General features: G+C 29.1%; 1 protein-coding gene across 16 annotated transcripts; it reads right to left on the bottom strand.

Moving 5' to 3' along the window:
* Window positions 1–3,136: 3,136 nt before the first annotated feature.
* Window positions 3,137–55,602, bottom strand: LOC132948947 (calcium/calmodulin-dependent protein kinase type II alpha chain). Of its 16 annotated transcripts, none has more exons than XM_061019650.1 (18): window positions 55,403–55,602; window positions 41,644–41,738; window positions 32,234–32,293; window positions 32,087–32,141; window positions 29,664–29,802; window positions 24,077–24,179; window positions 23,933–24,016; window positions 23,774–23,868; window positions 22,957–23,079; window positions 22,064–22,147; window positions 21,925–21,985; window positions 16,587–16,679; window positions 15,322–15,378; window positions 13,279–13,440; window positions 8,197–8,272; window positions 7,268–7,362; window positions 7,057–7,183; window positions 3,137–5,572 (listed from the first exon to the last, which is right to left on the bottom strand). In XM_061019650.1, exons 1-18 carry the CDS (start codon window positions 55,465–55,467, stop codon window positions 5,428–5,430), a joined length of 1,719 nt encoding a protein of 572 aa, XP_060875633.1. In that variant the 5' UTR covers window positions 55,468–55,602; the 3' UTR covers window positions 3,137–5,427. The 16 variants fall into 16 exon arrangements, with proteins under 16 accessions (XP_060875633.1, XP_060875634.1, XP_060875638.1 ...); XM_061019651.1 differs by having other exon boundaries at window positions 7,057–7,168; XM_061019655.1 differs by lacking the exon at window positions 13,279–13,440 and adding an exon at window positions 8,741–8,803.
* Between the last annotated feature and the right edge of the window lie 4,633 nt (window positions 55,603–60,235).

The raw sequence follows: 60,235 nt of genomic DNA, 5'->3' as shown, positions 1-60,235 counted from the left end.
CGGGTCTTTTTTTATTTTAACGAAACTCCATATTATCATCGATCCATAATTGTTAAAAAAAAACCCGCGTACAATGACATAAGATACACTGTATATTTTTTGTACCTATAGTAAAAAATTATACAATAATATAAATTCGTTAATATGTAATGATATAATTATTTTGAATTTAATGTTGAAAGGGAGCCCACTAAGTGTATGGTGTCCCGGGCCCCGGGGCCCAATTGATCCTTAATCCGGGCTTGACGACAATGACACAAATACACAGTGACAATGTTGTCTCTGCAATGTCCACGAAACGTTGAATGTCACCTGCGTTATCTGCGTCACTAAGTATTTCTAACGACAATTGTTTCCTATTGTTAAAATATAAACCATAGTTAAATGTTCGTTTGATGTATCGTATAATTCGTTTTATTAAGTTTCAATGCGCTTTTGTCGGTTTTACTAAAAAACGACTAGCAAAGTTCACTGCATATGCAATATCTGGTCTTGTTATCTGTGACAAGAACAGTAAGCCTCTCCTACTGCTTGCCTATAAGCCACAAGGAATTTCTTCACTCAAAATTTCCGATTCTTCCTGTTGTTCAAGTGTGACCTATGTGACTTGTCTATCGGAATTGAAAGTTCCTCTGGTGAAAATGTTTCATAGTAATCTATACCATATTTCGGTGAACAACCTGGCCTTAAATTTATCTGTATTACCTTCAGTTTTATATTTGGTTTTAAATACCCATGCATTCCGTAATGCAATTTTATCCTGTGGTAAATCAACTAGTGTCCACGTCTCATTTTCGTGTATAAAAAAAACACTAGGGTTGCGTTAGAAGCTTTTCTTCAATCCTTCTACCAATGTTCATGATTTTTTAAATTGTATTTCAAAACATTTTTGATTGCTTATGTCCCTGTTATACTCACACCTTTTTTTGTTATATTATAAATTATTGGTAGGTATACCTACTCAAGTTCAATTTTTCATATACATTTTTACGCTTTTGCATTGAAACCTGAGGCTCTGATCACATAAATAATAAAAAAAACAAAGTCAGATATAAAATATGATCAGGGGCCAAGACAATTACTCAAGAACAAATAAAATGATTTTGTCGAGTTTTATTTTTTTGAAAAGAAAAAATCGCTTTTAAAATGTTAACATATTATTTTTTAAGCGTTTGCAGTGATGTGAATTTGCATCACAATAGTATAAGGCAAGCGTGACTATCGATACACCGAGTTCTATTATAGTGCGATGTATAATCGCCGGAAGTCTGTACTTATTTTAATTTCACATTTGTCAATACGAAAATTACCATTTTGACAAAACGACAAAGTACTACCTATATATTATATATTATATAGTTTATACTTTGTACATATAATATACCTATTATCTCGGCAACAGGTTTTCATTTAATTTAGGTACTGCCAATGGGGTCAATGAGCAATGGGTGATATTGTTTGATCAACAACATGTCCTATAACATGTTATATATAATTGATAAATGTATTGATTATTGTTTTAAAAGTATATCATTCCCTGTGGCGTATTTAGGATTTTGCTTCCCTGGGTACAATTTTTTAAAGCCCTCCCCCCCGGTTTTTTTAGTAGACATTTTTCTCACCCATAAAAAAAACTTACAACACGTGATACGGTAATAGTATCATGCAGTATAAAAATTTATTTTGTGTCCCAGAATGTTAAATATCGTAGGTAGTAGCAACGAATAACTAAATAATCAATGCAAATTGTAAAATGTATTAATTTTTTCTTATTAATTTATAAAATTGCGAACATAATAAAAATTAATATTTCTTATAATGTATGTAATAATACATTATTTTAAATAATATTTCTTTCTAATTGCTGCATGATTGAATATGGCTTACTGCATTAAAACCATGGTTAAAATCAATATTAATAAATATTTATAGAAAACGACCAAATCGTCCAATAATAAATAATAATAGTTTATGTAACAATATCTTGTATCTACAGTTATTTTTTTTTAGTTACACCAAACAATCAAAATCAATTTTGTCAAAAACTTGTGTCTTTCTTGCAACTCTTAAAAATTTCCGTTTTCTTTTATTTTTGTTTGTTTTCCTCATCGTTTTTGAAAAATACTGGGATATTCTTTAAACTATCAACTATATTCACTTTCCCACTAGAAAAGATACTGAAGTTAAAAATCGTAGCATTATTTCAACTATTTATTGTGTATGTAGACACAAAAAAAAATCATCACACATTATTGTAAAATCGTTGTCTTCATCGCTCCGCTCAGAATTTAATAATATTATATAGGAAATACAATAATAATAATATTGTTGTCATCAGTACCTACCTAATTATTTATCATTTTAAAGTATATTAATATAAATAGTTAGGTAGTTAATACAATTATCAATGCAATAAGTCCATATCTTAAAATATTTATCGTTTTTATAAAAACAATACTATTACTGGAAAGTTTAAGTTTTTTTAACTGTACCTTCATAATTAAACTAACAAGAAATGTTCGGGTACAATTTGTTATACTTATATGTGGTTTACGATGTTACTATCATCATAGCCCACAATAAAATATGTTTAGATTAGGGCACAGAACAATAGGTTAGGTTAGGTTAGGTTAGGTATTCGACGACAAACCAATACGCGCACGTATTATCAGATGTGGAAATAGATTACATAAAATGGCTTTGTTAATATTTAAATATTAATTGAACGTTTTGTTTACATTGATTTGCCTAACTGCCTAAATCATTCTAAATCTGTTTAAAAAAAAATTTGCTGCCCGGGTCATTCCCACGTGACGAGGAGATAAAAATACATCAAGCTTGAACAATATGTGAATATGTGGTACATCGTACATGCCGCAGAATTTATTTGATTAGCATTGTCATAGGGCTATTAATTATTATTATATTTGTCCTATAGACAATAAAGATAATAATAATTTGTATTATCTATGACTTGGTCCTGGAAACACGGCGACAAGTCGTGTATCAGTGCAAAAATCGAATGTTTTCATAGAAAGATAGACGCGACATGCTATTGCTTGTTGGAATCACAACCGTGGAACTAGAATACTTCGATGTAATCGAAAGCTACTAGAAAAGAAAACAAATTTTCAACTTAAACTATTCAACGCACATATTATTATTATTATACCTGATTTAAGACGATCATTTTCTATTTTATTAACATATTTGTTGTACAGGTACAAACGTACAACGTCTTGTACCTACATATCTGATATATCCATTTATCGTTGAAATAATTTTTTCTTTATTAATGCTATGATAATAATAATAATAATAATAATAATAATTATAATTACAATAAAAATTCAAAATCAATAATAATTATAATTATAACAAAATTTCAGAGCTAAAATGAATATAATAAATGTTTAATAATAATGATACAGTAATAAACGGCGAACGTGATCGTTGTGTTTTAAAAAACGTTATAAACATTTTTGTAAATATATTTTGCTGAATATATAATATGATTTACCTGCTAAAAAATTGATAGTATTTTACTAGGAAAATTGTATTATTAAAAAAAGCATCATATAATATTTATTATTATATAGTAGTAAACACAATAAGCACCAGTCTTTTTATAATAATATGTTAATAATATCATATTATGTAGACTTTTTTTCAAAAATGCTATTAAAATACCAAGAAATGATTTATTTAAATTGAAAAATGATTAAATTTTTGTAAAATGCACACATATTATAGTATATTAGTATATACGTATGCCATTTTTATTAATTTTTTTTAATGTAACCGACCGATCATAGTCGTTGTCCAAGAGAGAACAGGTATCGTTTGAACTCAATTTATTATATTTTATATATTATATATATAATATACATATATAAACCCCTAATGATAAAAATAAAACAAAATTTCGTTTGACTAGAATAATAATAATAATAATAATAATAATAATAATATTAATAATATAATAATAATAATAATAATAATAATTTAATAATTATATAGGTTAAGTATTATACAAGTGTGAGGTGAAAGAACAATATATAATATAAGATACTTAAAAATTAAAAAGAAAAGAAATTATTTTACAATTTAATTTACATAGGGTACACGCCTATAAAATATTGTACGAATAATAAGTAGGTATTAAATTTTTTTTTCTAAATTGATTTTTTTTATTTAACAATGAAAAGCATTTATCACTTCGAAAAAAAACATGATATTATCGCGATTTTATTTTAAATAGATAGAACGAATATAAAGGAAAAATAAGTATAAGCAGATTCTATATATTATGTATGAACCAATTGGTTATATTTCAAACAATGAATTTGATAATATGATAGATATGTGTTGTAGTTTGAATATTATATTTTGTGTATGAAAAGTTAATACGAAAAAACATTTTATGAATAATACGAATTATACAATATAATTTAAATAAAATAATTGTAATAATGTATTAGGAACGTATATATATATATATATATTATATATACACACAACTGTAATAATATATATGTTTGTTGATTGTGAATTAAAAAAAAAAAATATTATGAACCTAAAATACTTTCATATTATGCGCAAGTCTTTTTAAATATCAGTTAGTATATAATAACAAATAAAATATGTTATGACAAGATTTAAGAAACAACTGATTTATGTTTATTTAATTATTTCCATAGGCCTAGGAGAAACGTTATAATATTGTTGGTTTGGCGTTTTGTACGAAGTATTAATATTACATTATTTTTACGAATGATTGAAAAAAGTCAATTAAATTTAATAAATAATTGGTATTTTTTAATTGACTACGAGTAATATTTATTATTGTATATATAATAAATATATTAAATATATAGATGGGTATAACTACTAAAAATGGATATAAGTTAAAAATATGGCATGCCCACGCCAAAATTACTGAAAAAATTGTCATGAATCTTGACATCTTACATAATGTGCAAATCTTTTGAATTTCCATAATAATTATAAGTGCGTTTTAATTTTGTTTTTTTTTTCACATGTAACTTGATTACATTTTAATATTGTATTATATTTTTGGCTAGCAATTTTGAACTATTTTTCTTTATGTCTTTAAATATAGCTCTGTTGCTCACTTATTTGTTAACAGAATTTCAACCGTACTGCAGTATTTTATATGTTATTCGTGTTTCGTAATATATATATATATATATATATATATATATACATACATACACACGCGCATATATAACCGTAGATAATATATATAATATAACGATATTATCAACTTTAAAATCAGTCAAAATGAAAAAAAAAACAAGATAGAAAGAAAGAAAGAAAGGAAATAAAGGAACAAAAACATTGTTATTATAGTGGGCCTCTTCGTTTGTTCTGTATGACCATCGATGTATTATCGATGGTAATCGGCTATTTACTGATGGCGGACGGTGAAAACGCGCTGCTGGTGGATGCTACCGATGCTGACCGATGCGAGTGTACGTTTTGCCATTTATTGTCACGCCTGTGCCACACTCTGGTCTCTTCGTACTGGTGCGATCTAGGAACTCCTTGTCTATAATAGTAAAACACGAAAACAGTTTTGCGTCACGACTATGATCTGTGTGTAGAGGCGTAGCCGGGGGGTGGGGGGGCTAAGCTGGCTAAGCTGACTTGGACTAACTAGATTATTTTTTATTGCAATAATTTCGGTGACTTAGTTTATAACATTTTCGTATATCAATGTTTCGGTAATGTAGAGTAATAGAGTAATATAAGACGAAGGTACAAAGATTAAGATTTGGCCTTGGTACTTTAAAATAAAAAAGTTTTAAATAATAATTAATATTTAGCTTATATATAACTCTGATTGATGACGTGTATGTTAGTTTTTGTAAAAATAATGATAAATCATTAAATCTATTCAGATAACTAGAATCAAGAGTCCTGAACCTAAAACTTAATTTTTTCTGCCACTCGAGATATCATTAGATTAGGCAAATATATTATTAAGTGATCTAATTTATGGAATCATCTTAAATCTAATCAATTATTTTTTTAGTGTAGATAACACTTAAAATCATACACAACCGAGTAAAGAATAAAAACATCGAAATGTGGATCTATACAAGATTTTACAGTCAACCAGTTGAGAGATTATCCAAGTAAAACTTCCCGGGTAGGCGGCAAGTTCTAAATATATTTTTGACTTACTTAATTTTTTACCATTTAATCAGTGCCTAGCTCAAACCTTATTATGCACGATGAATGCGAAGACTAGATCAATGTTGTTCTTAAACACATATATGTACCTATATTGCCTATACATTACGCCGTGTAACACAACTGTCCGGGTAAATATTGAGCTTACTATGAATGTTACAGGGTCAGTGGCGTACCCAGGATTTTTCAATGGAGCGGGGAGGGGGTTAAACTTAGTAAATCAGAATTTGATATCCGTTACCTTATACTAGGTCGTTATTACTATATCCCGTACTATAACCTCTACAAATAATTGATAATAATACGCAATTCTTCAAAATCGTTTTCAGAGATATCATGGTTTGTACTCTGGTTGTAAGATTTGTACCATAACACGGATAGTGGGGGAGGGGGGGGCTGAAGTTCTCTTCACCCACCTGGGTACTCGCCAGTGGTTAAGGGAGTAGTGTATGTAATATGTATGTATTTTTATTTTTATTACTAACGATAAAAAGTTACAGAAATCGGTCAACATTTTTTCACGATTACATCATATACGGGATTTGTTTTAGCCCTTTAGGACTTAACTATCTTATAAATTATAAAGAAATGGCTAATATAGATGTTGTTAAAAAAGGGCTAGTGCCGCTTGTCATAATATGTATAATTTAAAATGTTTTAAACTTTATACAAAATATTAAAATATTAATAGTAATTGAGTGTTATTATAACACGAAGTATAAAAAATTTAACTCGTAAATATTATTGTACTTGTATATTTTATCTACTTTAAAATGCCATTTTAGAATTTCCCGTATCGGAATGGAGAATTATGTCGATATTAAATAGATAACTTACTTGTCGATGTATTGTACGAGTATAATGTATGCAATGCAAGCTGCATCGTCACCAAGTAAATGCACAGTAGGGTTCAACACTGTCGTATTAATGCCTCGATTCTTACCTAAAACTGTCAAAACGGATTCTATACACAACCTAGTGAACTGTGAGTTTGTGAAAAATGTTAATTTCAATAAAAATACTAAAATACAAAAAGGCATAATTATACCATGGTCGAAGTAAAATTTATGAAATTCCATGCCTTCCAATAGGTTTCCAAGCGCTTCTGGTTCAAATGCAGTCATGTGCGGATCGCAAATTTTCCTAAAAAAATAAAACAAACAATAAACGTGTCGCACAAAACAGTAATTTAATAATAAAAAATAATCATAGCATGATCAATAATATTATCACGTTGTTATTGGATAATATTATACTGCCACAATATTATTTCTAAATTAAGTTTGATACTCAGGTGCGCATAATATACACGGTATATAAATTATACTACATAAAATCAACTATACGTTATTAAAGTTATAACTTAATGTGTATGATAAGTATTAAGTATACCTAGCGTTATTTTCTTCCGTCTTTCCGTCTTTTTGTTGTTTAGATTATCTTAATTATTTATTATTATAACTACTCTAATTTCACCAATAAGATGTTATCTTGAGTGGTGAGTGGGCCATTATACTCGTTATTCGTTTATTGTAATTTCTACTTTCAGATGGCCATCAAATTTTTATTATTATTATTATTATTATTTTATAGGTACTATGTTAATATGTATATCTATGCCTGGAATGCTTTATCATATTAATTGATGATCAAGTTTCCAATGGAAAATAAAAATTTAATTTAGTTTTATTAATACATTGAAATTGATAGGATCAAAATTGTTTATATTAGGTTTTTAAAAATCTGATAAAATCAACAGATAATCTTTATTTTTCTAAAGCTTAAAGTGCCAACCGATAAATAGGTCTATTTTTGGAATATTACTATATAACGTGTACGTTTGACACAATTTTCCTGGTAATTGAAAAACAAAATAATAATCTTACATAAAATAATTCATACATTTACGCATATACAAAGAACATGAAATATTTATTATTTTAATATTAGTATAAATTGTATAGTTGTTATACGTACGTATATCCTTCGAAATCAGCATTGTTGATCGATTCAATAAGTTGTTCTGTGATTTTAACGATTTCTTGTTTGCGTGCTGAAATAAGACCGTTGGGGATTATAACCTGTTATGATTACATATAACATACACTGTATAATTTATAGGTAGGTTAATGTCTACTCTCGGTAAATCCGACAGCGGTATTATTTTATTATATTTTATTTTTTTTTACATTTTTAAAAGATATTTTAACAAAATTGTGTTAAAAATATTATATTTAATATCATTTTAATGAATATAGATTATAGGTATATTATACAAAAGCTTTAAACGCAATACGAGTGGAATAATAAAAAAAAGTATGTAAAATAATCATAATATATACAGGTATTGTAAAAAAAAAATATAAATAGGAACTCTAATAATCAAAACGGGTTTTCAACAAAACGTATAATGAGTATATAATAATATGTACATTGTAATATTACCGTGTGGGAAAATGTGATATTGAAAATTGAATATAAAATACTATCTAGATTTGTATTTGTAGTTGTTTGAACTCACCTGAACCGCAAGAGTTAGTCGAGTGCTGCGAGAATGTCTTGTTGGGACAGACAATCCTCACGTCTTAGCGAAAATATGTGAAAATAAAACATAAAAAGAAAAAAGAAATGCAAACAACGAAAACCGATATGGATGAGAAACAAAGAACCAAAAAAAAAAACAGGAAAACACGCACTATATTATATCATTATACCAATGCGTGTTTCATCCTATATATAATATATATACAATATACATAATATACTTATATATATATATAAATTATAAGTTGTAAAATGTAAAATATTAATACATTAAACATACTTCGGTCTATGTTTCTATAACCAGGATTTCGGTCGTTTTCAGTGTATATGCATTGTTTTATCGGGTTGTCTATTGCAGCATGGGTCGAGTGGTATATTAGGATGATACATAGTATAATGTACTGAGGAAGATTATTGATCATTATATAAACTATGGTTAGGGCTGGAATTTAAATGCACTTTGGAATTTTTCGGTACGGTGCCTGGTTTTGGTATACAAATCTAATTCATGTCTTGTGCAATGGATTTACCAAATTTAATTTTGCATATTTCTTTTGGTTTTTTTCATTTATCAAAATATTTTTTTATGATTTTTGGGGCATTTAATACGTAAGTTTAAATTGAAAAAAATGTTGTTTGAGATTTTAACGGAGTTTTATATATTATAATATACCTACTGTCAACGGCATAATTGCATAAACCAATAAAATATTGATATAATTTAGCATTTGAGATTCCATACAACTAATATAATTAATACGAACTATTAATTGAAGAAAATCATAATCGATATTGGCATAATCTAATCTTACCTGGGTATCTAATAATTTCATGACTACTATACAAAAATAAACGAAATTCAGAATCACCAAATTATCACTAAATAATTAAAATGAAATATATTTTGTGAAATGCATATAACAAACTTAAACGTTTTTGCACACTTAATATTGTTGTTACAGTTACACTTTTAGTGCATTTTATATGTACATGGTTTTAAATTGTTTTAGATATCATTGCATTTCCTAAGTTTTTCCAGGGCATCAAATCCCAGCCCTAATTATAATATACACTCTACCTGCCTACCTACTACTTCGAATCGAATGGCAACGGTGAATTGGATAAATAAACTACTAATTGATAATAATTACCAATAAAAACTACTTATTCATAGGTTGCATTGATATGAAAAATATACATATTATGTCGTTAGTTGTTGCGTGCGAATGGTTGTAGGACGAACGTTAAGCGTATACGTGGGTGAAATTATTTATTGCAGACATACTTATTTAAACATATTAAGTCGCTATCATTTTCTCAGTCGTTTTTTGTTATTTACTTTTAAATTTTAACTCTATATCATTCTTAAACACATTAACTTCATTGTTCATACATTAAACAATAATAGAAAATTCAATATTACGGAATGAGAGTTCATGAGAATTAAGAAAAAATATTTCACCAAAAACAAATTATACACAAGGTAAATAATTAAAACTATTTATACGATTAGAACAAGAAATCACATTAACATGAACCAAATGACACAAGTGCATATATAGTACCTATAAGTTACAACGAGTATTAATGTCTCATGAACAAGCATAAATATAGTATTGTAAGCCTTTTGCCTACCTAGCTACATACAACTATGGGAAAACTGTGAAAATAGACCGAGTAAATGCACATCATCGTATTATACGTAGCAAAACAATAATCACACTGCGCATAATATAAGCAAATATAATATAGGCAATGTTCTATTCTATTTTACATCGTGGTACCTATATATTACTATATTCATGTACAAACGGTTTTTTTCTTCGTATACTTACAAGCGTCCTCCGAAACGAACGATTCCATCGAGTTACCGGGCTCCAGACGTTCTACGGCGGGTTCGTCGGGACAGTTACTGCAAAAGCACAACACCATACTACGGGGGGAGGGGGGAGGGGAATGGTGATGGGTGATGGTTGGACGGGATGTGGGAGTGGGGCTACGCAACGCGGCTATACGACTATTTCAGTATTACTCTGGTATTATGATAAGCTGCTTGCATTATGGTTGTGTGTACATGTAGAAGATGCATATTATTATTATATTATAATATAATATACACCGAATGCTAGAATATGTTTGTCGAATTTCGCATAAAATGATATAAGACCACGATGATATTTATGGTATACAAATTACGAGTGTATTTTAAGCACGCAACTCACCGGGAACGCGGTCACAAACGACGTATCAATAACCGCAGCAGATGCAGCAGCAGAAAGATGGTGACCGGAGCGCATAATATTTAAGTAGGTGTGTGATGTGTATTATGAGTACTTTACTCGAGAATGGAATAGAACACACTACAGCGGCGGTAATGACCTGCACGACGATAATATGATTGTTGGCGGTAAATGATACATCTGGGGAAACACTTGTACGACGCCGACGACGATGATATTAATATGATAACTCGAATTTTAGGCGTTTAGCCAATTCCATATATATTATATAATATAATGTGACGACACCGTGGAATGCACACCACGGACGACGGTAATGAGCAACAAAAAAAAAACAACGCGACTAATAATATATTTTATGAACTATGACATAATATATGGGGTACATAGAATAGATTTTATTTTATATCGTATGTGTAAGTAATATTGTAAAATATTAACAGTATTAGTATAATATTATAATAGCTAAATAGCGAGTGTGACGTGGTGTGTGTGTGTTTAAAATTAAAACAACTGTGCAAACGTTTTTAGTTTCGTTATTTAGCACGTGTTTTTAGCGCCGAAATGCCGCTGTTGCTGTCCGACTTATAAAAAAATGACACGTCTTTCCTATACATGTCCAATATACTTATACGACATAAATTTTAATAATATTTATAAACTATGTAAGTATACATTAGTACTGGAGTAGTGCGTGAAAACGCCACTCTCGGAACTTTTGTGAGGACCACGTCAGTGTACGTTTGTGTGTTATCAGTGCTCAGGGTTGTATATTAGTAACAATGTCGACTCTTCCACCCCCGCTCGCCATACATACACACTGTCATTGCATTTGATTGGTCGTTTGTACGCGTGTCAATCCATTATATATTATTATACCTTTGTAAATATACATTATATTTATCGTCATATTATCGTTTGCAGTTTTTTTTTTAAAGTATGAACATAGAAAACGATATAGAAATAGAGTTACAAAAAAAATATATATATATATATAGAATTTATACCAATCGCAGAAAATAACAATACGCCTAACGACATAAAAATGACTATATAACTGCAGTTACGACCTTTTTACGTACGGGTCAAAGTTCAAAATGCCTATAGGTACATGATTTGTAGACTTTGGTGGAATTTTCGTATATTCTTCCTGAACACATATACGCGTGCAATGAATGGTATTAAACAATATTATATAGAAGAATATAACTAATTATACATTTAATTTAGTACGATAAATATTTTAGAATAATATTATGTAATATACTATTTTGATCATGAGGTACTTAACTATTGGGTAGTTAGGTATACAAATGTTAAAAATATCAGAAAATTAAAAGATATACAATCCCATACAACGTAGGTACATTTTTTAGTACCTACATACATAGAACATATATCTATATAATATTGTTGTATAGGAGTACAAAAGACTATTCTGAGTACAATTATAAAGAAAGCTCTTTAAAATCGTGATTCAGATGTATATAGTTTTTTGAGCATAAATTTTAGACTATAGTCCAAAATATAAACAACAAGACACCATGTGTGTAACGTACCTATGTAACGGATAATGGATATCATGTATGGGTATATAGTCAAATTAGGTATACTTCATACACTCTACGTATATAACGTATAGCTTGTAAGTATTTATTAAATAGAAATATTACACTAATCAATATACGTTAAGACGTTTAAAGACATTTAAACCAAAGAGCCTTTAACACACCACTCGCAGTGCCATGCAGATAACATTTAAGTATCAGAACCTAACCTCAAATCTAGAGCAGTATACCCAAAACCAGTTAGACGATCTATATTATGTTATGGGTACTTGTTACTGGGTAGGATATTAATTTTTCTGGAAGGCATATACCTAGTTCTAAAAGTCTTTTGGCGGAAACAAAAATGGTTTCTATGCGCACACGTTGTACGGATATACAGGAAACCATGCGTCCATGCGATTCGAACAATGTTAATTTAATGAAACATGATTGGCACGTGGTACCTGCTGATCCACGAAAATTCGCAGCAGACCTCGACGGGCTGACCGCCATGCGTCCATGCCATAATGATATGTACATAATATTATTACATTAAAATAAGGTTACTATAACAAGCATATATATTACTTGTATATTATATTAAATGCATGTAAACGGTACACGGTTTGTTACTTGTTAGTTTGTTATAAAACGCAACCAGAAAAGAAACTACAACCAGAAAAGAAACCACGCGTATATTTAAACGAAACATCAGACTTTTATCTAACCTTGAGCCATGACATTTTGGGGGTTGGCGGTGACGACTATAGACAGTTTATTATTTGTCTTGGATCCGAAAGATGTGGACGAGGAGCTCTTGAAGCAGCCCAGCACGCTACCAACGGAAGAGGACGACAACGCCGGTGACGGTGGCGGCGTGCCGACGTTCCCTAAACAATTGCACGCTATAATATATTATAATATTATATGTGGGTTAGAAGGGAGTAAGGGACTTCAACGTGGTGGCGGAAGCGATTCATGGTTCTAGAAGAGTGGACTTGAAAGATACATTAGTATACAAAAAACATGTACAGATTTAGTAAAATTCTTTTTTTAAGGCCCATAAAGTCTTATACAATTCAAATTTTTGGTTGTGAAAAACCATCTAAGGTTCTGAAAATTCATATTGCCCAAGTGTTCCAGATTGCCATCACTTCTTCACATTACAAGCATTATACATGTATCAGACTCCAACCAAACTCCGCAACGATTAAAACATTGAAACGATAGGTAGGTAAGTAATAAACATTATAAATAATTGCACTCTAAATTACGGATCCAATAAGTAATGTCACAAAAACACTTCTCTAACTCATTTCAGATAACCTCCACAGCCATATCACTCCCGCCAACTTCGAGATCTGTAGCTTAAGTAAATGCAGAAACATGTTGGGTTCTATCTCATTAGACGGGCTCCCTTATTACATTGTGAATCTAATTATAAATATTAAATATACGAGTATGATAGTTAACCAGCTTAAACAATTCACTATATAACTGTGCCTATATAATAAGCATAGATTGTAAATGTTCATCAGATAAAAATTATAAAAATGTAAAATAACAATGTTTTGACAAACAAGACGTATACAGATTACGTTTTTTTTTATAAATATATATATTGATGAACGATAAAACAATGCATACACAATAAAATAAACAGTTAAAATTATTAAATGATCTTATTAATAACGGTATTAGCAAACAATAGTATAATACATATATTATGTTATGTTTGTATAAAGCTAGATTTATATAATCTATGTAATAAATATATTATATTATGACATATGTATATAATATTATATACATTATATATTTACAGTATATCCCAAAATTCCTATAATACCAAGGGATATCCGAGGCAAATCAATAAATTTAATGTGGATTTTTCAAGAATGATCTATACAGAAAGAATCAAAGTTAATGACACTTAAAAATTGTTTTTGAAGGAAAATCATTTTTTTCGGAATCGAATCTTAGAAATTTTCTAAATTACCATTTAAATAATCTATTTTAAAAAAAAATTATTAAAAATGCAGATTATTTCATAAAAATCATTAAAAATATCTTCCAATTTGTCTAGAAATTTTAACATAATTTAAAATTAAAAATTCATTTGATTTTTAAAAAACAGTGCATTATAAATTGTAATAAATTAATTTTAAAATAATTAATTTTTATACATTTTTTATAAAACTCTTTAATAATTTTGAATAAATCTATACAAGCTGTATTTTGCTCAATTGTTGTTCAATTTAAATTTCAAAACATTTTTGTAAATACAATTTTGAAAACAGTTGAAAAAATAGCTAATTTTAAAAATGTTCTAAAAGTTAATTTCAAGAAAAATATTTCTTGATTAAATTTAAATTGACATTAAATTGGAAGTTTCTATATAATATATTACTCTCGAAGAAATTGTATTCAAAGAAGTTGATTAGTCACCGAGATCTCTAAGGCGTTTCGGGACTTTTGGAATATACTATATATATATCCATATAAATCGACGTGAAAGCGGAAAATATCAACTATAATATGTTAGTACGTTAACTCCGAATTAAATAATAATACTTTTGTACATAATATAAGTATATAGCTGATCACTATACAATGTAGTATAATATCATATTCTCAGCACGAAAAAATCTCGACTATTCTTTAACTCGAAAATTAATAAGAACAAAAATTTCACGTTTCCGCGTTCATATTGTTTTTGTGAATAAAATATTAGGTATACAAAGGTTGGTTTTATCATTGTTGATATTTACCTTCCGCATCTTTGGCAATTACTGTAGAGCTCCGGTCCACAGTCCCTTTTTTGTCCTCTAAGAGAAAAACACACTTTTCATATTGGAGTCGAGACAAATTGGTAACACGGTCGTATACGATCTTTTTGTTCGTTATTTGTTGTATGTTTGTTTGTTAGTGGTTTTTTTTATGTTAGGATAGTGAAATGTGTTTACAGAACGGGGTTTCTAACACATCACGGGGGTAATATTCCCTACGCATGCATAATATACACAAAACGAGAATTACAAAAAAAAAAAATAGTAAATAAAAACCAACAAAAAACCTCCTACACCGGGTTTCTAAATGTCATATTATATTATTATTTGTATATTATTTTATCTAATGTTATTGTATAGTGTATTGGTGTGTGTTTTATAAGAGAATATTATTATGGTCATATTAATTGATTTACCGAACGTCGGCGGTCCGTTGTTATAAGATCCGTTTGAGATTATTCGCGATCGCGTGATGATAACAAATAACAATAATGATAATAATAACAATAATAATAATAATAATAATATAATATGTGAATTATAATACGCGACGTCTTTGCTATTATTTTAACGGGTGTTCCTAAGAGTGTAAGCGTCACACTGCTCTTATTTACACAAGCAAGCAGCTCAAGTTTATGATAATATATATATATATTATATTTTTATTCACAGGGATGATTATTGCAGGTCAACTGATAATTATTAGTTTTTTAATTACAAAGTGCGTAAGAAAATATTTTTTTTCAGATATTTAATGCACGAATAATAATAATATATATACATACTTACATAATATTAATATAAATGTGTATTATATAGTCAAACATAATTTTTTGTACAAATATGTATAATATATTATAATAGTTGGTACTTGGTAGTGCAAAGTTTTGAAGAAAATAATAAAATAGCGATTAAATACAATTATTATGCCGTTTAAATAGTCAACATTAGAATATTAATTATTATTTACGACGATGTAAGTATATATTATTGTATATTAATTTAAATTGGCTTATTTAGATTTCCAAAAAGTATTTCTAACATTATGTTTGTTTATTAAATGTGAACACATGCAAATTATTTAAAATTTAAATATTATAAATTAAAAACACGAATAATTTAAACACATAGGTGGGTAATATTATACCTAAATTATGGTAATGGTACAATTTTAAAAACTCCGGAATGTGTAAAATTTTATAACGGTTTTATCATAGTATATATTATTTTTATTTATTTTCACTTACCTCTGACATCATCATCTTCCAATGTTGTATTGCTTTCAGTTGATTCTTTCACTTGAGAACCTTCTCCTTTTTTGTTGGTTGCAATACTGCGACCTGACAACCAATATAAATAATAAGTACCATGGTATATATTATACCATTTATTTATAAAATATTAATTCAAACACCAATTAGGCAGTTATTAAAACATCTAATAGAATAAAAACGAATCTCTAAAACAATATAATATAATAATATATTTATATTATAGAACATTATCAAGTTGAAAACCATTTTGTATTTTTTTTTTGAATATAAACAATATAAAATTGAACGATTAAAACAGAATTCCACGCTGGTTAAATGATTATGTATCAAATGCATCTATGATCAAATGAAAATATTAATAATAATAATTAGACGAATGTCACCTGATAATTAGGATTAAACTACCTATTCAATTTAGAATCATAATTTAATTTTAATCGAAATGTATAAATTGAAAATCGATGTTGCAATACATATTAAACATAGAAAAAATTAAATAGCTTATATTGAACATAATTATTGATAGTGGCGTTTATTCCCAAGACTTGATGATAAAAGTTATTACGGTTGTTGCAGTTTGGTTGGTGACTGCCAACTAGTGAGTAAAGATAATTAATTAAATTTAAAATAATAGATTTTATAATTAAATTAATCGTTTATAATACAAATAATATAATAATATGTAGTTTATTATATACAGAGTGATTCAATAAGCGGATTCACCTCCATTTTTACTTTAATAATACATTTCAAATTTTCATTTTTAAATTTTTAATTATGCTCAAGAACATATTTTCGAATTCTACTACTTAAGGTGTGGCGATACAAACTTTTGTTTTTCAAATAAAAACCCCCTCCCCCTTATTACTGTAAATTATTTAATTGATCACTTTGATATACAAAATTCAAAATTCGAACAAAAAGTTTCTCAGTTATTAAAATGTTTAAAATGTTTACCAAGGAATCCTTAAATGGCTTAACAAAAATATATCACAGACGTAACATTAGAACTCGTATTTAATATACTTAGAACATTTAAAAAAATTATAAATATTAATTATTAGAAGTTTTAAATCACCATAGCATCCATATAGTCTCCAAATCTAACCCACCCATTACCGAGGAACTATTATCCTTAGTACTTACACAAAGTTATATAACTCAAAAACTACTCTCCTAAATTTTGACTCTGTAACATCAACATTTTTAGAAAAATTATCCATTGAATTACCAGGAAATTTTTCATTTGAAAATCTTGACAGGACATATGGGAGTATATTTTAAAATTTTAATATAAGATTTTAAATAACTGTATTATGGAAATAATTGGGATGAACATGCTTGGAGAATCACCCTGCATATTATTTATTTTATTTTGTTGTATATCATAATATAGTTTAAATTAATTTGATATTTATTATTCTGGTTTTCAACTCCGTATTTAGGTTAAAATAAAGGTACACTAATCAATTCAACTTTAAAGAATTCAAAATATTCAAATTACAATTTATTCTAATAGATGTTAGAAAAATTTTTTTTATTATGAAACATAAACATTTAAATAAGTAAATTCAAAATTTCAAACAATTGTTTACGAATTACGAGCATAATTATATATCTTACAAAACTTGCTAAAATCATTATAAACGTAAAGTGCAAACATTATTTAATTTAATATAAAAATAATTTACTATAAATGAATAATAAGATATTAATTTTAAAATATTTAAATTATATAGTGGAACATACAAAACAATTTTTGTTATAAATTGAGAACTAATAATTTATTTGTAAAATTATGTTAACTAATATACCTAGTTGGTTTTATTAAACCTCAAATTATAAGTATTTAAGTAATTGATTTGAATTGTTTTATACTTTGTTTAATTTAATTTAATTTTTATCTATATTTAAGTTATAAATATCAATAACTCTAATCAAAATTATTAAAGTTATTTATATTCCAGCAAAATAATAATATTCAATAGAAACAATAATTCAACGTGCATAATTTTATTCACGAATAAACATTCCATAATAATATACCAAATCCTTATGCTAAAATTGGATTAATATGAAGTACAGTTCGTGCTTTTATAAAACATAAGCTTCATATTTATATAATTGTATAAAACATGCGTTATGGAAAAGCATAACAAAAATAGTTAGTGGAATAGCTAAAACCGTTTCCCATTTTAAACAACAACCCTGCAAAGTGTGTTAGAATTAAATTAAAGAAATATAAAAATATACAACGTCTATAGTTTATCTAGAGTAATAAATAAAATTAAAGCGAATGCCCAAAAATGACTTTTAATGCCAAAACAATGACGTCCACAAAAATGTTAATGTAAATTGGAACAAAAATATAAATATTTGTTATAGATACAGTCTTACCACTTCCTGTTCCGGAAAATTTTATGGTAGATTTTGAAGAAGGTATAGAAGTGTGGTGCGTTTAGAGAATATTCGCGAAGAGTACAGGGAAGAGTGAACGAAAACAAATAAAATCACAAAAATAAAACAAATGATGAAAGGTAAAAATAATTTACATGTATTGTGATCAGACTGATGAACATAAAAATGTGCTCAACATCAATTATTTAATGCTCAACAGATTTATTTATTTTTTATATTCATCAAATCGTAGGTAATTATAACATTGTAGGTAGGTATGCTTATTATCTGTATCGATATCAATAGTAAGCGCCTCGTATAGAACCTCAGCCTTTTAGTTTAAAAGTTATTGAAATAATCAAATCAACAATTTTATCAGATACACATAAATTTATTGTAATAGGTAACTAATAAATATTGGTGTGACCCATCCACTCTCGTCTTACTATAATCGTTCCATAAATCGATTTTCTGTTGATTATGAAAACATGCATCATATTACGTTAATATAATGACTGTAATTGGGTAATGTTAGTTGATGAAAATTATTTTAATATTTTAATTTTTATTTAGGTACATTCCAGATTGCTGATCAAAATATAAAATGTTTGGTTCGAAGTGGATGACGTTGTGTATTATTTTTCTTTTGGCTTTTCCACACTAATTATTTTTCACTTGTCAGTTGTCAATGTTACTGTGTTTGAGATTATACCTATATATTGTTTATGATATGAGTTTATAAGACTCATAAATATCATAACATCAAGTTAGGAAACCATCGCATGTCAAACATCGTATCTGTTTCAAGGTATATGCAAGTTCTATCATAAACAGGGAGTTGTACGTTTGCAGTGCATTAATACATCATATTATATCAGATTAAAAAACTAACAATACAAAAATTCTAATATAATTCATCGGTGTCCTATTTGAATGCGCTAGGAAAATGTTGTGGGTAGGAGCATACAATATAATAGGCACTATCAATAAGTACCGCATAAAGTGTATGGGAGGAAATAGATCATTTTAGTAACAATAATAAATTATTGTTTTTTTATAACAACATAAAAATATGTAATATGAAAAAATTTACAAAAACCCAAACCCTTATCAATATCTTAACTCTTAAGTATAGGTATTAAATAGAATATAACTAAAACTTTATGGGTCTACTAACCAACATAAACAACACACGTTTGTGGGTAAGTACTCTGGATTAACCCGTGTAATTATAATATTATTACTGTAAATTATTTATGATACAAACTAGTATTGAACATTTAAAATACATTTATGAAATTAATAATTAGGAGCTTTTTTTTTTGAAACAAACCAAATATATATCTTGTGAGGATAAAAATACGTTTGTATATAGTATGACAAAAGACATTAAATACTAGGTACTGAACAATACCGTATTCATACTCGTGTTATATTATTATACAGGGGTTTATTTGAAAAGATCCCATTGGGGTTTAAACCTCTCGGTTTGCTTTGTATGAAAGCATTCAAAATTTGGTAAATCATGTTTATTATAACAAGTATATAATATTATTAATAAATACTACACTCCCACTTCGGACTAAATAATTATTTGAATAAGACGTTTTTGTCAATATTATAATAATGAAATTAAAATGTGTGAAAATTTTACAAAGCATATTGGTATTGTCATATACAATAGTTGTATACTTGCATAATATTACAACTTAAAAAAATGCAAATTAAAGGAAATAAACTAAAAACTGGGTATGCATAATGCAATTAAGTAAGTACCTATGTTGAATTTATTTTAAAACCATCGTAATTTTTAATAGCATTAGCATAAATGCATATGTTATCGTTATGACATGTAGTTAGAATACATATTACGCATAAAGTAGTAGCTGTTAGTTTATTTGTATATAATATGTTTTTATGTGTTACAATTTGAATAATTTAAAATAGTTTATTCTATTTGAATGGAATTATAGTTAAGTGAATAGTTAGAAATGTGTGATCCTACGTTGATGTCTGATGAGTGATGAGTGATGACACAATAAAAACTATTAAATCAGTGTAGTTTATATTTGACTTTATGGTAATAAGAATTAAGAATAATAACTATTTCAGTTGAAATCTATGGAAGATATGATTATAACATAAACTATAGATTATGTTTAAATAAATATTTTATACTTTTAATATTTGATTTGTATGTATTAATTAACGTTGTATAAGTACGAAAGTTATTTTAATTATTTTTATATCGGGAGTGTTGTATGTTTATTCTTAATCATAAAACCTACATCATGCAGCTACAATGGGATGTAAGGTAAGGGATACAATGTGTAGCTTCAATGTTTCAGACAAATTCATACAAATACATGAGGGTTTGTTTTTATGATATCCACAAAATATGTTCAATGTAGCACTACCTATATGAATACATAGCATATATACTAGGGGTAATGGATGAAATAAAAGTATGTATAATATAATATAATATAATTATCATATTGGTGCATTCGTGTACCAATAGTATTATAGTAAACACATTATATAGGTATACGAACCTGTTAAATCTGTATGATAGAAAAGATAAATAAACAAATAGTGTAGATAGGTAGATAGGATTGTTAACCGTAAAAATCCCGTTTGGCTACTTTCGCATAAACATCAAACAAAACCCTAAAAAAAAAAACTTCATTTCTCTGCCATTCGTAGGGGTAATAATAGGACCAATAAATTAGCTTATATACAGTGCTGTACCCATTCGTATAAACACCTAAATTGTGTTTCAAACCAACTTTTTATGTACACATATATATTCAGTGTATCTAATTAAAAAACAATTCTAAAAATTACAAAAAAAACCACGTCGTCACCTATTTTCATTCACACGTAATTGGTCTGAGGTTCCTGAGGCACTTACCGTGTACATCATACTTACTGGAGAAGTTCCTTGTAGCCAACATTGTCGTCAAAATGGCACCCTGCAAACACGGAAGAATATAGTTTGATTCGGTTCGCACTCAATATGAAAGGAATACAATTTAAAAATTTAAATTTACTTTTAATTTTCGTCTGGCGTTGAACTTCTTCAAGCAGTCGACCGTTTCCTGTCTGTGTACAGCCGAAGCAACTTTCTCACGATACTGAAACACAACGGGGCATCAGAATTACATTATGAATACTCAAGATGTTACGTTTGCATGCAAAAAGTTCATAAAAATCCAAAATGGAACGTATTTATATTTTATAAGTATAAATATAAGTTTATTGTACACGTGAGACACAAGGATAACGGTGGGGTGTTTTCAATAAATTTATTGTCCACGCAATATGCGAGTATTATAAACGACGACCGCGTGGTACCATTAGAAAATGTGCCTTTCTTAAAAGTTGATTATTGGAAGTTCGATACGATTATTAACATGGCATAAAACAATAACACGAATAAGTTTAGGAATAACAGGTATGTTAGGGAAATGAATAAACAAGAAAATGACCATAGTTTTGACTTTAGTTGAATTCATAACTATGGTTTTTCAAAGGAAACATGGTTTCAGATGCATGATATGCGGCGGTATAGTGCGTGTACGTATATTACATTATAATAAATTGTTAGTTTCAAAATAATTTTTTTTTGAAATATCAAATGCAATAAAATGTGGAAAAGTGGAATTTAAAGCGCTTACAAGTTACAATAATTTCGGTCCATATTAATAAAAAAATATGTAAGTAGAGGTTTTTTTTATATTTTACATCACTGGAAATATAAATGTAATGTAATCGACGGTCAACTGAATTAATAAAGTTTCAGGATGGGATAAAATTACTCACGATTCGGTTTCCTTCTGTACCTCAATAGGTTTATTCTTGGTTTGATTACCTCCTTTGGGTACATGATCATTTATTTATAAAAATCTATGAAAATAAAAACCTTAAAAGTGAATAAACTTACGCAAATCCATGGGTGTTTGAGTGCAGCATCTGCTGTGACCCGTTTAGCGGGGTTCACAGTTAGCATTTGATTAATTAAATTTTTTGCGTCTGGTGTAACTGTATCCCACTCAGGCGACGGATACTAAGAAATCATACAAAAACAAATTACATTTTCAAGCGAGAAAACCTAAGTAATTATATTGAAATTATCAACATTTATATGTACGACTTTAAAATTTCAAAATATTATGTATAGGCGTATAGCTAATAGTCATATAGATTACAAAAATAATGTTATATTACATTTTTATAAACGTACAAGTTAATGTTTTTATTATTCCATAATAATTCTTCATTAAAATGATAAAATATGGTTTAACGTTTTTTTTTAATTGTGATTTTGAGAAACTATTTATTTTTACTTAAAGATTTGCCTTAAAAAACTATACTGTTAGGTAAGTATACAAATTATTGGTATAATCTTTTTCCGCGATAAATTTATTTTTTTATTTTTAACTAGGTAAGTGCTTGTGACTAGTTGTAAATATTATTTAAATGTATTAGTTATAAGAAAGTTACAGTTAAATAGAACCACCAATCACTATTCATCATAAATAACAAACTTTTTACATCTATAATTTAATATTTTTGACGAAATGTGTAATATAGGTAGGTCGTAGGTGCTCTAGTAATTTTGTTATTTAATAATATGTGTTTTTATAAAAAAAAAAATATTGGATGATAAATATTTCAAAGTATTGTTTAAAAGACACAGATACAGTTGTATTTTTATAATATTATTTTGAGTATTGTTGAGGTTAAAATAATGTACTTACGTCATAAGCGCCAGCTTTGATTTGGGCATACAATCTATGTTGATCTTCATCCCAGAACGGTGGGTATCCAACCAACAATATGTAAAGTATTACACCTAATTAAAAAGTAAATATTAAAAAGTATTTTTATACGACTAAAATATAGTCGCATTAACTAACCGCAAGCCCATATGTCGACAGGTTTTCCATATGGTTCTTTCTTCAGTACTTCTGGTGACAGGTAGCCTGGAGTTCCGGCAAAACCTGAAAAAGACGCTTACAATAAAACACCGTAAACAAAATAAAACAAATAATTCCACTTGCCAAACCACGCTTGTTGTTCGCCCTGAACCTCGATGGCCAATCCGAAATCGGCCAACTTGACCGCAGCGCCTTTGACTTTGCTTGCCAATAACAAGTTTTCCGGCTAGAAAACATACAAAATATATAATTTTCATGGCATTAACGACTGTTGTCAAACTATATTATAGAGGGATTGTGGTTTGGGATACAGTTATATACATTTTTATCTTGTTGTGGTATCTTATGTAGGTTAAATATTTATAGTGTTTAACGACATGTTGGCGGTTTTTGTTTATTATCAACTAGGAGGTGTGCCAGCAGCAATGATGGGCAAGTGATAAAATGTGTAATAAACAAAAGTTAAAATGTAGGTGTATCTGCCGTACGTACAGCATTATTAGGTGTATATTTTGAATATTATTATTTATTGCTAGTCGATAGAACGCCGAAAAGGAAGTAGTTATTATGTATTTATGGAAATGGTCATAATACGTTCGGTTAACATATAGGCACTGTTTTAGATTCTGATCAATGTAGAATCTTAAGTTTAACAATATGTTTTAAAATTTTGTGTGTATGTCTGAAAAACACTTAATGTAATAAAACGTTTTTTTTAATAATCAGGAACACTAAAAAAAAATTCGGTAAAAGGGTATAATATTTACGCAACACAAATTTTTGCAAATTAGTTTATTATAATTTCAAAGACATATTGTATAGTTTTAAAATATTTTATTTGTTATTTTACAGACGTTCGAAATGTTCGTAATTTTTTTTTATTTATGTTGATGAATGTTTTTAATGATATGCTCTTTTAAAACTCTTAAAAATTGAATACAATATTCCTCATAGATTCTTACTGGAATTTAAAAAAAAAATGAGAAAAAGCCAATTAATTTTGTTTGAGCGTTTGAAGTTTAAATTATAGCGAAATTGGATATTCACGCACGTAAAATAATTATTTCTCTAACGATTTTTGTTATTTTGTTTTAAACTAAAAAATATTGATTGAAGAAACTTCAAACATTACATTTAAATTATTATTTTCTGTATACAATGAAATGTTAATAATATTAAGACTAACTGTATGCTATTTAAAGGCATTTTTCTTTTTCAATAATTTTAATTGGTTCTTACAAATGTTGATACAATTTTTTAGGCTCGGTCAAAAAGCTTGACAATTGAATATAAGATTTAAGATAATTTTCAGTTAATAAAGTTGAGTTTAGTTAATATTAAAATATTAAAAATACATGGGCACAGTTTTTTTTTATAGACATAGGAGTTCAAAATCTTACCAACACGTATATTTAAACAAAAAACAAGAATTTTAGTTATTTTGTTGTAATTCAAAAAATATTATTTGTAGTTTTTTCCGAAATAATCATAGATATAAGTACCTTAGTCTATCTCAGTCTGTGTATAACTTTAAATCATTTTCTTCTAAAAATTGTATTATTTGCAATGTGAATGCAATATAATGCAATTTTGATTACAAATGTAATGTAAAAGAAATCTAAATCTACGACCATTTTAAAATTAAAGCTCTTGGTTTCTGTGTTCATTACCTATACTCTTAAGTCTTAATTTATTAAAGTTTTAATATTTATTTATTTTTAGGTACATAATAATATACTAACCTATATTTAATAAAGTTTCAACTTGTCGCTATTTTATCTTATATTTTAAAATATATTAGATATTAGATATCTATAAAAAGGTAAAATCAATTATATTGATAACTATGGGAATAAAAACATTGTAAATATGAACAAAAATTTAAATGATTTTATGAATTTATGCATTATTGTATAGGTACACACTTTGGTTAAGATCAATGTAGTAAAATGATAAAAATTTCAAGTTGAATACTCGTTTTGAATACTTTCTGAATACAATAAATTGAAAGTTGTATCACGCTATTAAACACTTAGTATTGTAAAATAGAGGTGCGTGTTTAAATGTATTAAGAAAGTCCATTATATTTACTGTAATATTTGTTATTAAAAATAATAGGTTTAAATATCTAGAATGTTTAATGTTGCAATGATAAAATACATCATTAAAAATCTGCTGAGTTATTTTCTTTTCTTCGAAGAATAGATTTATAAATGAATTTAATAAATGATAGCCTTATGTTTGATGGACAGGAAATAAAATAAAAGATCATATTTGAGAAATAAGAGAATAAAATCAGTTGGGACTACGGCGAAGACTGATGTATAAAAAGTAATTTTAAATCATTCGAGTGGAAAGGACTTCATTGAATGCAAGATGCAGATGTAAAAACATGGAATTAATCATCGCACGGTGGCACTAAAAAAATGTATTCGATTGAATTAATGGAGATTGTTATGTGAGGTTTCTTCAATAATCACAAACATAAAACATACCTTTAAGACAACATTTTTTCATGTACTTTAAAAGTGCACACAAACAGTATTTAAAATTAAGCACATTACATTATGTGGAATTTAATAACAGCAAACAATATTAAACATACTGAATATTATATTAAGTATTATTTAGTATAATATTATTATACTATATTTGAGATAGGTATACTTAGTACAATTCTGATTATTGATTACTGATTAGGCAATAAAAAAAGATTAAAATTATAAAATTAACTTTTTATGCGCCAAACAATTTTTTTAAAAATGTATTAAAATAATTTGTGTTTGAAGAAGTCCATGAAAATTATTGTACCTAATTAAAAATATAATACATTTTATTAATTAAAATCATTTTTTTTTTGTATCTCACCCTATAAATTATATCTTTAATATAGTATATATATTTTAACTTTTGTTTTGAATATTGAATACTTCCCAATTTTATATGAACAGATATTGAGAAAATGCACATACAATCGCTGTTAGGTACTATATTTATAGAATTTCTCGTTAAAATATTACATTTCTATTCGAGAATTGATGTTTTTAAATTGCAATAATAAATTATAACTGTAATTTAGTTAATTGTTTTGAGTTTATTAATTGTCTATCTTCATTTATTGTAATTTGAATTGATTTGAATATTTCGTATTATAATGACATTATCCAATGGTGAATGAGGTGTGTAGTATATTATAATTTCGCAAGTGTAAATAATTAATATAAATTTATAGTTTTGACTCCACTAGTACATACTCACAAGAAGAGTTAAATGGATAAGGCTAGTTAGTAGTTAGAATAAACTATAAATCAAAGTTTTAAAAGAATATGTAAACAATAATTATACAAGAAAGATTTTTAATAAAATAAAAAAGAACAAAGATTAAAGTTACCTATAGAAGAATTATATATTATTTATTAATTATCTAGAAGTAAAAATATTAGAACTATATTTATGTATTTAACCAAAAAGTTTAGGTTTTATTTTCACCTTTAAAAATAAATATGATGTTATTACAAATGTGTTAAAATTTAAAACTAATATTGAAATATCGAAATAGTATTATAAACATAAGATAAAATAAATTATCTTTATTTAAATTTTTTTTTTTATAATAGATATTCTGATAATTTTCATATTTTGTTCAGTCAATACATTCAAATGTAAAAAGGTGGATAAGTGGGTGTCGCTCTGCTGTAGAGACGTACATTAGGTTATAATAGTGAGTCACTGTAATGGGTGGTTTTCAATTTTAATTCAATGATATAATATCATTGTATACGAAAAACGATTCTGAGTGAAGACGGTCAGTCAGCCCATTATATTACTATAAGTATTTTATGATATTATTGTGAATAAAGTAATTTATTTACCTATTTACGTGGAACCTTGTTTTAAATTTTCAATCCTTAGCTATAAAAGTTGAACATTTTATAAATTTTTAACTACAAAATAAATTTTAAATTTTAAATTTAATACATTTTGGCAAAGTTTGAACTTTAAATGTTTATAAAAAGAAATCGTGCATATGTATTTTTAATAAATGTTCAAGCTTTTTGACCCTATAAATACAATTTTTTTGTTTTTCCCAGCGCTTTTAAAAACTACTGGGAATTTTGACTTTCTATTGAACAAGATACTGAAGTTGAAAATCGAATCATTTTTTTCGACTACTTATCGAGTACAGTATACACAGACACAAAAAATTAATAAAAATAAAAAAAACACACATCGTTGTAAAAACAATACATTCATCGCTCCGCTCAGAATCAATAATAAAACAATAATAACCAAATAGGTATTTAGCTTTTAAATAATTATTTAGTATTTTAGTGCATTTAAATTAGTTTATTTAGTTAGTAGATATTCAAATATACTGAAGATAAGTTCTTCTACGATTAACTCCAAGTAAAATATATTATGTCCGATACATATTACACAAGCGTAAGTTTTTATATATAAATACAGAATACATGCACTTATAGGAATATAATAATATCGATTTGTTTAGTTATATTCTGGTTTTATAATTTAATTTTTTTTTCAATTATATTTTAAGGACTTATCATTGAGTGCATTTGACATTTGTAAACATACACAGGACAATGAAAAAATTTAAAATTACAATATAGGTTAGGTTATAACTCATAAGGGTAAAAAATGACGTTAGGGATCTCCATAGTTAATTTATTTCTTCGTATAGAAATATTACTTGCGTTCTAAACTTTATCATTCTATAGAAATGTCCATATTATTGTATGGATTTGACCTAAAACAATTTCTGATAGAAGTTTACCAAGCCCTTCTAACTGTGCAAACAATTGATAGATTGTCAATAAGCGTCCGATAAACAAAATGTACCACAACCACACGGCCATCTTCAGAGAATGCCCAAAAGCTTACTTGCAAAGCTTTACTCGGCCACAGTGCCAATAAAACACAACAATATCATTCTACAACTCCACACTTCAAACAAAAATATTTACATTTTGCTCCGTGTACCCACACACGATCATTTCATCACCCATCCCTACCCACTTGTCTTTAATATTTAATTCCTTTAGAAAACATCCTGCACACCTTCCTTGTTAATCTAAATACCGTAATTGAGTACCTAATATATCACTCCACAAACATTATTACTAAATACATCTCCCTTAAATTAACTTTATATGTCACTGGTACTGTACACGACAACTTTTATATACATGTTCCCCAGCTACACATATGCTCATTGCACATGGACATATATATTTCATTTGTCGTTTTGGAATCCAATTAAGACTCTTTTAATTTACTCCAATCATTTAACTTTATGTTATAGCACAAATAAAGAACGATATTCCCAGTGACTATTCTAAAATGTGGCATTTTTGTTAGAAGGTACTAACCTAGATTATACATCATTGTCCAGATGACAAGTTAATGTACATGGGATTTTTCTCATGAAAAAAAATAGGAGCATCAAATTTATCATTAACCTAAGGAAACTTTGGAAAATAAAGAGATTGTAAATCGTCAACAAACGCATAATTTTCTTTTGTGGTCTTTGATTTACAGTAAAAGATAACAATAGAACGGGACGAAAAACTTGTTCCCGTGTGGTCTTTCGTTTCCACGCACCACTTATACTATAGTGAGAATATAACAATGCACTTACAATGAAGAGCACATGAAGTTATAAATAATAAAGTAGGAAAAAGAATCTCACTTTTAGATCCCTGTGTACTACTCCGTTCGTGTGGCAGTGGTTTACACTTTCCAGTATTTGCTGAATGCAATGCGATGCGTCAGCTTCACTATAGAACTCTCTTGCTACGATGTCTTCAAATAACTCGCCACCTGTCACACTGTATAAAATATTAGGTTAACTTTATAAGAAATAAGTTCGTTATGACAATTAAATTTAATAAAAATAATAATAATAATGAAGAACTCATTTATTTATGGGTATTTTAGTAAGAACAATAATATAATAAATGGAATGATGATTATAGTCGTAGCATTTTCTTTATTCCCCTCGTCCTAATGATTGTGAGTAGTATAGCCATTAAAAAAATAACCTTCGTTTTTATTTGAAACATGGTCACTGTTCTTTTAATCACTTTGAAAAATCGTAAATAGGAAAGGACAATAGTTGTTTTGAAAAGATGAAAATGCGAGACACACCCTTATTTGAACAGCACCCTCGTTTATTTCGATTCCTTATTATTAATGATGCGTACAGAAGTTTTATTGTTTGAAATTACCCATTTTCAGAATTATCAACTATAACAATAGTACAATTTCAACATTTTAATTTTAATTCAGTGTTTAATTTATTTTGAAATGTTAGAAAAATATTATCATGATAAATATACGATTGATTAAAATACGTAATATGAGTACGCTTCTCTACGTATCAAATTATTATCATTTTTAATACTGTATATGCACTAGAGAATTTTTAGAGTTATACATTTTATTACGTAGGTATTTTAAATTTTTAGATTAAGTGTAAAGTTGGTAACTTATTGATTTTGTTTTTCTTAATTGTATCTGATATTCTGATATAATTTTAATTGTAATAAGAATGCACGAAAAGAATTCAGTTATCCTATTTTATAGAACTAATAGATAAATCATATCTAACTGGTACTCTAAATACCAAGTTAATTTTCGTTTTTATTACATTTGTTTCCTTATGATAATAACTTATTATCATAAGTCTGATATTATTAATAAGGAAGAATCTATGAACTCAGCCAATATAGACTTAATCTTTGGGCCTATTCCTGGTCAATATGTGTCAAGCTAAAAAAAGTTAATTATTGACATAAATCTTATACAAATCACTATTAATTGTTCCTAAAATTAATGTTTAAATGGTAATTGAAGTAAATAATCTTAGCACCACTGTATTTTTTACTTTACTATTTGTACTTTACTTCTGTTGATTTTGTTTTAGATTTTTTAAAAGACGACATATTTTTAATTTCCTATCTAACTATCCATGTAGGTATTAAATACCAAATATTTTTTATTGTACCTAAGCTAAATCATATTTGCAAGTAGGTAATTATTATATCAAATAATCAAATAGGTAAATTAAATTCATAAATATGACATAAATTGTATTCATTTAAACTACAATAAGACACTTATTAAGTTACTAGAAATTAATAGGTACAAAATATTATCTGAAACCGGAGAAGTCTGGCAACACAGATTTTATATTAACTCAATTAATTTATATAATAATGGGATTTATTCGTGAAAAAACGCTATTTGTATAAACGTACTGACTATACAAATATTATATAACATAAATATAATATTAAATATAATAGTGGTTAAGTAAAAATATGTTTTTTTTTTACCTCTAAAGTGTTGACCACCATGTTTATGCCCCCCTCCCCCAACAAGTAGGATATGTCTGTGGATGCCTTTGACATAAATTTATTAAATTATAGTAAATCGTATAATATATACATGCTGCATTGACTGATAAACTCAGGATGTTATCTCGAGAAGAGTGGGATATTGGAAACCCAAACGCTTGGATTATACATTTTAAAATAACAAATACTATGAACCGTTTGCCTGTATTTAATATCGATTTTTAGGGTCCAGTTGATAATTAAAAAATTTGCTTGATTACACTTTGGCATCCGTTATAGGAAATTGAAAATAACACTCCTGAGATAATTTAACGGAATATTATTTAATTAAAAATAATAACGAGGAAATTCTAAATATAAAATATGTATACGCGTTTGGTCGAAATTTAAAATAAATATAAAAATGTAATTCATACTTAGTTATATACCTATTATTATATTATAAATAATTATCTATATAATTATTGCGTGACCATAATATACTGTGTTATTGTATAATAATTATTATTTTTACGTTTGATGTTGGCCTTTGCCAATCCTTACAATATTGGTATCGTGTCTGCAAGCGTAATCTATTTCTGGGTCTAGTCCACGTCTTACTATTTATATATAGCCAAGGCTTCACGTTATATGTACACGACTGTTCTTTCGCATTGTATAATAAAAAAAAATACCGTAGATCTACCTACACGCATTATAACAGCAATTATATTGTATACAAACACTGCAATATACAATAAAATCAGCTACTTACAGGTCGAACACGAGGTAGTGGAATAGTTCCTCTTGAATGCTGTCGTGTAATCTCACTATAATAGAAATTAAAATATCAATACGTTATATAAATTATTTAACTTAATTATTTGTAAAAAAATATTATTACGTCATAAAAAAAACTCGCCTATATTTGGATGCTGTAATTTCCTGCATATTCTTGCTTCCCTCTCTAATTTTTGAAAATCTGAAACATTTCAAATAATAAAAAAATATAGTTATTTGGTAAACAATAAACATACATACATTACAGATCACAGATCCATGCATAATGCATATCCGCAAATAACGTTTGAGATTTAGGGGAGGGGGGCTGAAGCTTCAGTAAGTTTAAACAAGTTTGGGAAATTTTTTTTTAGGTGGGTGCTTAGCCCCTAAAGCTCCCCTCACCTATTTGTGCCTGTGGTATAATGTTAATACATCGCATATGATTGTTAAATGTATTTATATTTTGTTTGTATTATGTGTTTAATGAAAAAAATCATATTAAGTGAAACACGTAAAGTGTTTATATTTTGAATGAGTACCTTTACATTTTTAATATCTGTTCTTTAAGTATAATTATATATAAGTGCTTTGTATTTTAGTCCATTTTTATATACTTAATGAAAGCTTGTAATGTTGGCATTTCAAACGTGTAAATTTAATCATTTGATCTTTGTTAATAATCAAATACTCAATTAACTCATCCCCCTTAGAGTAGGAACCTACCTAGTTAATTTAATTTAAGTTTTCCATTTAAAATTTTTAAAAGCTTTTTATTTAATTGATATTCCAATATGTAATATAACTGCTATCAACACAATTTGTTAAATTAATTGTTTCTCACAGATTATAATAATACAAATTCAGTATTTAAACAAATCGATAGTACTTATTTTACAATAACATACAGTAATTACTTCACAATCACTTATAAAAGTGAGAATGAGCACTTTTTATCCTCACAAAAAAAATTCAGATATATTTATCTACACACATGTGTTATAATTTGTATATACTGTATTAAATACTAAATACATATACCTACATATACACCTACCTGCTTGGGTACACCGTGTATAGATTTGTTCATATTATTTTTTTTTCTTCTTCGTTTGTTTTTTAAATGAAGATTTAAAGTATATTGTTCAGAAATATATAGAATATCTGTTAGTGAACTTAATCTATTATACGCTCATAATGATAAACATCATTAGTAACTACCTATACAAATAACTCTGTAATATTAAGTTCTCATTATTTTCGTTCATCGGGTAATAAAAATAATATTTTTAACATTAAAAGTGGACTGAGTCTGGAGTTGAGTGGGTTGATTAAGTATTTTTATAATTAAAATGGATAACAAACTGCATTCAAAATATATTTTTGAATAGAACTCGGTTAATCTAAAAATGGTCGTAAAATTATAAATTCAGTTGACCCACACTTGACCGTTTGTCTGTTTATTTCTGAACCTACTATAAACAATGTGTGTGTTTTCTGTTCTGTTATTTTTGTCTGTATCTACCTTTTGAAACAGTGAAAATACTTCGATTTTCAGTCGACCTAACTTTTGAGGATGATTTCTGGTAGCAAATTAGATGCACTTTTCGGAAAAAAATTAATATGGAAAAACGAGAATAGTTATACACAAAACCAGTGTTTAGAAATTTATTTTTTCGGTTTGTTTTAATTCAAAAATCAAAACTATAGACACAAAGAGTTTGCAAGTTTAATAAAAGATTCCCCATAAGTTCTTCTTGCAGCAACATCAAAATACTAAATAAACATTTGCACACATTTTTTTAACGAAATTTGATATTTAAACGAATATAACGATTTTAATAATTTTTAATATTATAATATTTGGACGACGTCTACAGCATTAGCCAGTACTCGTCTAGTTAGTTGTCTGTTCCAAATGCGGGCAGATATGAAGAAGAAAAATTTAAATGCGAACAATCTAGAACACGTTTTTTAGATGTAGATGAATTTGAAAATGAAAGTGGTACCAAAATTTCGCATTTGAGTTTGGATAATTTTGATATCACTATTGCACCAGAAACAAACATTATGTAACATTAATATGAATGTGATAAAATGTATGACTATAAACTTGGCATAGGATATGCAATTACTGGAGGAATGCAATATAGAGGATACTCCGATGAAGGAGAGAATCAAGACAATGTTGCTTGTAGCTCTCCAATTTATGAGCACATGCTCAGAAGATTTATCGATAGAATTAGTGACATCAGTTTTTGAGGAAAATATCGGTATATCAGTGACGTTATTATCCTCCGCGAACCTAAATGAGTTGATGAAGTTACTAAACAGTTTCGAAATATGTTGCGACAGTTTCAGTTTTGTTGTAAGTATTAAAAAAATATTATTCGTTGAGACTTGAAACTTTTCACCACTTATTTTAATATTATTAATTATGATACACAATACAATTTTCAAAATATTGTGATTTTTTTTTAATCTAGTTATACCACGAACCTATTCCTACGTTACGGTACGTGGTAATAACTTAAAACTTAATAACAGCTAGTAATATAAAATGTTATATAAAATAGCAATATATTAATATGTATATTATATTATACTTCCTTAGAAGTATAGGATATCAGACAGTCTCCGCTCATAATCATTTTTCGTATGCAATAATACTTATCGTTTAATTAAAATTTAACACATCGATTATGATTACAGTGACATCTCAATGAAGAAATGGATTACTATACAGCAGAGCGACATCCCGGTTTAAAATATTTATCGTATAATTCGTTGAAACATTCTATTATTATTTTTTTCAAAATATATTTTATTTTATTAGTTATGCCTATTGCCTAAGCTATATATAGCTATAAAATATATTCGATTTTTTTTTAGTTTACAACATTCTTTACGCTAGTTTGAAAAGCTTGAAAATTGAATACAAGATCACACACAAGTTGTAGTTATATGCATACATTTAAAAGTATTTCAAATACAAAGGCACAATTTCTTTTTATAAGAATTTAAACTTTAAGGTTCAAATTTTGACAAAATTCATCAAAATTACGAAAATTTGCAAATTATTATTTTGTAAATGTACCTAAATTTTTTTTTTTATTTTTATATCTAACTTTTTTCCAACATTGACTGTAACTGTTAAGTTAGTAACCCAGACAGCAATTTTTTGATTAATAATATTATTATAACATTGTAATAACGAATAATATTAGTATAACTTTATTATAATACTATTATAACATTATTATTACAAAATGCTGTCTGGGAAGTACTTTTAAAAAAAGCAAAACTTTTGGAAAAAATAAGTTAAACAAACTGTAGAAGGTAGAACTAATAGAAAAATAAAGTAATAATTAATAGAATGTAATAAAATGTCCTAAGCAATATATATGCTGACAGACCAGAATCCGCTCTGATTCGTTTTTAAAGGTATTGTTTTACTGTCCATAAAAATGCATTTTTAGAATATACTCATCACTCATGAGTCATGGATAAAATAAAAACACGATTCGTAAAAATAGCTTTGTTATCTCTTCTAAAACCTCAGAATTGATTTAATTGGAATAATATCTTACCTAATATTGGAGTTTTACACAAGTACGTGACTACGGATAATTTGTTCGAAAGTTTTCTTTGGTATAAATCGAATCATAATAATTGTTAACTCTAAATGATAATATACCTAACCTACTATATCATCATAGTTATTATACTCATACTTATTTCGTAAAACGGTTACATGTTGTCATTTGTCAGGCAAAAGTAATGCGCAAGCACAAAGCTGCTCCCCACCCCATCGGTCCATCGGTTAATTTATATAGAGGGGCGAAAACTGGTCGATACCATTTAAATTTGGTTATTAAAAAACAAAAACCGTTTTAAACGTTCATTGGACATTTGTTAAGTCCGCTTAATCTTGTATTACAGTTCATACTATTGAAAAAAAAAAAAAAAGATTAAAAATATGATTAATATACCTACGTAATTAAAATATATTCACTCGGGCAAAGGGTCGTATAAACCCCTTACGGCCTCACGTGTGAACGTGGGGATCTGTTATGTCACGTTCGACGATCGTGCGAAATCGTACAACACTGCAATGTATGTATTTATGCTGTCGGATTTATATGTGATTAATATTTTGTATATACATACAGGGCGCAAGTCCAGCTCGTTACTCCGCTCGAAAAAACGAGGAAAACTCCACCGCAGTGATCCATTAGCCTATACATAACTTAACCTCTGTGTTCACCCCGCCACGTACGTGCAACACGATGTATAATGCGAATAATGTACAATACGTGTTTTGTTTTAGGTATACGTGTGCCGCCGACGAAACGTGATATCGGCCCCGTACGACACACGTTGTCCGGTCGCCCGAATCGGAGTAGTGTCCCGGCTCGAGGCGGTCATTTGTATTTATCGTTGTCTGCTACAAAACCCTCTATAACATTATGTCTCCTCGCGCACTCAATCTGCAGCATACAGCATGATTCTTTTATCGAAAACATTCATTATGTAAGAACATGAATTCTTTTTAAAAGAATCGCCTTCTAATTATACGCCCCTCTCTCTCTCTATTTCTCTCTCTCTCTCTCTCTCTCTCTCTCTCTCTCTCTCTCTCTATCATTCCCTCTATCATTCCCTCTCTCCCTCACACGTACACACGCATTATATATATATATGGTTTGCGGTCAGATTCGTGTCGCGTCGACTTCCGTGGCCGGGCCCGATCGCCGTCGAAAGTAAATATAAGCAGCGCGCCGCCGCCGGTCGTCGCGGAGCGAGCCATAAAAGCGCGCGTTTAATCAATACCGCGCGCCACAATGGTGCGAGCTGCCTCTTCGCGCGTTACAGACGCTGCTGCCAGTCAGCATTCATTGACTCTTCTTTTTTACGCTACTCCTCAATCCCCGTGGCCATGTGCCGGTCCAACTACGTACCCACCCTCGGCCGTTTTCTGCACGGACGCTAGGGAAAGTGGGGTCCCTGTGTCGCTTTTAATGAAGTGCCCCTAAATTCAATTTTTTTTTTTTTAGTATTTTACACTAATCATTGTAAACAAAATTTGTGGTCGATAAATTGTTGATTATTATAGAGAATATTCTAACATATTTCTATACAGTAGCTAGGTAAAACTTTAAGAGTGTTTAGTTTTAATTTTTTTGCTAATATATTATTTACCTACCCATTTTATATATTTACTGTACCTACTATATTAATTAGTATACGCACTAGGTACTTGAACATATTATTATTTAAAATGTAAAGATTTTTTTTTTGTTGAAAGAATTTTTGACTTTATGATAGTAGGTTTTTACCACTGTTGCCTACGTGAAAAAAGTAGGTACTGTATGGAGCCTATATACGTCACTAACTATATGGTATTTGTAGAATAATAGTTCGATAACAAATTAATACTGATTATAGTAGATAAAATACAATATACCTAATCGTATTTTTATATTATATTTTTCGATATTGTGACCTTGGTAATTTAGTTTTATTATGATTTATACTGTTAAATACGAATCGAAACTTCGTGCGTTCTTTTACATTAAAGTCCACTCCCGTTTGTGGTCACGATAAACTGAAGTAATAATCATCCTCTGAGAAAGGGTAGTAGGTTTGGCGACACAATAATGCGCAAGTGACTATATAGGTTTCATCGCGGAGGGGGGGGGGGGTGTTGATAAGGGCTGAGATGGGAGGTCTGGTTTATTTATAGGTACGAGTGACGTAAAAGGGAACTCGAATACTGCAACGCACCCTCCCTTATTGCCACGCCACCGTTACCATCGCGTTGACGTCGTGCTCGATATTATTAATTAACAAACCGTTGCACATATTTTAATTATAGAAAACTGCGCATTCAACACTAATTGCTTATTAATTCACACGTATATTATTATATAGGTTGTATAGTGTATACATCATAAGGAATATAATATTATGTTAACTGTATAATAATATAGAAATTAAAGCACAGGGTTTTTAGTAGAGCAATATGGAATACTGGTTAAACATACTGCGGTTGAGTATATAGCTTCCAATTGATTTCACCGAAATTTGCTGAAAACAATTTTGCGTTACATTATTGCAACCATTTTCTTCCAATACTTAAACCTATACTGTACAGAGATCATTTATAATAAATATATTTTAAAATATATATCATATAGATTGTATGGGCTGTAAACATTTAATTTATATCGTAACTTTTTTTTTTAAACATTGTATTACAATAAGTATAAAAGTTGTAACCTAAGTTATAACGTTAATGTAAATAATATACAAAACAAAGATAAGTAGGTACATAACAACAATTAAATTATTATGATGATAAATTAATGTTGGTGTATGTTTAGTGTTATTTGTTTATCACATATCCACGTAAACGTTCTTTCATGCGATGAATAACGCAAATAATATGTTTATAAGGGTGGGTCCATTTTCCTCCAATTGTCAAACTATTTACCCTATATTTTAGTCACTCTAGATATTTTAGCTAATTAATATTTATTTTATTTGTATTAAACATAATTTTACAAAAAGGTAATAAATTTGTTAATAATTTAAAGGTACATTTTTTTTTTAATATACAATATGACTTAAAAATATATTTATAATATTCTTAATTCCTTATTGAAAGAAAATGGAAAGTGGAGAAATATAGTCAAGATTTATTTATTTTTTCTGAGAGAAAAATGAACAGTGGAGGAAAATGGCTATGGCCTTTAAAGGCTTTAATGTATATTGTATATAATATAAATATATAAATCAAGAGTGATAAAGACGAGTTATCAAAAGCTTTTGATAATAGTATGCATTTGTTTACGTAGTTTTATAGTTTTAGCTAATATAAAATGTGTTTATTAATTTCTTTTAATAAAGTTTAAATAAAATAGTATTTCACTTTTAATGATTTTGGTATGGGTGGGGTGGGGAGAGGAGGTGGTGAGGTGATGAAATGTGTATTAAAATACCGTTTATATAATAATATAGAAATTTTCAATATCACAGTGCCAGTCCCTATTTTTTTAATCGTAACTAAAAGTGTGTATGTGCATTACGAATTTACAACGTAGAAATAGATGGGTATGTATTATAGCAAGAAGTTTTATGGTACTTTTCATAGATAAAAAAAAATATAAACGTAGTGTAATAATTCTTTACTATACGTGCAATTGGTACGAAAGCTCGTACAAAAAATATGTGGAGTCTAAAACCGATTTTTCTGTACTTTTTTAGCGTCTAACGCCTGTCAAGGTATGTTTATGTATAACCGCAGCCCGGCAGGTATGAAAATATTTAGGTATAATAAATAGTATGATAATATACAAATTCAATTTATAGAACTAAATAGTACAATTAATAATAATTGGATATTAAATTTTGTAGATACTACACACATTGAAATTGGGTCGTGTAACATACAGCTGCAGTGTTGCAGTTTTATTACTTGATATACCGTAATGTATGATCGGAAATATTATTTTTAATTATAGAAGTTTTTATTGTAATTGTTTATTATGCTTTAAAGTTGAGTAATGAGTATTGTTAACGCAATTGTAGGTAGATTTTGCAGAATATTTTAAGAAAGGTGCTAAACAGCTAAATAATGCGTAAATATTCTCTAATAAGCAAAAATCTTAAAACATGGATGAGAAATATCGCATAATAAGCAAAATAAAATTTTGGATTTAGACTCTTTATAATATTCTAAATAAAATCTTTATTTGACCCTGCTATCTCTCAAAAATAAAAAACATGTAAATGCTAGAAGACTATTATAGTGGTAACCATATATAGTAAATTATACAGTGGCTATAGTTATGAGATATTTAAATGTTTAAATAGGAGATTTCCTACGCATTTTGAGATGCGTACTGTAATATTGTGTTAATATCGTATATTATACATATTAATTATATTAAATTACTATTTTTTCCCAAATACTAGTGTAATTTATATCGAATTGAATTTTCGTAGATATGTTGTAAACTTGTAAACTGTAATAGCAGGTACCATACAAACTACGAATACACTCGTAGTTTTAAAATCAATAGTTTCTCATTAATTATTAACTATTAGTTTATGATTATACATTCTATAAGCTTTGTAAAAAAAAATTAATTTTTTTATATCATATTATTATTACGGTATAGCAAGTTTAAAATTATCATCTTAATTAAGCTCAAACAAAAAAAAAATGTTACTGTTCTGATTAAGTTGTGCAATTTATATAATTAAAAATTACTATTTTTTATTATTTGGTCGTGTATTTGGAAAATGAATATTTCATAATATTAAATAAAACTAATTATGGTTTTTGATACTGAAGTTTAAAATGTTATCACTTAAATTAATTGTACATATTTTATAAAATGTGAAATTCATAAATATATTATTAAATCAGTATAATTATGTAATGTTTTAATAAAATAAGTATTGTAAATGTACATTTTAATAATTATTTTTGAATAGTGGCGTATAAGTATTTTTGAGGTTGGTATTTAAATAAAACGTACATAAAATCAAAATCAATTGGAAACACATTTGTGTTGAGTATAATACAATTTCCCATGGTATTTGAACGTTATTGAATTTTGGGAACAATGATGAAAACTCCATTACCGTACCACCAAAAAATATTTCAAACACCAGAAGAGACTCAGTTTATTATAGTATCATAATGATAATATTTTGAAACGTAACAAATACAATTTTAAAATGTCACGTACCTATATGAATTTTATCATTATCTAATAAATTGAAAATTTAATCAAATTAATATTAACAATAATTTGATGAAAAAAATGTGAGCTCTTTATTTTACAGCTGTATAACATATTTACACGTGATACGAAAATGTTCAATTCAAATATTATAATATGCTCGATGGATAATATCATAATTTTTAGATAGTATTACTTACTTTTTAGTTTAGATATATTCATTTTGTTTACAATATTTGCATCTCCATTATACTGTATTAGAATTGAAATAATTTATTTTTTTTAAATATTAAATTAAAAATAAATTTAGGTACCTACGTAGATACTTAATAGATTTTAACAAAAGACGAACTTGAGAACAATTTTATTCTACACAATTTACAAGTGTAGAGATGAATATATTATATTTTTATTACTTATCGACCACCCAAATTATATATAATAACTCGTTGTTTTTTTTTCATTTAAAAACCCTGATAGGTCGGTGAAAGAAGGTCAAGAAGATATCTCTTGACTTACACTCGTATTTTTAACCCTACCTCCAGACCTCCTTCACTACTAACAATTTTGATTCTTGACTCTTTCTCTAAAAGCTTTAGGGTTACACTTCTCATGGTACAAATAATAAATAATAATGCCTACTACGTGACCTTTTTTGATATTAAACCTTTATAAGAAATTAATCTCAGATCTCATTTTAAAATCGTTTTTAAACCATACTTGATGTTTTCCATTTTGTTTACTCGAATTAAGATAATCATGTTTTTAAGTTCTTAAGAGAAATAAAAAAATAATTTACCTCGGGCTGATAATTTTTTCGTATTTATAATTTTTGCGGCGAATTCCAATCCTGTGTGCTTTTGAATGCATTTTCTTACAACAGAAAATGCCCCTCTAAAAAAAAAAAAAAACATTTATTTGAAGTTCATATCCATATATATAGTTCAGTTATATTATATGAACAAAAAACAATATAATATAAAGTATAATATTATTATTGCATGGTAACTATTACCTATATCACTTATATGGCTATATAAATATTCAAAAAGGTTAGGTACATAAATCATAACATGACCTATTTTCATCAAGTTCTCAAACTTTTTTTGAAATTAAATATATTACCAAAATCGTTTACAGGAAGCATAAACAAAAATATAACTTTCATATTATATCTATACATAAAAACTTTCAAGTTTATGTTATAAGAATGACTACAGAGATTACACAATAATGTAATCTTCACCGTTTTTAATATAAAATTTTGAAAGCTCTAAATAATATATATATATATATTTATATGCGTTATAAAAATTCGTAAAATACTTAATAGTTAATTTTCAGTTTTTATAGGTAGTATAAACAACAATATACCTAATTCAGTTACACATATTGCAATGTTTCGTTTTATTTATTTTTTAAACTGAACAAGAAATATTGTAAGAAAAAGAAACAAGACATGACAGGGAAAAAAAATATTACTAATACATATAATATTTGAAATATAATTGTTTTTTATTTAATGAATGACCATAGGTGAGAACTCACGAGAGGACAGATTTCAGTCTTCGGAGTAATCTCAACGTAATAAAATTTATTCTTTTAATTGAAATTTGATTTCTTATTATATCCATTTTAAATTATGAGTGAATCGAAGAATGTATTGATTTTATAATAATGAGTTTAAAAGGTGTCTGAAGACACTTTTTCTAGTAACAAAAATTATCTTACCATCGACTTTGAAGGAGGTTTCTGGTAACAAATTTCAGGATCTACTTGGTACTTTTGGAAGGAAAAAATTGAAAATTCTCAGTACTTATTAAAATAATTGGGAAAAAAAATACGAACATTTGTTGGATAAACCTTGCTTACCAAAAATTAGACAGTCTTCGCTCAGAATTCTTTTTCATTGTATACAATGATTTATCATTGAATTCAAATTAACACATTCATTATTACAGTGCCTACTCAATAAACGAGATATACTCGGCACCTAGATACTATTCGGTGTAGGTATATAACAGAGTAACGGTTACCTACTTGACGGTTATTTCTTACTTTTTCATTTATTTGATTAATTGTGTGGAAATTCCTATTTAATGTTATTACAATATTACATACCTACTTATGGACCACAGTCGTTATACTACCTAATAGTTTACTTATATACACTATATATTAGTCATTGGTTATTGGTTAATAATAAAAGAAAGAAGAAATATTTTAGGAAGATGTCTCTTGATGGGCTTAGTTGCAGCTTAGGTTTGGATGTTTTTTCATGTTGATATTGATATTAATTTGTATGATAATATTATGCAAATGTTTAAATGGAAAACTCCTTTGGTTTTATTTATCGAGTATGCATAAGATAAAATTGATCTTATATAAATAGCATTAACTATTGTACAGAAAAATTGTATATTATAATATTATGCGTGCGTATAACGTTATAACGTATACCTTTAAAATTACATTTAATGAAATAAATAAACTTGAAAATATCAAGTTTTGATATTTATTTACACCTATTGTTTGATAGCCTTTGAAAATAACTGTAATTCAATCAACCATTCGTATTCATCTGTTAAATAAATATATAAAACAGTATTTTAGTATTAATATAATATACTATATACAAGAGAATATAATATAACTATACTAAATAAATGCAGGTATTATATAGGTATTATGTTGTAAGAGCTTGTTCGAGTCGGATGTTATACGGACATTTTTAAGTTATACTATGTAGTTTATTTACTGGTTTGGAACTGTATTTTTGAATATATGGTAGCAAAATATACAGTTCGATGCTCTTTTGTAAATTATATGGAAATAATGACGTGGACCGATTTTTCAACAGAGAGATCTAAAAGAGACAATAGAGAGAGAGAGATAATACACACACACACGAACATATATCATATATATCTCGGTGACTCGATGTATAAAATCTGAAATAGTGGAAAATGTATGCATATTATGATTCATGTGAAGTTAATATTTAATATTGTAGAATATCACAGGTCGTCTATACATCGACTATCGAAACACCGAACACAGGTAGACCGTTTACAATTGGGGGATGTCCCGAATGCATTCCGTTTTTAATTTTTACCTTTTTCATATCCCGAGTGCATCCGTAGTCACATCAATAAATTATACTATTGAATGTCCCGTCGGTCCGCAGGCAAGACTTTTAAGAGACATAACCAACGATGGACATTTGATAAAACAAATTAATGTACAATTATATAAATATTTTTTACAACGACGACTGTGGCAACGGAAGGGAAACTGTATTTTATTTTCTTCGATAATAACTGGGTACGACTACGACTAATTTCCGTTCAATAAATGTGAGTAGTGATATGATGCTCGAAGTATAGTGCCATGAAGCATAATAGATAAGTAGACCCTTTTTATAACCTAATTTATATAAAAAAAAATAGTATACTCGCCCAAACTTAAAATGTGTGAAAATGGGTGTAAGCCATACTAATGGTAACCAAATATTTTTTTAAGAGAAAGTCGTTCTCTTCAATGCACTCGGGACATTAAATATAAGGGTTATTTCGGGGGACACTCCCGAGTTCAGGAAACTCCTTAAGATTGTCCCGCAATCAGAGGTGGTGTTTTCGAAAACTGCAGTAGGTAGGTTATACGGCCATATGTATATTATTTACCTACTCTTACCGTCGAAGTCAAACAACAAATATGATCAATTGGGTAAAAATAATAATATTATATTATATTCTTTCTATTTATACCATTTACCAAGCAATTGAATCCTACAACGGAAACATATTACAGCTTAAAGCTTTTCAATTTCAACATTCTTATAGGTAATCACAACGTATATATTAAAATTTATAATATCAAGAAATACGAAAAATAATACTTTTTGATTTTAAACATTGCCTCTTCTGACTCCTCCTCTTCCATCAGAGTATCATACATCAACTTTCTACTTTCAGAAACAGGGAAAAATTCTTAGGATAAAGTTTGCTTGGCCTCGAATAGCTTACAGGTCAACGATAAGTGATATTATATGACATTGACGATATTGTTATTATTTTATACCAGTACCAATGGTGGATTTAGGAGTCAAATGTTAGTCGGTGAACTCTTATAAAAAAGGGCCTCGACCCATAAGTTTATAGTTTTTTTTTTTAATTTCTAAGCCATAGCTTATTAACAATATCCCTTATGAAACCTAGACATCCAATAATTAAGAGTTATAGCGTCCGACGAGGCCACCTAACGATTTACACTGTTGAATCCGCCACTGACCCACATTTACACGGATGTGGTGAATTCGTTTTGACCCACGCGATATTAATATATTATTATAATATTGTGCTAACGGGCTACGTATAAATAATATGATAGCGGTGTACCATATAATATGGTCGACAGCGTTTAAAAATATAACGCCTAGACTCCTTCTGATGATGAGACGGCACTGCGGCAGACGGTGCCAAACGGCGAAAAAGAAACCAGCTGGCACGTCGTATATTATATTAATATATAGTATTATTCACATCACATACATTGTGTTGCTGTGCTGATGTAGGTAAGACTCGTTGATGGTACCTATACTGTGTATAGTACATTAGTATTGTATACCTATATTATATAGAGCGCACACGCGACCGCGCTACGCCTAAAAAACACTCTTTACTCACGCGCTCTCATCAAATCGGGGAGACACAAGTGCGTTGCCAGCAAGTAGTCGCGTCGTGTGACGTGACTTATGTATAATATTATATTATAGACACGCATGATTGAATAATGTGATATTATTTTATAATGTAGATGCGTAATAATGATCGCTGTAATTTATACAATACAATAGTCATACAATGATAATATTGTGCGTATATGGCACCACGCATTGTTATTTATACAGGATGTTTCGCCGTGTTCGTCCCTAACTTACATACTACTCGTCTATCCGTCATCTGGCTAAACTTGAAATGTACGGTCATTACTATACTGGAACACTGTTATATATAATGGAAATTAGTGATTCTACTTATATATACATATTTGTTATTTGCATAATTATTAGTTCTATATAATATAATAATTGGGTAGCTATCCTCGCTGGTCATTAAGAAATACTTATCTAGATAAGCTGTTAGGTAGGATTTGTTAAAACTCTTATTTATTTAAAATTGTTGTTTACGATTGACTAGATAATGAAGATTAAACAGCACATGGCGTCTGCTCAAAAATAATTGAACCCGCTGCATTGTGGTCTGTGGTGGGAAGGGGCTATAATACACGCTATCGCTGTAATTTGTATATAATACGTAAGTGTCAACATAAGGTAGTTAGCATAGGCAGATATTTGATTGAGTTTTAGTGGAGGATTTGTCTTTCTTTAAAAAATATAAAGTGGAGGCTTTGAAAAATGTTCAATAATTTTGGGGGCTAAACCCTCCCCCAAGCACCCCCGATCACCGTCTAAGGTGGTTGAATTTGACGGGGATGAATTTTAAGTCAAATGGTACCTACGTATAAAATAAGTACATATATCCCAAACCTCTCGGGCATATATAATATAATGAATAGGAACAGAATTCGTTTCCCGGTTCTAAGTATAGCCGTATTGGTATGAGCTGGTGACGATAACGATACGATGTTATTATAGCTACAACTATAGCAGGAAATCAATTAAACCCCTTTACCTGTATATTATTGGCTGCACACTGTGTGTGTGTGTGTAAAGACTACAATATAAGACCACAATACTACAGTGGGTAAATCAACGATCACCTTTATATAATTACTTACACTTATATAATGTAACGTATATACCCTCCACTGAATCTACTCTATCGAATCCTTACAATTGGCCTAATTAACAATTGTAAATGCAATTTCTCGTTCCTTCCCCCGCTGGCGAAGACCTACCAATAGTCCTTGGAACGTGGCATGAATATTATGTACACAATTTAACAAATGTGAATGTGTGTGTGTGTGTTTGCGTGCCCGCGTGTGCCTGAAAATTGAAAAGTGAAACGATTTTTTACGGGCTGTGCACTGTGCCGCTGTCTCTTCACTGTGTGTCTGTATAATGCACAATATGTTATACCCACCGGCCACCAGAGATCCGTTTAACAATCTTAATCAATTTATATAATGTTTTCTTGTAAAGCAATCAGATTTATTGCCTAATTTATGTTTAAATTACTTTTAAGGTTATAGGCCTTTAATTTGAATTGTTGTAAACATGTTGATTGTTGATACATAAACATACAATGTAATAAAATAATATGGGCTTTGTTGTTTTTAAATAATTGCAACTTAAGACATCAAAAATAAAGTAATTTGTAGGTATGTCAATTTTTCTCGCATAATAATATTTACCAAAATATAGTTGTATAAATCAATACTTTCATAGGTTTATTTAAAATACAAACCTTCAAAACTCTTGCTGATAAAAAATTAATTGAAAATTTGAAACTTTTATATAGGTACCTACGAACAGAATAAGTAAAAAACATGCATAGGTTTACATGTTATCATTATAATATTAATGCATATTATTAGGTATATAAAGCAATATTATGGAAAAAGTGTGAGACGTATATTTTATAAAATATAATTTTAAAAAAGGTTTATATTGTTTATAATGTTCAATTTTAAAACGTAAATTGTAAAATGCTTTTACTTTGACGTGTATAACGTACCTAAATGATACGTACTATAATACTCAAATTATATTCATAAAATATGAAATCCTATATCATTGGGATTAGCTCTTACTTCTTAGTTGCTATTAGAATTTATAAAATATAACGTCACCTACTTTAAATGTAGTATTTTTCATGACTCATAAGTCATAAGCAGGGACGGCGCCAAGGGTGGGCGACTGCCCCCCCCCCCCACACACATATTTTAACTCCTATCTTTACTGGTGTGTTACCGTTTTTATGATGGAAATTATATTATAATCGTAAATACTAAATGGGATAACTATCTCAATTTTTAACTCGCCGTAATCAGTAAATGTGGTCGTTCAAAATGTTTAAAAATTGCGGCGTTCACGACCGTTCACCTATTAGTTAGTCGGGTTTCCCACACGAGTCGTCACTCTGTTAATTGTGTATGTGTATGTGTGTGTGTCGTCTGTATTTGTGCACGGTCGCATTTCGTTCATTCGTTGGTACTTGGTATGAATATTCGTCGGTGTAAATGTTGTTTGATTTCACTTAAATGTTAAATCTCAAAAACTGAAAAAAATAACAATAACGTTGACGGTTGATAGCCACCCACGATGACTGTAAGTTAATGATACAGAAATACACTTATAAATTTAAAAATATTTTTATATTTAAATCTTAATTTGAATTGTCATTTTTATTTTTTAAATTACTATTATGACGTATCAAATATATGTTATTATATAATGCAGAAACTCACTATAATAGTGTTCACTGATACATAAATCATTTTTTTTCTATTGATAGAAGTACAATTATTGTTGAGCTTGCCCCTTCAAAAAATTGACTTGCCCTTTATCACCCCCCTAGGAAAAAAATTCTGGTGCCGTCCCTGGTCATAAGTATGTTGTAAATAACTGTAAATTACTTAACTATAACTAATGGCCACTGATGTCGGGTTTATGCTTTGAGAACATTTATTGATATACGTGCATATTTATACACCTATAGGCGTATTATAGCCATATATAAGTAGGTGCGTATAATATTATAATAGTATATACATCGTAATATCCAAATTCATCTCAATTTATTTTATGTAAATTGTTTCTTATATATTTACATTACATACATGTTAACTAATTTTGTAAAATTAGAAATAAATATAAATTAAATTTGTATAAAATAAGTTTGAAGAATACAATAATGATCATGTCAACTAGTAAAAATAATATATTATAGATTTAAAGAAAATATAGCATATTGTGAAATCGCTTTTTATTGATATTGGCCTACCAGTTGTGATTTTTGATTTTTTTTTTTTTGGGGGGGGGGGAGGAGGGTTTTTACATTTTATATTTGTATATGATATAATTATTAATCAGTGCATCCCATTTGCGCCCAAACCCGTTTATAGTAGCCCATTTTAGCCAGAAATTAAAGCAAGTGAAAATCGTGCTACGTTGCTATTTATTAGGTACCTAACTGTGACATCTAAAATAATATTCTATTGTTGCTCATGATAATGAAAATTGTGAAATCCCAATCGAAAAAGATAAATGTATTATGAATTGTTATTTCTGTGTCAGTTGCATCAACACATGAGTAGTGAGTACTGAATACTATTAACTACTAAGTAATTATGAAATTTAATATAACTAATTCAAGAATAAAAACCTTGTTTAGTTACCTATTCGTTATTTCAAAAATCACGTGAGTGGAAATGTTGTTTCTAGAAGCAATAAGTGGGCGTTGTGTTAAAAAAAACTGTAATGCATATTATATCAAAACCGAAATTAGTGATAATATACAGATATTAGATAGGCACTAGATATATAAATATAATAAATATAGTAAATATATAAAAATATACCTAATCACTGTATTAATTATTATTATGGATTTTATAAAATAATAAATAGCGTGAAATGTGGATTAAACATAACAATCGTATTATTTCAGAAATTATTACGTTTTTCTAATTTTTCTTAAAAGATAACTGATAGCAACGTTGTACGCCGAATGGGCGCATTTGGGCTATAAATCAACAAACGGGGTGTTATAATTTTTTTTTTTTTGGGCGCAAATGGGTTGCACTCTAATTAATACATTGGTACCTATAGGATATCATATAAGTCAAGAGCAAATAATTATATTTTAAAATATTCGAATAGAACAAGGCTGGCCGTGCTTTTGAGGTATCTGAAGCAGCAGTAGGTATATATCGTCATTACTTTATAATATTATATAATAATATACTGTATACAATACATGACTCGTATACATGGCTACAATTTTATGAAATTTTAAACAGCTCAGAAAACATTCTCTATCTTGACCATTAAAATTGTTTTAAACATGTTAAGAGAACTACAGCTAAAGCTTCTTAAGCTCCATCCAGGCATCCAGCCACCACCCAGCTACTGTAGTTCAACATTTATACATAATATACATAAGCTAATAATCTCTTAACACAGAGGACGGATCCTAATACAATATTGATGACTTCGTTAAAATATTATTAAATCATAATTAATTTAGTTAGTTTATTGTAATTAGAGTACCAACCTACAGAAATTTATATTTAAAAAAAATTAGAAAATAGGTAACCGCTCTTCTGTACCATATGCACCATATGCACCATTTATAGAAAATGCTAATATAAACCTTTGATGACAATTTTAAGTACATGCCTATTTACAGTTATTTCTATTTGAATTAAGTACAATCAAATAAGTAAATTGATTTTGTTGAAAACTAGTTTTGTGTAAAAATTCACGTTTATCCCTAAATTTTTTTCTGGTGATTTTGAAAATTAGGTACTGGTAATTTTCTACTTCTAAAAGTACCAATTAGATTCACTCTACTACCAGAAAAATATTGAGGTTAAAATTAAAACATTTTTTCTACTATAAATCGTACTATAAACCTAACCAAGTACCTACATATACCTACACGAAAAAAACACATTATAGTAAAATCAATACATTTGCTCCGTTTAGAATCTAAAAATTCTGAAAACGCTGCGTATTGTTATATCAAAAATATATTGTCAGATATACTTCTGTCGAAATTAAAAAGTTTTCCGGTGAGAATAGTGTATTAAATATTGAGGTCAGTTTTTGCTAAAACAATATTAATTATTTGATCAATACCTATACTATGCGTGTATTTATTTTATCAAGGAGTCTCGAGCATACATAATAAATAATCAAACACAGGACCGATGAATATTTTAGAAGACGCTTTTTTTGTATGTTCCGACCACTCTAAAATTCACCCGAATCTCGAACAGCGACTGTTGCCGGTTTAAGTAGGTATGGAATATATATGGGCGAGCATATTATGCGTAAGTACTTATATAATATAAATGTTGGGCTTCCGAAACGTTTTAATAATGAATAGTTCAATTATCACTGTGCTGCCACAGATTAAGAATAAATTAATCTGTCGTGTTGCGGCTTGTTTTGTCGCGAAATCCGTTTGTCGCGGCGCCGTTCTCCTAGATTGACCGTTTATTGTTCATCTAATATAATATCATTTATGTATAATATACAAAAATTAGGTGAGAGGGTATAATGTATAATGTTGGTTTATGGTGACACTAACCTAACCACACACCACCCCCGGGCACTACAAACCGAAAGGTTGAGCACACCCGAGTTGAGCACAATGAAACTGTCGTCATAGCGACAGCCAATGCGAATTGATTTTACTCAACGCGAAACGCATATATCGCACAAGAGCAAAACTGACTATACTACATATAATATGTATATTACCTATATTAAGTATATTAATTACCATTATTATATATAGGCATCAGTGGAGTGCCCAGGGGGAGAATTTTGGAGTTATAACTCCTCCCTCCTTTGGCCCATAAAACCCCTTATTTGTGTCTTTGGTATTACTACCACAACTTATTTAAATGTACTATTATTTATTAGTTATTACTTATAACATCATCCCTCCCATTGAAAATTCTTGGGTATGCTACTGATAGGCATCGAGATCGATAAAAAATATTATAGTATTCGAAGTGTTTTTATTTATCTCGATGAACATAAGAAATAAAAGGACACATGCGCCTACTATATAGTACTATCCCACTGCAACAGTTGCCTAGCTCGCTCTGAGAAATAATGTCTCCGCCCAATCTCCGGTATTGCGTTATAGACCTACATTATCAGTGGCGTTTATAGGGGGTGTTTGGGTGTTTACCCCCTCCCCCCCCAAAAAAAAATGCTTTCCATCGTAATAAATGTATTATTTATATTATATTTATGTACGATAAACTTTAAAATACGTAGTTTATATATTTACTTTACCCACCCTCCCTTTTTCATAATCATGGCTACGCCAATGTGCATAATAATATTAAAATTTTAAATACATTATAATATACATGCCTCAAACCCGGTTTTATACTAAAGATTATTTTCCTTACGCTTAAAGTAGGAAGTTTTGACATCTGATGGGTGGGAAGGGGTATGAGGGGCGATTTCTAAGTTCTGATTACTATGATGGGACGGAATTATCATTTTCGCATTGCATGTTGTAACAGTGCCTATAAAACCAGGTATAGTACGGCAAAACGACCGAATAATACACTGATAACATAGGTAATACAAGTATATGAATACATCAGATTAAAAAGGAATGAGATATAAAAAAATGTATTATAAATCATTATATAATGTTTTAATGAATGTAAATAATGACTATTTTACGGATCTACATTGTCAATGCATAAATAAGATAATTACATTTTATTTTAATAATTTTTAAATTTTTTTTACACCAATAGTGATGCGCTAGCGTCCTATGCCCAAAAATAATGGAATCGAAGTATAAATATATGTATATCCAATTATTTTATTCTAACTGCAGTCCATATGTATGTTATCAGTCAACTATAATTTAGGTGTTTCCTACTGCACTGAAATGTGAATTCTACTGTCTGTTAGAAATTAGAATAAGGTCTGTCTCGACTGCTGTTGTAACAAAATTAACAGACTAGTACTATACATACATTACATACATGTATTGCATCAATATTAACGAAGACTATCGTTATATATAGACTGATCGTTGGCATAATATACCTTTGAGCCGACAGAGATTCTCATATGTTTAATGAAACGACATCGATGGATAATAATATTTTCATTATTTATATATGGTCAATTCTTGTACCTAGTCTGAGTTGTGGTTAGATTCAAACCATCGCGCCAGGTGCATATTTTACAGTGGCGGAGATGTGTGCCGAAATTTAAAAAAGAAGAAGGTATACTCATGATATTGAAACTTCCAACACGCATCTGCTGCATGCCGAGAACAAAAACCCACCCGCTTATCGGATTCACATTACACCACGCGCGTGGAGTGTATCGATTCGCTCTTGCTCCTACTGAACTGTCGTGGGTTGGCGTGCCCGCAAACGAACAGACCACCGAAAGAAGAGGGAAAAATTTGAATTCGCGCCGAAGGCATGGGATAAAAATAATATAAGCGCGACGGAAGGCAGAGGAAAAGGTTAAGGACTCGTATAGAGCGCCACTCCAGAGAGTAATAGTGTCGTGAGAGCCATTAAAAGGAGCATGCTTGCTAAAATTCGCAGTCATATTACCACTGGTATACATATAAATATAATATATATATTAGTGTGTGTGTATGAAGACGTGGGAAGGATCTGAAGTGGTGGTGGTAGGGACTCGTAAACTGAGGTAGGGGAGGACACCGAGATGATGAGAGTACGAGAGGGATGTATGAGAGACCCAAGAGACCCGAGAGACCCGAGAGTACGAGAGAGAGAGACTGAGGGAGTGGTTATAGTGAGAGAGAAAGACAGAGTAAGTGAAAGAGAGAGAAGTTCGATAAACGCAGCACCCGGTTGTCCAACAATGACAAGCAACACGAATTGGCATTTACCCCTACCCTTTCTCTACCGACAGTCGTCATATCCCGATCCCAGTCTATATATACCACGATATAAGATATTTTGTTTTACATCTTATCCCCATCAAGTTTATCATATTTTGTTTTCCTTTCCAAAAGTTTTATCGTTTTATTCATGCAGCAGTTGGATATATATATATATATATATATATATATTCATTATATTACATGGAACTATTAACAATATTACAATAAATTTGCAGGTAGAAAACGCCAATGATAATAAAATTCCGTATTTAGATTTCACTCCAATTTTGCGCTGAACATCGATCCTTCGTACCTAACATACTTGAATGCGATAATAGTAATAATAATAATATATAATAATTTATCGTATGTGTATATAATATAGGCCACTATAATGGTATGTATGTCAACGGTATCCTTCGTATCACTGCGCACGCACCGAAATCAAAGTCGTCGATCGACTAAGCCTGCCATGATAATGATAATATCATATGTGTATATAGAATATAATATACCTATAGTTATACCATACAGTTGTACTCCTACGTATTCGTATAATATATACATTTATACCTATGCGTATTATGTTAGGTACCTACACATGATTTTAATACACATCTCGGCGCGCCGCCGCCGTCCTAAAAGCGATGGCACGTGATTTATGAGCACGTGCATTACGACAATTTAACGTCTATGACGTATGGTATATATAGACATATAGTATAATATAATAAACTGTAGATATATATATTATATATGGTACTCGGTTACTGAGCCGCCGGTGGAAGCGACGGGTGAACGGAGGGTATACACTATACGTGAGTATATGTTTGTGTGTGTGTGAATGTGTGATTGTAATGTTATGTGTGTGCACGCATGAGTACGCGTACAGTGGATTGGTTGGTGAGAGGGGGTGAGAGGAAGGTCCCGATGACCTGATCTAATTTTGTAGACGTCGCACTGCTGCGGTTCGTCAGTCAAATCCCTACAGTCCTTGCCGCCGCGTAATACATGTTAAACGCGTATGGGGCAATGACAGCGCGCGTATAATATGTGCACAATAAATCTATATATATATATATACATATAATATGATGTGTGAACAGGACACAGCCACACGGCGTAAACTTGTTTAAGCCTAGGGCACAATGTATATTATTATTTTTACTTTCACCTTATAGGTATATTGTATATACTATATACATATTATATCTTATGTGTGTGTGTGTGTGTGTGAGTGCGCGTATATAATAAACACACACACATGCGCGGCGGTGAAACATTCGCCGGACTTAGATGCCGCCGCCGCCGCCACCGCCACCACCGACGACGACGCTTTATCGATTCGCGTTGAATATGTGCGAAATCCCTAAACGAGGATTACGTCCCCGCCGACGCGCAGACAGGAAACCAACCACTGGAAATTCGTCGTCGTCGAGTGGTAGAATTCCGTTTGTTTTGGGGAGAGATGGAACGAACATAGTGATATAGCGGACACAATAATAGTAGCGAATAGTATACAATAATATCGTATTATCATAATATAAGATGAGCGTGATCCGCGGCGGATGTCGAAAGACAATCGATTGCGAACTGGCACCCACGAGAGCACACGGGGGTCCCCCGGCTGAAACAACGATAGAAAAAACAGAGCTACAGACGTACCTAAACGAAAAACGTAGGTATTTACGTCCGGTAAGAAAATATATTCGTAACCTATACCCATCACCTATACTAAATACTATAATATTATGCCACTGCGGTGTGTATGTTATATTATAATATATTATTATATTACGATCGTCATCGTCGTCGTTAATATATAGAAGGTGACTGAAATGAATGTGATAAAAATAATATATATTATTATAATATACATCGCTCGGCGGTAAGTATACGCACAACAGGAGGCGTCATGATAAATATTATAAGTGTATATATATATATTATATAGGTACTTACTTTCCGAGTTCCTCTTTAAGTTCGTAATTGTCACTAAATCGCGTACATACGAGCGGCGCGGCCATCGTGTCGTGCGGTGTTCGTGTGCCGTGAGCCGTGTGTATATGTGTGTGTGCGTGAGTGTGAGTGTGTGGTTATAGTTTTGTAGTTTGGTTAAAAAAAATTTAACCGAGGGGGCCCGCGTTCGGCGTTCGAACCGTGTGTCTACTGCGTGCAGCACAGTACGTCGGCGTGCGGTGCAAGCGTGTGCCGCGTTTGCGTTCGCGTTCGCGTTTGCGTGTGCGCGCGACCGTGTGCGAGTGTGTGCTAGCGTATGTGTATGTGTGTGTGTGTGTGTGTGTGTGTGTGTGTGTGTGCGTCTTGTGTGCAGTGCGTAACGCCGCGGACGCCGGTGCGGGTGCTCTGCGGGCGCCGTTCTACAATCAATACCGCAGGCGGCGTCGGCGGCGGCGGCCGGTCGGCAAAGTTCGGCACGTCTCGGGCGGACCGCCGAGCTACTTGTTGACATCCCTCTATTATAATGGTGTAGCCGCCGCCGCCGTAGCTTGTGCTCGATATCAGACGCCGGCGCCCCTTTTGTGTGTGTATGCGCGCCGCCGCCGCTGACACAGCCGCGCGCGATATGTACTCTCTTCCTCTTTACCCATCCGTTGCTACCCATTTCCTCGTCCTGCGTCACCGACGTCCCCGACACCACAATTCGCTCTTTTTTCCTTTGAATTATATATATATATATATGTTTATCTTATATACGTACATAGATAAATCGTACTATTGTCAGCTTAACCTACTCCCCTCCCAAAGGTGACCCTGCCACCCCCCCTGCGTGTGTGGCTGGGACCAATACAATTGCTTGCTTTAATGAGCTATAAAATGGACTTTATTCGTTTGGATGAGAAACTATACGAGCGAGAAAAAAATACTTAGAAAAACAATTGTTGAATTAGTTTTTTTAAGGGTTTGTGAATCAGAGTCGTTTCAGCATCCAATATCCGATGTTCATTACAGTTAGATGGGTAAACTACAACAATAAATGTCTACGATTCGATCATTCGAAAGGAAATAAAATAATAATGAAAGCTTTAATTTAAAAATGATTAAACAATTTAAACAATATTATAAAACACTTTACCTCTGCCTTATTATATTATAATTTATAAATTTATATTGTTCAATATATGCAATATATATGTTGTGCAATCAATCTTAATAATCTTATTATATTTATTTTATAACAATTAACATTTGATAATTAAATATTATATAATTATATTTATTTCTCATAAAAGCATTATTTAGTATTAACTTATTTAATTTAAGTATTAGTTTTACATAAAATAGTGTCTTTAACCGTAGGTATATTGATCAATACATTATATAGGACATAGGTACATACGACTTTCAAACCAACTACTTGTCAGATTTTAAATAACTTATCTAAACTTTTTTAAACCACTATAGGTTATTGATTTTAAAATTATTTGTGCTTTTATTTTAGTGTGACTGTCACTATACATTTTGGAGCCGGGTGCTTGAATTTTTAACTATGAGAGTGTTGTCTGTTAACAAATCGGATCTAATTAGTGCTAGCTATGGATGGTGAGAATACAATTGGATATACGGAGGATAATATGTTCGTTTGTGAGTAAAAAAGCTGGACAATTTGATACAAGATCCCTCGTTAGTTGTTATACAGCAATTAAAAAATATCAAAAATACTTGGCCCAATATTTTTTATATGAATATTAAATTTCAAATTTTTGAAAAGTTTATCAAAATGACGAGAATAATAATATGTAAATTATTTTGAGGTAGTTGAAAATTCATAAGATATTAATACCTAAAAATTAAACATTTAATTCAAGATTCCACATGAAAATTTTCGTCAACCTATTTTTGTTATTTTGTTGTAAATTGTACCTAAAAATTATTTTATATAAATACTTGTAACATTTTACTGTTATTTAAATAATAATTTTCTATACACAATTCAATTTTAAAAATATTTATACTAATTTTAAGCTATATTCTTTTTTATAAATGTTTGTAAGTTAATATTTGTCAAAGTACAAAAAAATTCAAATCAATTTTACTAAGTTAAAAATTTAAAAAATTTTAATTTTAACACGTTGAGTTTGAAAATGTAAAAACAATATTCCTCAAAAGTTTTTTTTCAGCAACCTAAAAATCTCAATAATACAAAAATTTAATTTATTTTTCAATGCATTTATACAAGGGCAAGCATTGCCGAGATTGTAGGATATTTAAATGAAAATTATAATTATGTTTTTAATTATTTTGTTGTAATTCCAATAATATTATTCGTAGGGACTTGAAACTTTTCAACACTGTATATATTGTTATTTAGTTTGCACGATTAAATTTCTAAAATATTTAAATTAATTTTAAGCTATTTATAACATGAACCTATTCACACCGGTGTGTGGTACGGCGTTATTGAATTATAAGTTATTAACAGTTACTTAGTAATAATATTATGATAGTTACTAAATAATATATGTTTTTGGTTTGGGACAAACTAAACGTACCGTATTACGAGTAGAAAAATATTATATATACTTACATAGCATTATAAATTATAAATACACTGACGGATCTAAAACTCAAGAAGGTGTAGGTTTCTCAATAATATTCCCAAATAAAATATTTTTACACAAACTACCTCCTTATTGCTACATATTCACAGCTGAAGCTTTAGCCATCCTCATGGCCATTGAGACAATATTACAAGAAGCTCATTCGAATTTCATCATTCTCAGCGAATCATTAAGCACGATAAGAAGCCTGCAGAACCCTTTCAATCCCGGTGATATTGCATCCAAAATTCTGAACAACCTCACCATAGCGTCCGGTCTAGGTAAAAACATAGTCATCATGTGGATACCTGGTCACTCCGGAATAATATGTAACGAAGTAGCCGACGAACACGCCTCAACAGCCATCAACAACAAAGATACCGTCTTAATTAATAAAATGTCATATGATGACGCAAAAAAAATCATAAATGAGCGCACAAAATATAAATGGCAAACAATTTGGAACTTACAAAACACCAAATTAAACGAAATAAAAAGAGACATACATCGTTGGACAAACCCTAAAATCAACCGTAAAGAAGATACTGTTCTCAATAGACTCCGTTCTGGTCACACCAGAATGACTCACGGCTTCCTGATGGCAAGAGAGGAATCTCCCATATGTCAAACCTGCGGAACCTTGTTAACCGTCAAACATATAATATCAGACTGTTTAATGTTCAACCAAGAGCGGACCACACATAAGATATCCCACAACCTAGACTCTTCACTCGGACCCAATCAAGAAAAAAACATTGATTTAATAAAGTTTATGAAACAAACCAAATTGTTCAATCTTATATAAAAAAAAAAAAAATGTTTATTATTTAGTATTTAATTAATGTAACAATCCTTATTTGTAACTAATGGCCTTTGCTGTCGACGTTATTTTTTTGAGATCAATAAAAAAAAAAAAAAATTATAAATACATATTACATATACATATATACAATAAAATAGTCTTAGCATTGTTCAGAAACATTTTCCTTGATATATTATTAAATTAAAATTTAACACACACATAACAGTGATCTATTAAATTTTAATGATGAGGTACACTTGACACCTACTTATAGAGCATAGTGAATTTTTTATTTTTGAAAATTGTGTGTAAGATATTATAATATTATAAACCGTATATACCAATACTTCTTGTGAAAAATATAAAAATAATAAAGGTCTTGCAATAAAAATATACCTATTACAGTATTACGTACTATAAAAATGTCACATTCAAATTGTTTTATCCATTTATCATATGAATTTAGGAAGGTATTGTTATAAAAATGCATAATTTATTTTATAGTGGAAATAGGTTCTTCTATTTTAGTAGTAAAACAAAATTCACAATATCTATAGACAAAACTATAAAAACATATTTTATGAATATAAAAGATTGTACCTATTACATTTGAAATTAAATTTTCAATTCTTCGACAAATGTTTAAGTAATGAAGGTACCTGTGTAGGACCTATATAATATGTCCTGCGAAGACTATTATACTAGTACCCATTTTTAATATTTATATTATAATACCTATTAGATAAATATATATATCTGTAAGAAAACAATACGTATGTGTACCCTATTTGTTACATAATTTAGAAATAATAGAAACGGTTCAACATTTTATATTTATTTTGTTATCGCCCATTTTACAATAACATTCAAACGACAAACGTTAACAACAATACCTAGTTATTAGTTACTAGTACAGTGATTTTCAATCTTTTTGAATAAAGAGGCACAGATTTTATCTTTTGCAAAATTGTCACGTCACACCAAATCTCACAGACGTATAATAATGTTTAGGTTAACTGCAATGGGCACCTATACAATAATTAATGATATTGCAATTTATTAAGATTTAGTCTTTATCATAATAATTTGTCGCTGACTGCCGATAAGCTTTAACATACGACTATACGAATATAAATACTACACGTCTACACACGTATATAATATATATATAAATTATAAGTATGCGTATCTCGTTATTATTTTCTGAATGTTTTCTTGGAATTACTACCCGGTATCATGGTAGGTACTCATTCAATGTTAAAAACGAATGGTTTTAAGTTTTCGGTCGATTTCAAAAAATGAACAGTTCCAACGGTCGTGGGTCGTGGCTCACCACAAGGAACACCGGTTGAAAACCACTGATAAAGACACAAAGTTTAATAATATTATGTGAACATAATATAATGTATAGGTGCGATAGTCGATTATAATCCA

Source organism: Metopolophium dirhodum, chromosome 7 (assembly GCF_019925205.1).
Source record: "Metopolophium dirhodum isolate CAU chromosome 7, ASM1992520v1, whole genome shotgun sequence".
NCBI classification, from domain to species: Eukaryota; Metazoa; Arthropoda; class Insecta; order Hemiptera; family Aphididae; genus Metopolophium; species Metopolophium dirhodum.
Note: the sequence above shows the minus strand (reverse complement) of the source record. Positions and strands in the feature narration are given on the sequence as shown.

Bases quoted from the DNA above. Each gene is read 5' to 3' on its own strand.
- LOC132948947 (XM_061019650.1), bottom strand. From the start codon at position 55,467: ATGGCCGCGCCGCTCGTATGTACGCGATTTAGTGACAATTACGAACTT. The intron at 22,148-22,956 runs GTAAGTTTATTC...GTTGTGTTTCAG, and splicing joins TCAAACACCCATGGATTTGC to TATCGTGAGAAAGTTGCTTC. The intron at 15,379-16,586 runs GTAAGTGAAAAT...TTTTTCTCTTAG, and splicing joins GGAAGATGATGATGTCAGAG to AGGACAAAAAAGGGACTGTG.